At 45.3% G+C, this 71840-nt stretch overlaps 2 protein-coding genes and 1 pseudogene across 3 annotated transcripts; 2 read left to right on the top strand and 1 right to left on the bottom strand.

Annotated features, from left to right (window-relative positions):
- Positions 1-20404: 20404 nt before the first annotated feature.
- On the bottom strand, positions 20405-36990 carry LOC121537392 (annotated as a pseudogene).
- A 1153-nt stretch (positions 36991-38143) lies between these two features.
- Positions 38144-58820, top strand: LOC121537873 (isocitrate dehydrogenase [NAD] subunit gamma, mitochondrial-like). 2 transcript variants are annotated; one of them, XM_041845498.2, is made up of 13 exons: positions 38144-38234; positions 38532-38576; positions 39983-39994; positions 40170-40267; positions 43990-44099; positions 44644-44704; positions 45848-45980; positions 51160-51293; positions 55228-55330; positions 55589-55735; positions 56523-56617; positions 56757-56817; positions 57535-58820. In XM_041845498.2, the coding sequence occupies exons 1-13, from the start codon at positions 38154-38156 to the stop codon at positions 57634-57636; spliced, it is 1182 nt and encodes a 393-aa protein (XP_041701432.1). In that variant the 5' UTR covers positions 38144-38153; the 3' UTR covers positions 57637-58820. The 2 variants fall into 2 exon arrangements, with proteins under 2 accessions (XP_041701432.1, XP_041701434.1); XM_041845500.2 differs by lacking the exon at positions 39983-39994.
- Positions 58821-60499: 1679 nt separating this feature from the next.
- LOC121537872 (translocon-associated protein subunit delta) lies at positions 60500-65965 on the top strand. Its single transcript, XM_041845497.2, has 6 exons — positions 60500-60698; positions 61094-61212; positions 61901-61975; positions 62220-62309; positions 64763-64828; positions 64984-65965. The coding sequence occupies exons 1-6, from the start codon at positions 60650-60652 to the stop codon at positions 65086-65088; spliced, it is 504 nt and encodes a 167-aa protein (XP_041701431.1). The 5' UTR covers positions 60500-60649; the 3' UTR covers positions 65089-65965.
- The last annotated feature ends 5875 nt before the right edge of the window (positions 65966-71840 follow it).

Here is a 71840-nt window from a genome sequence, read left to right as displayed (position 1 = left end):
CACGCTGCGCCTTGGTCTGACCTGTCTATGAACGAACGTGACAGAAGATCCCACCAAACGAGGACCAAGCAGCGTGTCCAGGAGCAGACAGCCTGGACATGGGAATAGATCCTGGAAGGAAAGGGATCCTGGACATGGGAGGAGATTCAGGCCGGGATGGATCGCCGTCCTTGGGAGGAGACAGTGGAGGCCCGGTATAGAGAGGAGCAGCGGCAACGCAGAAGGCGCCGTCCGAGGAAGAAGCCCGAGAGACAGCCCCAATAATTTTTTTTGGGGGGGCTAAAAGGGTGGTTGGCGGAGCCTAGTGTTAGAGCAGAGCCAACTCCCCGTACTCACGCGAGGAGGCGTGTGACTGGGCAGGCTCCGTGTTATGCGGAGCTACGTACTGTGTCGCCAGTGTGCCGGCACAGTCCTGTACGTCCTGTGCTAGCACCACGCACGTGCCGTGCGAAGATGGGCATCCAGCCAGGACGGGGTGTGCCGGCTCAACGCTCCTGGTCTCCAGTACACCTCCTCGGTCCCGCATATCCTGCGCCGGTTCTACGTACTGTATCGCCAGTGCGCGTGTACAGCCCTGTGCGTCCTGTGCTAATGCCTCACACATGCTGTGCGGAAGTAGGCATCCAGCCAGGACGGGTTGTGCCAGCTCTCCGCTTCAGACCTCCAGTCCGCCTCCACAGTCCGGTACGGCCCGTGCCTGCTCCCCGCACCAAACCAGTGGTGCGTGTTCCCAGCCCGGCCCGGCCTGTTCCTGCACCCCGCACCAAACCAGTGGTGCGTGTTCCCAGCCCGGCCGGCCTGTTCCTGCTCCTCGCACCAAGCCAGTGGTGCGCGTCGCCAGCCCGGCCCGGCCTGTTCGTGCTCCTCGCACCAAGCCAGTGGTGCGCGTCGCCAGTCCGGCCTGGCCTGTTCCTGCTCCTCGCATCAACCTAGTGGTGCGCGTCGCCAGCCCGGCCCGGCCTGTTCCTGCTCCTCGCACCAAGCCAGTGGTGTGCGTCGCCAGCCCGGTCCGGCCTGTTCCTGCCCCTCGCACCAAGCCAGTGGTGCGCGTCGCCAGCCCGGCCCGGCCTGTTCCTGACCCTCGCACCAAGCCAGTGGTGCGCGTCGCCAGCCCGGTCCGGCCTGTTAAATAAATAAAATAAATATGCCATTTAGCAGACGCTTTTATCCAAAGTGACTTACAGTCATGCGTAAATACATTTTTACGTATGGGTGGTCCCGGGGATCGAACCCACTACCCTGGCGTTACAAGCGCCGTGCTCTACCAGCTGAGCTACAGAGGACTGTTCCTGTCCCTCGCACCAAGCCAGTGGTGCGCGTCGCCAGCCCGGCCCGGCCTGTTCCTGTCCCTCGCACCAAGCCAGTGGTGCGTGTGTCCAGTCCGGCACGGCCCGTGCCTGTTCCACCGGTGCCTGGTTCGGCACCGGTCAGCTGCTCTACTCCGGAGCCAGAGCAGTCCACTCCACTGGTGCCCAGTTCAGCTCCGGTCAGCTGCTCCACTCCGGAGCCAGAGCAATCCGCTTCACCGGGGTCCAGTCCAGCTCCGGTCAGCGGCTCCACTCCGGAGCCAGAGCAGTCCGCTCCACCGGTGCCTGATCCAGCTCCGGTCAGCTGCTCCACTCCGGAGCCAGAGCAGTCCGCTCCACCGGGGTGCAGTCCAGATCCGGTCAGCGGCTCCACTCCGGAGCCAGAGCAGTCCGCTCCACCGGTGCTCAGTCCAGCTCCAGTCAGCGGCTCCAGTCTGGAGCCTGAGCAGTCCGCTCCACTGGTGCCCGGTCCAGCTCTGGTCAGCGGCTCCAGTCCAGACCCAGACGTCAGCCCCTCTCCAGGTTCGGGGTCGCCCACACCAGGGTCCAGACAGGGCTTGGAGTATAGTGGGAGGAAGGAGAGGGGAAGCAACGCGCCGAGGTCTAGACCAGACCAGGGGCGCAACAGGGAGGCGAAGAGTGAGAGGTCGTCACGCCCTGAGCCGGGGGGACTGTCACGCCCTGACTCAGAGGACGCTTATATGTTGAGTCAGGGTGTGTATATTCCTTGTTGTGATTTTCTATGTTGTATTTTCTATGTTTAGATCTAGTATGTCTAGATCTATGTTGGCTGGTGTGGTTCCCAATCAGAGGCAGCTGTCGCTCGTTGTCTCTGATTGGAGACCATACTTAGGCAGCCTATTGGCACTAGTGGCCAGAGGTCCAGACAACAGGCCCTCCGATTTGAAACAGTTGGTGAACCAGGCGAGGCAGCCATTTGAGAAACCAAGGCTATTTAGTCTGCCAATAAGAATGCGGTGATTGACAAAGTCAAAAGCCTTGGCCAGGTTGATGAAGACGGCTGCACAGTACTGTCTTTTATCGATCGCGGTTATTATATCGTTTAGGACCTTGAGCGTGGCTGAGGTGCACCCATGACCAGCTCGGAAACCAGATTGCATAGCGGAGAAGGTACTGTAACGATCCCGGCAGTCTGAGTCGGGTCCTGTCTGTGGACTAGTTTTTCTGCTCGGGATCTCCAGTTTCCCGAGGGTTCTGGAACGCTCCGGGGAGCTCTCTTGATTTCCGCACCTGCATCCCATCAGCAATCTGCACACCTGGTCCTGATCATCACCCTTCTTAGGCTCTGGCCTAACATCCATTCCCTGCCGGATCGTTAGCCATGAACAGTAGGTTTATCAGAGTATCAGTCTTAGAGCTTCTAGCGTTAGTTTTGTTGTTTTGCACCTTGTTGGTTTGTTGTGTACTTACCTCCGTTTTGTTCCATCTGCAGTCACTCGTCCGGAACCTTCACCCTACCTCTGCCTGATGGTCGGCGGCTGCCGAGCCATCATTGGACCAACAACTGCACCCTCAACAACTCATCCACGCCGCCCGCTCTGTTCCCTGGATTATTCAGCATCACTCGTGAATTTGTAAATAAACACTCACCTTCGTTTCAACTTACCTTGTCCTGGTCTGCTTCTGGGTTCTGGCTTTTTAACTCGTGACAGGTACAGTGCGATTCGAAATGGTCGGTGATCTGTTTGTTAACTTGGCTTTCAAATACTTTCGAAAGGCAGGGCAGGATGGATATAGGTCTGTAACAGTTTGGATCTAGAGTGTCACCCCCTTTGAAGAGGGGGATGACCGCGGCAGCTTTCCAATCTCTGGGGATCTCAGACGATAAGAAAGAGAGGTTGAACAGGCTAGTAATAGGGGTTGGGACAATTTCGGTGGCTAATTTTAGAAAGAAAGGGTCCAGATTGTCTAGCCCAGCTGATTTGTAGGGGTCCAGATTTTGCAGGTCTTTCAGGACATCAGCTATCTGAATTTGGGTGAAGGTGAAGTGGGGGGGCATGGGCAAGTTGCAGCGGAGGGTGCAGAGCTGGTGGCCGGGGTAGGGGTAGCCAGGTGGAAAGCATGGCCAGCCGTAGCAAAATACTTATTGAAATTCTGTATTATCGTAGATTTATCGGTGGTGACAGTGTTTCCTAGCCTCAGTGCAGTGGGTAGCTGGGAGGAGGTGCTCTTATTCTCCATGGACTTTACAGTGTCCCAAAACTTTTTGGAGTTAGTGCTACAGGATGCAAATTTCTGTTTGAAAAAGCTAGCCTTTGCTTTCCTAACTGATTGTGTATATTGGTTCCTGACTTCCCTGAAAAGTTGCATATCGCGGGGGCTGTTCGATGCTAATGCAGTACGCCAAAGGATGTTTTTGTGCTGCTCAAGGGCAGTCAAGTCTGGGGTGAACCAGGGGCTATATCTGTTCTTAGTTCTGAATTTTTTGAATGGGGCATGCTTATTTAAGATTGAGAGGAAAGCACTTTTGAAGAACATCCAGGCATCCTCTACTGACGGAATGAGGTCAATATCCATTCAGGATACCCGGGCCAGGTCAATTAGAAAGGCCTGCTCCCTGAAGTGTTTTAGGGAGCGTTTGACAGTGATGAGGGGTGGTCGTTTGACCGCGGACCCATTACGGACGCAGGCAATGAGGCAGTGATCGCTGAGATCCTGGTTGAAGACAGCGGAGGTGTATTTAGAGGGTAAATTAGTCAGGATGATATCTATGAGGGTGCCCATGTTTACGGATTTAGGGTTGTACCTGGTAGGTTCCTTGATAATTTGTGTGAGATTGAGGGCATCTAGTTTAGATTGTAGGACGGCCTGGTTGTTAAGCATATCCCAGTTTAGGTCACCAAGCAGTACGAACTCTGAGGATAGATGGGGGGCAAGCAATTCACATATGGTGTCCAGGGCACAACTGGGGGCTGAGGGGGGTCTGTAGCAAGCGGCAACAGTGAGAGACTTATTTCTGGAAAGGTGGATTTTTAGAAGTAGAAGCTCAAACTGTTTGGGCACAGACCTGGATAGTATAATAGAGCTCTGCAGGCTATCTCTACAGTAGATTGCAACTCTGCCCCCTTTGGCAGTTCTATCTAGATGGAAAATGTTGTAGTTCAGGATGGACATTTCTGAATTTTTGGTGGCCTTCCTAAGCCAAGATTCAGACACTGCTAGAACATCAGGGTTGGCAGAGTGTGCTAACGCAGTGAATAACTCAAACCTGGGGAGGAGGCTTCTGATGTTAACATGCAAGAAACCAAGGCTTTTACAGTTACAGAAGTCAACAAACTATAGCACCTGGGGGGTAGGAGTAAAATGGGGGGCTACAGGGCCTGGGTTAACCTCTACATCACCAGAGGAACAGAGGAGGAATAGAATAAGGATACGGCTAAAGGCTTTAAGAACTGGTCTTCTAGTGCGTTGGGTACAGAGAATAAAAGGGGCAGATTTCCGGGCATGTAGAATAGATTCAGGCAGGGGCGGTGTGTTCATTAGGGCGATATGGGCGACGCACTGCCAAACGGGAAAAGGAAGGGATTTTTTTTCTAATCAATTATATCACGGCAACAGTAGTTATTAGTGTTCTAATCTAGACGTCTGATCTGCCACTAAATGTCCAATCAGGCTAAAGTCGTGCTTCAAATGGCCCCGCCCGTTTTGGGGCGATTTCAGTCAGGTTGAAAATCGCCCAGAAGTGTCTCATAGCCTCTCATGTAAAATCTTTTTTTTTTCAAATATCAGAGCTTTCAATACAATCTCTATGGGTTCCGGGAGGGCTTGCACTTACGCGCTTTCGTCATACGTAACATAACTAAGAAAAAGAGCGGGTAGCAGCGTCAATCAAGATGGCTAGCGTTCAGTGCAACTCGATTGTCTCTTTGAAAGAAGTTCGTTTTTGTCGGCGAACAAATCAAGATAAATTGGCAACGAAACAATTAGGACCTCCCAGACCAAATTTAATAATTCAACAGGTTTCTACTAAAGGGAGAAAGTCCTACACCCGAGGATTTTCCAAAAATTGGGCTGTCAAAGACCCACATGGATAGCTGTTTGAGATTGTCTGCTTTGGGGAGAGTGAACATTGCCACTCAACTGGATGAGGGATACAGGCTAGCTGTCCGCCGCCACAACGATGAGGTTAGCAAGAACCGCCACATCCTCAGCCGGCTAATCCAGTGTGTGAAGTTTTGCGGAGTGTTTGAGTTAGCTTTGCGAGGCAAAGATGAAACGGAGGGCTCCACCAACCCTGGTATTTTTCTTGGACTTGTCAACTTTGTGGCACAATTAGATGAGGTGTTTGATGACCATCTTAAAAATGCTAAAGTTTTCAAGGGCACATCAAAGACCATTCAAAACGAGCTACTGGAGTGTATGCTAGCGGTCATGAGGGAACTTATTGTGGAGGAGGTGAAGTCGGCGAACTTCGTAGCTATCCAAGCTGACGAGACCACGGACGTTTCTACACAGACACAGCTGGTGCTTGTGCTGAGGTACATAGATAGCAAGAAGATTTTATTTTTTTCCTGGGGCTTTTTCACAAAATCATGCCCCACGTCGACATTCTGTACCAGAAGCTACAGAAGAAGGACATCGATGCTGTCTTCATCAAACGTGCCCTCGACAGCTTCACAAGCAGTGTGCAGGCCATAAGGTAAGATTAAACAATATCATTCGATCTTTCTCAAAGCAGAGCTTTATTTGAAAATGTATGCATGAAAGGAGACATCATCATATTTACAAATCTATACAATTGGCCAGAATATGGTTGTTCATTTTTACAAAGCCATACAGATAGCTGTGTTTACCTTTTCTATAAATTATTTTCAAATTCTGTTTTCAGGCAAAATGTCTATCACTGTTCATTTTCACAAATCTATACAAGAGGGCAGAATATGGAAGTCTATAAAAATGTACTGTCTGTTTTTCCCTTTGTGTTTGTGGGTTTTTGTTCCAGTTGGTCATTGTTACCTAGGACGTTACGAGTCGTTTTGTTGTTTTGTATCGTGTGTGCACTTTAACTAATTAAAGTATGTTCGCTCAACACGCTGCGCCTTGGTCCTCCTCTATTAACGACGATCGCGACAGAAAAACCCACCATACAAGGACCAAGCAGCGTGTCCAGGAGCAGGCAGACTGGACTTGGGAACAGTGGAGGAAGAGTTTCGATTGGGTCAAGCCAAATGAGGAGCTGAATGGCGGGAGTTGGAAGCAGAAGAGCGAGAGTTGGGCGAGAACTATAGAGGCCTGGCCCACGGGGAAGAGAGACCCCCAGAAAATTTTTAGGGGGGGGCTCACGACGTCGGGGCAGCAGGAGGCCGCGATAGAGCGGTCCAGCGGGTTGGCAGAGGAGGCCGCCAGGTTACGGGGGCCACTGGTCAAAGAAGGGAAGGAAGGTGTAGAGGCACGGCGAGAGGTACTGGGGTGTGTTACCAGTCCGGTCCGGCCCGTTCCAGATCCCGGTGTAGGGCCAGTGGTGTGTGTCCCCAGTACGGTCCGGTCTGTTCCTGCCACTCGCACCAAGTCTACGGTGCGCGTCGCCAGCCCGGTCCGGCCTGTTCCTGCTCCACGCACCAAGCCTACGGTGTGCGTCGCCAGCCCAGTCCGGCCTGTTCCTGCTCCACGCACCAAGCCTACGGTGTGCGTCGCCAGCCCGGTCCGGCCTGTCCCTGCTCCACGCACCAAGCCTACGGTGTGCGTCGCCAGCCCGGTCCGGCCTGTCCCTGCTCCACGCACCAAGCCTACGGTGTGCGTCGCCAGCCCAGTCCGGCCTGTCCCTGCTCCACGCACCAAGCCTACGGTGTGCGTCGCCAGCCCGGTCCGGCCTGTCCCTGCTCCACGCACCAAGCCTACGGTGTGCGTCGCCAGCCCGGTCCGGCCTGTCCCTGCTCCACGCACCAAGCCTACGGTGTGCGTCGCCAGCCCGGTCCGGCCTGTCCCTACTCCACGCACCAAGCCAGGGGTGTGCATCGTCAGCCCGGTCCGGCCCGTTCCTACTCCACGCACCAAGCCAGGGGTGCGCATCGTCAGCCCGGTCCGGCCCGTTTCTACCCACGCACCAAGCCAGGGGTGCGCATCGTCAGCCCGGTCCGGCCCGTTCCTACTCCACGCACCAAGCCAGGGGGTGCGAGTCGTCAGCCCGGTCCGGCCGTTCGGCTCCACGCACCAAGCCAGGGGTGCGCGTCGTCAGTCCAGCACAACCCGTGCCTGGGGCACCGGTGCCTGGTAAGGTACCGGTCAACTGCTCCACAACGGAGCTGAAGCTAACCGCTCCTGCTACGTCCAGTTCAGCTCCAGCCAGCGGGGCCAGACTGGACCAGGGGCGCTATGGGGGGATTATTGGAGGGTGGTGGGCAAGGCCGGAGCCAGAACCGCCGCTGAGGAGGAATGCCCACCCAGCCCTCCCCTGTTTTGCTCTAGTTGAGGCGCGGTCGCAGTCCGCGCCTTTGGGGGGGGGTACTGTAACACCCTGGTTCTGGGACTCTATATGTTGAGCCAGGGTGTGTTCTTTCTATGTGGTTTATTTCTATGTTGGCCTGAGTGACTCCCAATCAGAGGCAATGAGTGTCAGCTGTGGCTGGTTGTCTCTGATTGGGAGCCATATTTATACTGTCTGTTTTTCCCTTTGTGTTTGTGGGTTTTTGTTCCAGTTGGTCATTGTTACCTAGGACGTTACGAGTCGTTTTGTTGTTTTGTATCGTGTGTGCACTTTAACTAATTAAAGTATGTTCGCTCAACACGCTGCGCCTTGGTCCTCCTCTATTAACGACGATCGCGACATAAGCATTGGGTAACTATGAAAGAGATAGCATCACTGGAGGTACCGATTGAGCCGGTCTCCGCGTGTATGGGGGGTGGGACAAAGGAGCTCTCTGAGGCTGGTTGAGCGGGACTGGGGGCTCTACAGTGAAATTATATAAAAAGAACTAACCCAAACAGCAATAGGCTAGGCATATTGACATGGGAGAGAGGCATAACGCAATCCCAGGTGTTATTCGAGAGGGCTAAGACAACAACTGGTAATGGCGACAAAAGTGTGGGCTGAGGCTAAACAGATAAACAGGATGGGGTACCGTGTAAAGGAACAGTCCAGCAGGCATTAGCTGTGTAGCTGAGTGATCATAAGGTCCAGTGAACAGCAATAAGTAAGTCCGGGAGCAGTTCGTAGGCTGCTACAGCACAGGCGAGCAGGAGGCACAGCTGTTGATTGCGCGTGTTAGCGGGCCGGGACTAGCAGATGGATCTTCTAGTTTCAGCCGTAGGTTCTTGATAAAAATAAAGAAATAATAGAATCCGTTCCACATTGAGTGAGGCGGGTTGCAGGAAAGTATATTTAGTTAAAGGATGGAAAGTGAGATAGAGAAATATATACGAATAAAATAAAATAAAAAAACAGGCTATTTACACGAGGACACAACAGAATACACAACCGCACTACTACGCCATCTTGGATTAAACTCTAATTAATTTATCCTCTGCAGCAGAGGGAACTCTGGGTCTTCCATTCCTGTGGCGGTCCTCATGAGAGCCAGTTTCATCATGGCGCTTGATGGTTTTTGCGACTGCACTTGAAGAAACATTCAAAGTTCTTGAAATGTTCCAGATTGACTGACCTTCATGTCTTAAAGTAATGATGGACTGTCGTTTCTCTTTGCTTATTTGAGCTGTTCTTGCCATAATATGGACTTGGTCTTTTACCAAATAGGGCTATCTTCTGTATACCCCCCATACCTTGTCACAACACAACTGATTGGCTCAAACGCATTAAGAAGGAATGAAATTCCACAAATTAACTTTTAAGAAGGCACACCTGTTAATTGAAATGCATTCCAGGTGACTACCTCATGAAGCTGGTTGACACAATGCCAATAGTGTGCAAAGCTGTCATCAAGGCAAAGGGTGGTGTAAGGTTCTGTATTTGTTTTCTTAGTTCACCTTGTGTTCTTGAACGTAGCCCTGTTTCTTTGTGTTCTTGAACGTAGCCCTGTCTTTCATTTTTGTTCATTGATTTCACCTGTGTTAGTTACTCACCTGGTCTCATCAGCTCCTTATTTAGTTCAGTTCTTTCTGTTTGTGCCTTGTCTACCTGTGTATGACGATTCCTGCCTTCTGCGAAGGCGAAATAAACACCTGCCGCGCTCTGCGCGTGAATCTACACCTTTTTCTCCCTGAGTATTCATTACAGGTGGCTATTTGAAGAATCTCAAATATAAAATATATTTTTATGTGTTTAACACTTTTTTGGTTACTACATGATTCCATATGTGTTATTTCATAGTTTTGATGTCTTCACTATTATTCTACAATGTAGAAAATAGTAAAAATAAAGAAAAACCCTTGAATGAGTAGGTGTTTTAAAACTTTTGACCGGTAGTGTATAGTATGTGAAATCTCAGAATGTGTCATCCAATGCGCGATTACGTTGACTCCCGCCATCCATTCATTTTGGTACGGCGCATCAATTTATCTCATTATCAGCTGTTGTCTAACACGTCGAAAAAGACGAGTGAATTCTACTAGATCTAACGCCGAAATGAGTATACAGTTTAAGTATGTAGTGTGCTAGTATGGGTATTCGGACAAGGCCACTGTGTTACGGATACAGGTATCCTGTGTCTTTTTGTGTTTTTCCTCTCCTTCTGCCCTAATCACAGGTGTCCTGTATGTTCCTGATTGGTGGTCGTTGGGGGTGTCTGCTGATTGCTGAGATGGACCAATCAGTGGACATTCCTCTGCATTGCACCACCTGTTTCTGGTTTTTCAATCACACATCCCATTGTTTAAAAGCCGGTCAGTTGTGTTTGTAGAGAGGAGGCTATTTTCCGTATGCGAGTATGGATACTGTGGTGTCCTGTGTTCTGTGTACTCACTCATTTGCTGGTTACTCTGTTTGGTAACTTTGTTGTGTGTTTCTGGGAAAAGGGGAATTTAAGCAAGTTGCCCTTGGGCATACATTACCCGTAGGAAGAAAACTGTCTAAAAACACTAGTTAGACCTGAGCGGACCACCCACTGTATTTTTGTATGATTAGCAGTAGCATAGCGGTTCTTGAGGCAGGCAAGGTCAGTTTAGGGTTTTTTTACACTATTGTTTCATTTCTTGGGTCCTGTTCAGCCCTTTTTCCCAAACCTTTACTGTGTGTTCAAAAATAAACATTTTATGTTTGACGGTAGTTTATGGTTGTCGTGTAGTTTTTGTTCTCACTGTTCCATGTCACGATTCTAATTTGCATGAATTATGTTACGGGTCTCTTGTCCATCCACCCTAGACGTTTAAAGCCACGGGGTTCGTAACACACTGACTGTGACTAGGAGCATAGCTCAGTGGGTTTTGCCATGTGGTGATTTGCTCTGTCCAGGCCACAGCAGTTTGGTCATAGAAATAGAATCACTGCACAAATAGACGCCAATACACTCATTATGACATAATTGACTTGAATAGGGATGCCTGTTCTAGTGATCTATTTCCATGTGTTGGCGTGTCCATGACCCTGGACAACACCCTGTTGTTCTCTGCTAACATCAAAGCAGTGACCCACTCCTGCAGGTTCATGCTCTACAATTTCCGTAGAGTATGACCTTTCCTCACACAGGAATGGTGCTGGTCCTAATCCAGGCACTTGTCATCTCCTGTCTGGACTTCTGCAACTCTCTGTTGGCTGGGCTGCCCGTTGCTGCTATCAAACCCCTGCAACTTATCCAGAACACTGCAGTCCGTCTGGTGTTCAACCTCCCCAAGTTCTCCCATGTCACCCCGCTCCTCCGCACAGTCCACTGGCTTCCAGTCGAAGCTCGCATCATCTTCAAGGTGCTTGCCAATGGAGCTGCAAGGGGAAATGCTTCAGGCTATGCTCAAACCCTACATCCCAACCCGAGCACTCCATTCTGCCACCTCTGGTCTCTTGGCCCTCCCACCCCTACGGGAGGGCAGCTCCCACTCAGCCCAGTCAAAGCTCTTCTCTGTCCTGGCACCCCAATGGTGGAACAAGCTTCCCCTAATGTCAGGACAGTGGAGTCCCTGCCCATCTTCCAAAAACTTCTGAAACCCTACCTCTTCAAATAGTATCTTAAATAAACCCCACAAGGACTGGTGGGGACATGGATGAAGGGAGGGGGGGGGGGGGGGTATGGAGGAACGCGGGTGAGGGCGAGGACCTGCCACGGGTGAGGACAGGGGAAGAGGACAGGGGTGAGGGGGGACACCGGTGAGGACAGGATGGGACACGGATTGGAGGAGCTCTCATAAGCCCGGTAAAGGCCTGCTCGTTAGCTTCTGCTGATTAATCCTGTGAATACAGGACCGAAACCGACCGCCAGGGAGGTGTGTGTGTGTGTGTGTGTTGGAAAGAAAAGTTAGAATAAAAGAGTCATTGCTACACTGCACTGCCCTCTGCCTGGCAATAGGCCTAAATAAGGCCATTCAAAGGATTGTAGACATCTGAGCCTGCACAATAAAACTGTTGGAGCATTTGTACAGTGGCGGGTATCTATCATTCAGACATCTGAGTTTAAATTTCACTCTCAGAAGGACGAATAGTGATACAGTACTTTGATGATGAGATGAAAGCATGTGTCCAATTGGTCAAAGTATGAAGTACCAGTAATTTGGTATTCAATCAAAGGCTACTGGCCAAATTCTAACATGAAAGGCATGCACATAACTGGAACTGTCCTGGTATCAATGCATGATTAACGTAAAAGCTTCATTAATTTCTCTGGTTGAACTTATGTGATGAGGGATGGATACTGAGATGAACAGAGATGCTGGGTAAATAGCCTATATAAAGCAAAACCTGAGACAGTCCGGCTAACTTATATCAACGCCCAAAACACTCAGCTTCAGCTAACAGGTCTAGACTTGAGCAACATACCAGGAAGAGGAATATTTTGTATTTGGATAGAAGCTGAATGAAAATGTGCACTTGTACACAGACATCAGACCGTCCAACAACAACACAATAAGAATCTCTCTTGAGAAGAGATGATCAAAGACATAAAATGCCTTATCTAACTTTGACAAGAGAGAAGTTAAACTTCCTTCCTCTCCTCTAATCATAATCACCATCACAGTAGCCGACTCTTTGACATGTTGCTCCTGTCCTGCATCTAGACTGGGAGTTTGAACAATTAAAAGAACTTCGATATTAGACTCCAACACACAATAATTGTTCTCTTCCCATTGGGGAAACCCAAGGCTGAAGAACACAATAACTACTATTGTCCAATCCAGGTCAAGCATGTGAGACTGAGGGCAGTGTAGGTAGCAAGCACACAGAGAACCGTTCACTAGATCCCTCAGAGAGAGAGAGAGAGTGGGGGGAGAGAGAAAGGGAGAGTGAGAGAGAGAGAGGAGAGGAGAGAGAGAGAGAGAGAGAGATCACTCCGAGAGACGAGAAAGAGAGTGAGAAGGAGTATTATCTAACCTTCTATTATTCTGCTGTTCCTGTTCCACTTCTCCTCTCTTCTCCTCTCCTGTCCCCCTCTCTTCTCCTCTCCTGTCCCCCTCTATTCTCCTCTCCTCTCTTCTCCCCCCCTCTCTTCTCCTCTCCTGTCCCCCTCTCTTCTCCTCCCCTCTCTTCTCCTCCCTCTCCTCTCCTGTCCCCCCTCTCTTCTCCTCCCCTCTCTTCTCCTCTCCTGTCCCCCTCTCTTCTCCTCCCCTCTCCCCCTCTTCTCCTCCCCTCTCTTCTCCTCTCCTGTCCCCCTCTCTTCTCCTCTCCTGTCCCCTTCTCTTCTCCTCCCCTCTCCTCTCCTGTCCCCCTCTCTTCTCCTCCCCTGTCCCCCTCTCTTCCCCTCCCCTCTTCTCCTCTCCTGTCCCCTTCTCTTCTCCTCCCCTCTCCTCTCCTGTCCCCTTCTCTTCTCCTCTCCTGTCCCCTTCTCTTCTCTTCTCTTCCCCTCTCTTCTCCTATCCTGTCCCCCTCTCTTCTCCTCCCCTCTCTTCTCCTCTCCTGTCCACCTCTCTTCTCTTCTCCTCCCCTCTCTTCTCTTCTCCCCCCTCTCTTCTCCTCCCCTCTCTTCTCCTCTCCTGTCCCCTCTCTTCTCCTCCCCTCTCTTCTCCTCTCCTGTCCCCCTCTCTTCTCCTCCCCTCTCTTCTTCTCTTCTCCTCTCCTCTCTTCTCCTCTCCTGTCCCCCTCGCTTCTCCTCCCCTCTCTTCCCCTCTCCTGTCCCCCTCTCCTGTCCCCCTCTCTTCTCCTCTCTTCTCCTCTCCTGTCCCCTTCTCTTCTCCTCCCCTCTCTTCTCTTCCCCTCTCTTCTCCTCTCCTGTCCCCCTCTCTTCTCCTCTCCTGTCCCCCTCTCTTCTCTTCCCCTCTCTTCTCTTCTCCTCTCCTGTCCCCCTCTCTTCTCCTCCCCTCTCTTGTCTTCTTCTCATCTCCTCCCCTCTTCTCCTCTCCGCTCCTCCCCTCTCTTCTACTCTCTCCTGTCCCCTCCCCCCTCCTCTCCTTCTCTCTCCTCTCATTTCCTGTACTCCCCTCTCTACTCCCTTCTCCTGTCCCCTCCTCTCTCATCCCCTCCCCTCTCCTCTCCCACTTAACAGTCTATCTAATCCAGGTGAGAGGGCCTTAATCAGAGGATGGCTATGTGATGAGTCAGGATTACAACATGTTACTAAAGTGTCTTAGGTCTACTACTGGAGTGGAGCTCCAATCCCAATGGATGGATCAAGCTGTTTTACTATATCATACTACTGAGCTGATCACCTCTGACCTTAAATCATTTAGTAATAGGAGTTACACATGTTACGAAAGGGGCTTAGGCCTACTGCTGGAGTGGAGCTATCATCTACTCAAGCTCCCATCTCTATGGATGAATGAGCCCTTTTATTACTATAACTAGGCCATCTCTCCATGCTACTAAAGTGGCCTACTATTCCTGGAGCTCCCTCCTACCCATGAATGAAATGAGCCCTTTTTATTACTACTGACTGAGGCTGAGCTGATCACAATTGAACAATTGTTTCAGACAAATGAATGTTCCCAACGTGGGTTCTACTACTGCAGCCCTCTCCCATGGTGGATGGACATGCCTGCTGTTTTAGGTCTAGGCCACTACATACAGTGGGGAAAAAAAGTATTTAGTCAGCCACCAATTGTGCAAGTTCTCCCACTTAAAAAGATGAGAGGCCTGTAATTTTCATCATATGTACACATCAACTATGACAGACAAAATTAGAAAAAAAATCCAGAAAATCACATTGTAGGATTTTTTATGAATTTATTTGCAAATTATGGTGGAAAATAAGTATTTGGTCAATAACAACATTTTCTCAATACTTTGTTATATACCCTTTGTTGGCAATGACACAGGTCAAACGTTTTCTGTAAGTCTTCACAAGGTTTTCACACACTGTTGCTGATATTTTGGCCCATTCCTCCATGCAGATCTCCTCTAGAGTGGTGATGTTTTGGGGCTGTCGCTGGGCAACACAGACTTTCAACTCCCTCCAAAGATTTTCTATGGGGTTGAGATCTGGAGACTGGCTAGGCCACTCCAGGACCTTGAAATGCTTCTTACGAAGCCACTCCTTCGTTGCCCGGGCGGTGTGTTTGGGATCATTGTCATGCTGAAAGACCCAGCCACGTTTCATCTTCAATGCCCTTGCTGATGGAAGGAGGTTTTCACTCAAAATCTCACGATACATGGCCCCATTCATTCTTTCCTTTACACGGATCAGTCGTCCTGGTCCCTTTGCAGAAAAACAGCCCCAAAGCATGATGTTTCCACCCCCATGCTTCACAGTAGGAGTTTGGAGTGTGACTGTTTGAGGTTGTGGACAGGTGTCTTTTATACTGATAACAAGTTCAAACCGGTGCCATTAATACAGGTAACGAGTGGAGGACAGAGGAGCCTCTTAAAGAAGAAGTTACAGGTCTGTGAGAGCCAGAAATCTTGCTTGTTTGTAGGTGACCAAATACTTATTTTCCACCATAATTTGCAAATAAATTTATTAAAAGTCCTACAATGTGATTTTCTAGAAAAAATTCTCAATTTGTCTGTCATAGTTGACGTGTACCTATGATGAAAATTACAGGCCTCTCTCATCTTTTTAAGTGGGAGAACTTGCACAATTGGTGGCTGACTAAATACTTTTTTTCCCCACTGTATCATACTACTGATCAAATTGGATTAACAGAATGGCCAAAGCCTCTCAGACCACGGTACTTACTCTATTTCTATGTTACTGAGAGCATCACCTCTGAACCAAACTGTTTCATAGTTTATATTACAATAGTGAATTACTATAAGCATATGGATGCTCTACTCTTTATGGCTTTCAGTGACTGGGTTCAGGGTGTTAACGTATGAAGTCATCAGCATTTCTATCAAGGAGGAGTGGTCTGATAATGACTAGAGTACATCACTGTTATAGACCATGGCTGAATCCAAAATGGCACCATATGCCCTATACAGTGCATTACTTTTGACCAGAGCCCTATTGGCTCAGGTCAAAGTAGTGCACTATATAGGGAATAGGGTGCCATTTCAGACGCAGCCTATCTGCTATTATTCCCAGTAGGGTGATCCAATAAAACATTATAACCAGTATTTTGAGGCTCTCTCTTAACAAAATAAATATATATATATATATTTTTTAATAATTACTATGTGTATATATATATAACAAATAATAAAATAATAAGAATTACTATATATGTACATATATATGAATTATTATATTTCCATTAATTTCATTATATGAAGGTCCACCATCCCAAGTGATTATTCACTTTCATCATTTTCAATCTTTAAAAAGTGATGTTTGCTCATCAAATAGTCTACCTACAACTAATAACCAAATAGGCTACCTGTCAGAAAGAACATTGCTTGCTGTTAGTTTAAAAGGCAAAAGAGGACAATAATTTTACATAGGCAATTCTGATTTACAAATTGACATTTTTACAGGCTGTAGTATAGGGGCATGTGTGGTTGTCGTCAGAAGACACATCATGTTGATTGATTCTAGATTGACCATAACCTAAAAGTAAAACGCAATTAATTATGGCGTTTGTAGCCTATAGCCTGATATTGTTTACAAAAAACACTACACGGCCAAGCGCAGGTCCTTCCTCAAAAGGCTCCTCTTGCTTGCTTTTCGCTGGCTGCTGGAGCAGACTAGAAGCCGTGGCAGGATAAATGTTGTAACCTAGGCGCCAGCGCGCGAGGGTTTGCTATAATTTATGATTGACACGTCAGATTGAAATCCCTCCCCAAAAATGTTTTATGGATACACTACGTTATAATAAGACAATATATGTATTGTTTCAGCAGGGGAAGCTAAACTAACGTAACAAGCAACTGGCAAATAATACATTTGATGGCATTTTCCATGGAGCAGCCGCACGGGCGCGAATACTAGGCTATCCCCACACTACTGACATCTGACATAACGTAAACAATGTAGACTATGAAATAATGTATGAATATTGTAGCCTACCCTGTCCTGGCGATTAAATAAGAAAATGTGTGGCACGATATCACCGGGTAGAAGAAGTTAAATCCCCAATCAGACATCACGGTAGTTAGCGTACAATAACAGATTGCAACACCTAAGCTACTCTGGTGAACAGAAATAGAGATTCCATTCCAAGCTGTCGAGTACGGTTGGAAATTCGTTAACAATTTAAACAATGTAGCACGCAAACTGCACTTACCTAAATGTATCATCTCGTTGACGTCCGTTCTGATTTATTAGGCAAACTGGTGACCCAGACAGCTAGCAAGCTAGCTAACCGAGCCCAATAATATATATTCCGTTATGTAGCTACACAAATTATTTCAAATGTTGGTCAAGCGACCTTTAAATTGCACTTCATTGCCTATAATTGTTTTAACAGCAATATACCATCAAATTATGCAAAATACGACTAATTTTCAAATTATATCCTTTTTTTATTTTGAGCTTCACCATGGGTGCTGCGTGTCGGTAAATCCAAGTTTGAAAATCCCAACTAGAGTCGAGTCTCTCTATACTAGAGCAGGCAGGATGTCTAACCATTCATGCCACACAGATGATGCTTGCCTTTCGTTGGTTTGATCTTTGATGTACAGATATCCCCGTCAGCCGTCGATGTGGCGACATAAATGTATACACTTATACATGCAGATACCTTCAGACGTTAATTTATGTACATAATTTACAAGATACGAGTCACACCGCCATCTGTGTACAAGGTGTAACTGCATGCGCTTGCTTGCTTCTCCATTCCTCCCGACAATCGGCGAAGAGGCACTTGTCACAGGCTCCAATGTGCGCACGCGTGCGCTGCTGAACAGGGCCACAAGAGGGCGGCATGCAGCTCGCGTGCATTCTGTTTGGGCCTCCAGTTGAATGAAGTATTGCAATACACGGTAGTAGGCCCCATTATGTTGTTGTCATGCAAATACGATTATGTAAATGACCTGCTCTACATTGCATTGGAGTTTCTTCTTCTTTTTACAGTTAGATTTGGGCATGCTAGACATCATGTCTGGAATTGCACAAAACTCAAAGTCAGTGACTTTTCATTTGTGAAATTGATGTTTAGCTGTCATTTCCCCATTACTTATGCATCTGCTCAAAGTCAAGGACAGAGTTTAGCATATAATTTTCGTAATGCCCAAAAAGCATATACATTTAATAATGATCAAAGCTCTATGCCACAAAACCTGACAGACAGAGAAAGAGGGAAAAGAGATCTTCAGTGAAAGGGGGTGGGCCATTTTCCTCCCATTTCGCCGACCCCTGTTAAGGCACTCAGGCATGTACAGAATGAACTGAATAACCCCATCTTTTGGCGCCCCCTAATGGGTATGACTGCTGTCTGTCCACGGCGCTTGACACTTCTCCCTATTCTTCATGAATGAACGGAGCATGCAGATGGGAAATTATGCATGACTTCACACTGATCTGGGGCTGCATGTATCAAGTCTCAGAGTAGGCGTGCTGATCTAGGATAAGTTTTGCTATTAAGATGATAATACGATTATATGGACAGGAGGGACCCAAGGGCTGTACTGTATGTCTCAAGAGCATCAGTGCTGACCTAGGGTCAGTTTTGCCTTTTAGATCACAATGTCTTCTGTATGTTCAGTTGACATCAGCTTCTTCAATCTTTCACATTGTCATTACGTCAACCCATAAAGGACATTGGTAATCTGATTACTGTAAATACATACTTTACATGCACTCATACTCCACAAAGGATAGCCTATAAAATTAACTCATGGTAGTATTTTCATTGACTGACCTAAACCTAACCTGGTCCCAGATCTTTGTGCTCTTGCGAACTCCATTGCTCATTGTCAAGCCATGACAATCATTGACAAGGAGTTGGCATGATAGCACAGACAGACTGGCACTCAGGCAAAACCACACCGCATACACAGAGAATATTTAGATCTTTTAATATTTTACAAAATAGTATAAATCACAAAAATGAATAGTAGAACTCTATAGTACACTTGGTCTTAAAGCACTTATATTTCTGGACCAAAACCCAAAACGTTCTGCTAAGCTTGTTTTCAGTGTATTGAAAATGCAACAAATGATGTATATTTTATTATCAAATTCACAGAGAAGGAAACACGTGACATAAATATCAAACCTTTTCGACACGGAAAGAAAAATATTTGAAAATACAAATAAAGTGATACAATATCCAAATAAACAACATAGTAAGGACAAGGCCTGAGACACACAGGTAAAGGCATGAAGTGTTGTTATCCAACAGTAGAAATTCAAATGATAATGTTTATTTTAGGCACTAAAGTCCACTCTAGTGTGAAATCAAACCATGAATATAGCCTACGAGGTGTAAAAATAAGTATCTTTAGGATTCTAGACTAGGCTAGTTCTATTCCAAGTCAAATACACAAGATTACTCATAAATACACTCTGTCAACATTCGCCAAACTTGCTGTGCAGCATTCAATGTTCTCTCTAAGAAAAGGTTATTAGCACTTTAACCTGGTCCCAGATCTGTTTGATGGCACAAACAGACTGGTACTCAGGCTAGCACAACTAGATTTAAATCTACAATTTAATATATTAAACTAATCGATACAAAATATTCATGCATTTTAATCTTCATTTATCACAAAATACAAGATCCTTCCTAGAACAGCCAGCAATTGCTCGTGAAGTACTAGTGTATCTATTAACCCTAATTGTATTCTGTTCGCAATTTCCATTCATCTAGGCAGTATTCTCTGGCCTCTTCCTGTTCATTTGCAGGGTTTTACAGATATGACTTCTTTCATGTATTCATTGTTTTCTATTCAGCATCTGATTATTGGATTCTTTTTCCTTTTCCAAGTCTGTGCATTTTGGTCATCAAACATTTGGTCTCTGAAATATCCCTGTCCTCTTATGTGTTCATTCTTCAATAACATTATTAAGCCTCAAATGATTTAATACATTCCTTAGTTAAAATGTCAAGTCCAAAAGGTTGCTTCAAAAAGTGTGCATATTATCAACCATCAGGCCAGCTAGCCTATTGAGCTCCAGCATTGTTACAGTGAGTCAGTCCACTCGAGAGAAGATGTCCTTTGCAGCACGTGTTACTTGACCAAAACCAAAAAGTGAAGAAAAAAATGGAGTATTGTAGGAGCCTTCACCTCCCTGTTGGTCCATGATATTGTAACAGAGCATCATTCATCCAACTGTAGTCTTGCATTACCAATGCCATACTCTCAAGTCTCATCAAGGCCAAACTGGCCATAGGGCAGTTCTGGCAAATGCCAGATGGGCTGGTCCATCTTAAGCCCATTAAGTGGGCCTGTCTAAATGGTTTGCTTTTATGCACAAAATGATCATTATTTGCCTAATAATGGGTGCCTCGATAGACAAAAGAGGGTGTGATAGAAATGCCGGGGCAGGTTTATGGTCCCAGTCCGTCCCAAGTTTCATTCATGAGAAGGAATGTGAGGAAGCCTGTAAATCGAGGCTAGTCAAAATGTCATAGTCAATGCTTCTGCTGCTACAGTTTCTCCAGATAGATATGTGCTGCTAATCCTTAGAACCAGAGAGGCATTAGCTCTCAAAAGGTGCTAATCCTTAGAACCAGGCCAACTCTCTACCCTTCTCCCAAAGTGTGCACTTGTCTTGCACACTCCCTGTTATTAAAAGTATTGGATGGATGTAGGGAATAGGCATCGTCTGAGAAGAGTGGAGGAAGGGAGGGATATATGCAGAGTGTTTAACTCTCTGAAGGGGAGTGGAGGGGGATACAGCCGTCCATTTCCAGAGACCCAGGCCAGCCTTCGTACTTGTTACTGTTCTTACTGTTTTTCATACGGGGGGGGGGTGAGAGCGAGAGACAGACACAGACAGAGAGGGCAAGAACATTAGGCTTTACAGAACAAACACACTGACAGAGCCATAGATACACTGCTCAAAAAAATAAAAGGGAACACTAAAATAACACATCCTAGATCTGAATGAATGAAATAATCTTATTAAATACTTTTTTCTTTACATAGTTGAATGTGCTGACAACAAAATCACACAAATTATCAATGGAAATCAAATTTATCAACCCATGGAGGTCTGGATTTGGAGTCACCCTCAAAATTAAAGTGGAAAACCACACTACAGGCTGATCCAACTTTGATGTAATGTCCTTAAAACAAGTCAAAATGAGGCTCAGTAGTGTGTGTGCCTCCACGTGCCTGTATGACCTCCCTACAACGCCTGGGCATGCTCCTGATGAGGTGGCGGATGGTCTCCTGAGGGATCTCCTCCCAGACCTGGACTAAAGCATCCGCCAACTCCTGGACAGTCTGTGGTGCAACGTGGCGTTGGTGGATGGAGCGAGACATGATGTCCCAGATGTGCTCAATTGGATTCAGGTCTGGGGAACGGGCGGGCCAGTCCATAGCATCAATGCCTTCCTCTTGCAGGAACTGCTGACACACTCCAGCCACATGAGGTCTAGCATTGTCTTGCATTAGGAGGAACCCAGGGCCAACCGCACCAGCATATGGTCTCACAAGGGGTCTGAGGATCTCATCTCGGTACCTAATGGCAGTCAGGCTACCTCTGGCGAGCACATGGAGGGCTGTGCGCCCCCAAATAAATGCCACCCCACACCATGACTGACCCACCGCCAAACCGGTCATGCTGGAGGATGTTGCAGGCAGCAGAACGTTCTCCACGGCGTCTCCAGACTCTGTCACGTCTGTCACATGTGCTCAGTGTGAACCTGCTTTCATCTGTGAAGAGCACAGGGCGCCAGTGGCGAATTTGCCAATCTTGGTGTTCTCTGGCAAATGCCAAACGTCCTGCACGGTGTTGGGCTGTAAGCACAACCCCCACCTGTGGACTTCCGGGCCCTCATACCACCCTCATGGAGTCTGTTTCTGACCGTTTGAGCAGACACATGCACATTTGTGGCCTGCTGGAGGTCATTTTGCAGGGCTCTGGCAGTGCTCCTCCTGCTCCTCCTTGCACAAAGGCGGAGGTAGCAGTCCTGCTGCTGGGTTGTTGCCCTCCTACGGCCTCCTCCACGTCTCCTGATGTACTGGCCTGTCTCCTGGTAGCGCCTCCATGCTCTGGACACTACGCTGACAGACACAGCAAACCTTCTTGCCACAGCTCGCATTGAAGTACCATCCTGGATGAGCTGCAATACCTGAGCCACTTGTGAGGGTTGTAGACTCCGTCTCATGCTACCACTAGAGTGAAAGCACCGCCAGCATTCAAATGTGACCAAAACATCAGCCAGGAAGCATAGGAACTGAGAAGTGGTCTGTGGTCACCACCTGCAAAACCAGTCCTTTATTGGGGGTGTCTTGCTAATTGCCTATAATTTCCACCTGTTGTCTATTCCATTTGCACAACAGCATGTGCAATTTATCAATCAGTGTTGCTTCCTAAGTGGACGGTTTGATTTCACAGAAGTGTGATTGACTTGGAGTTACATTGTGTTGTTTAAGTGTTCCCTTTATTTTTTTGAGCAGTGTATATAACACATAGTGTAGCTATAATATGGACAGAGCTACGAGCAGAGCTATGAGGAGAACAGATGCTTCACAGAGGTCACATATCCTTCTTATCTCATGCACATATGTACAGTGAGGGAAAAAAGTATTTGATCCCCTGCTGATTTTGTACGTTTGCCCACTGACAAATAAATGATCAGTCTATAATTTTAATGGTAGGTTTATTTGAACAGTGAGAGACAGAATACCAACAAAATAATCCAGAAAAACGCATGTCAAAAATGTTATAAATTGATTTGCATTTTAATGAGGGAAATAAGTATTTGACCCCTCTGCAAAACATGACTTAGTACTTGGTGGCAAAACCCTTGTTGGCAATCACAGAGGTCAGACGTTTCTTGTAGTTGGCCACCAGGTTTGCACACATCTCAGGAGGGATTTTGTCCCACTCCTCTTGCAGATCTTCTCCAAGTCATTAAGGTTTCGAGGCTGACGCTTGGCAACTCGAACCTTCAGCTCCCCTCCACAGATTTTCAATGGGATTAAGGTCTGGAGACTGGCTAGGCCACTCCAGGACCTTAATGTGCTTCTTCTTGAGCCACTCCTTTGTTGCCTTGGCCGTGTGTTTTGGGTCATTGTCATGCTGGAATACCGATCACGACCCATTTTCAATGCCCTGGCTGAGGGAAGGAGGTTCTCACCCAATATTTGACGGTACATGGCCCCGTCCATCGTCCCTTTGATGCGGTGAAGTTGTCCTGTCCCCTTAGCAGAAAAACACCCCCAAAGCATAATGTTTCCACCTCCATGTTTGACGGTGGGGATGGTGTTCTTGGGGTCATAGGCAGCATTCCTCCTCCTCCAAACACGGCTAGTTGAGTTGATGCCAAAGAGCTCCATTTTGGTCTCATCTGACCACAACACTTTCACCCAGTTCTCCTCTGAATCATTCAGATGTTCATTGGCAAACGTCAGACGGGCCTGTATATGTGCTTTCTTGAGCAGGGGGACCTTGCGGGCGCTGCAGGATTTCAGTCCTTCACGGCGTAGTGTGTTACCAATTGTTTTCTTGGTGACTATGGTCCCAGCTGCCTTGAGATCATTGACAAGATCCTCCCGTGTAGTTCTGGGCTGATTCCTCACCGTTCTCATGATCATTGCAACTCCACGAGGTGAGATCTTGCATGGAGCCCCAGGCCGAGGGAGATTGACAGTTCTTTTGTGTTTCTTCCATTTGCGAATAATCGCACCAACTGTTGTCACCTTCTCACCAAGCTGCTTGGCGATGGTCTTGTAGCCCATTCCAGCCTTGTGTAGATCTACAATCTTGTCCCTGACATCCTTGGAGAGCTCTTTGGTCTTGGCCATGGTGGAGAGTTTGGAATCTGATTGATTGATTGCTTCTGTGGACAGGTGTGCTTTTATACGGTAACAAGCTGAGATTAGGAGCACTCCTTTAAGAGTGTGCTCCTAATCTCAGCTCGTTACCTGTATAAAATACACCTGGGAGCCAGAAATCTTTCTGATTGAGAGGGGGTCAAATACTTATTTCCCTCATTAAAATGCAAATCAATTTATAACATTTTTGACATGCGTTTTTCTGGATTTTGTTGTTGTTATTCTGTCTCACTGTTCAAATAAACCTACCATTAAAATGATAGACTGATCATTTCTTTGTCAGTGGGCAAACGTACAAAATCAGCAGGGGATCAAATACTTTTTTCCCTCACTGTATATGTATAAGCACATCCAATTATAAACTTGACGCAACTAAGCAGGATCGCCATTTTGCTTTGCGCTCTTGCGTTGTGTTCGAACGGTATAATTTAGGCTTAAAGTAAAGGTAGTCTACCTGTTCGAATGGGCTCTTGTTCTCGATGCCCTTGGCTCCTACAAACACCCAGCTGTCTCTGAAGGTGAGCTCCTTCACTGCTGTGCTACCCAGCTCCTCAAACAGATGACGAGCCTCGTCATTTAACCTGACACAGGTGTTAGGAGAGGGAGACAGACCGTTACAGTAAAGTAGGATAGCTAGATGAATGTCCATTTAACCTTACAGTACTATATACCATTTTTGTATAGTTTGACACCACACATAACATTGTCTTAGAAATGTTTACAGTGGTAAGAAATAGACTGGTAGATTTACAAGTTATGTCAATGGTAATTTGGTTCTGTTAAGCATTTTACAAGATTGTGGTGACTGTAAAACAACCCCTATAGTATTGTGTGTGTGAGTCATGCACCACAAAGCATAATATTATAACCACACAGCGCTGAAAGCATTGCACGGGACTGAGGCTCACTTAGTACTGTCCAGGGGGCTGAAACTACACAATAACAACTCTATAATCAGGGGGAGGGGAGATAACTATCAACAGTACAACATTAACCGTTCTCAGAGTGAAGAGGCTTCCATGTGTGTCTTCGGGGTAAGGGAGGGAGGGAGGGAGGGAGGGGGGAGAGAGAGAGAAACATGCTAGACTCTTACTTTGTGCAGGATCATCAAAGGAAGCTACAAACACAAGTGTTCCCTCTTGTAAAGGCAGGAGATACTTCAACAGGTCAGTAACATCTGAGAATTGAAGACAGACGGGGAGGATGTAGCCTATTAAAGCACCTGTATTTAACTGAACAATATGTAGAGGGGCGTCAAGCTACTTTTAACCTCTTGTATAATTAAAATATAGAAGATATTGTTTATTTTATACATAATTCATTCAAATAGAACGAATTTGGCCATCAACGCACCTTTAAAAAAGAAGTGCATTAGGCATGCATCAAATGACAACAGCACATCAGTATAAACTTGTTTAATCCTCTCACCTCCTGCCCACGTATCAAATGATTGTGTCCAAGAGCTCTCCACATACCCCTGATGAGCAGAAACATCAATTCATTTAAAGTTAGCAATCTGTGCAACAGTCAAGTCAAAATCACAACTGCACAAATGTACTTATGAAACATAACTATCAAGAATTGTCAGAGATTGTTCTAATTACCATTTACTAAAGCAACGTTTAGTCCTCTACCAACATTGTTGTTGACACGGCTGACAAGGCTGAGGGAGAAGAAAAGGAGAGGTTGGGGGAACCATAAGTACCAACACTTTACCTGGGCTGTTTAACGTACTAACTTACTGGTCAAATTTCCCAAAAGCCCATCATAAACCCATTGTAGGCAGTAGACGAAAGATGAGCTTAGAGCTACTAAGCTTTCAGGAAACTAACCCCTGAAGAGTTCATCTATACATTGTTACACACCGACACTGAAGGAGCCACCATAGACAGACAGAATGACAGGCAGACAGAAGGGGTGATGCTACCGACAAAACCACCCCTTTGGTCATTTTTCATAGGAGTTGGCAAGATGGCCCAAACAGATCTGGTTTGGGCCATCTTGAAGGAAAGCAAGAAAGACCGAGAGAAATACTTGCATTCAGCTCTTCAGACAAATTTTAGGGTTAAAATGAGATTATGGCAGAAAGAGAGTGATATGAGAATTAAAAGGAAACAGAGAGGCAGGGGGAGAGAGTGAGATGGTTGGCGGTGACGTTCCATACATTGGTGTAAGAATTGGGACGGCCCCAATGATTTACAATAATTCTCACATCTTATCCTCCAGGCAGATCTTAGGCCCAATGACGTTGGCAGCTCCAGAGACGACGCGGAAGGCCAGATGTTTCTGAGGACAGGGAGCCGACAGACCACACTTGTACCTGCGTGGTTTGGGCTCTGCAAGAGGAGAGGACAAACACAAATTAGCACATTTACATTTTAGTCATTTAGCAGACGCTCTTATCCAGAGCGACTTACAGTTAGTGAGTGCATACATTTTTCATATCCCATTTAAAGCCACGGGAATTAAGCTAAAACCTTATTGTATCCATTCCAAAGATCCCCACATCATCCATGCATTCATTAGTTATCATCTCCCAGAAATGACAGCTCAAACACAGCTGCTATAGCTAGCTAACAATTACATGTAACGTTAACAGAGATCTTTGAAAGTAGCATAGCCATGTAGCTAGCACAATAGAATGAAAGCGTACCCAAGCGGGGAATATGTTGCTCAACTGAGGGACATCAATTAGCACTGTCCCACTGACGTTGAAATGGTTAGGTTCCAAAGGACAATGCTTTTGTGACTGCCACTGTAAATAATGGTCTTAACTTGCCACATACCAGCCATTGGCCTCATGGTGAAATCCCTGAGCAGTTTCCTTCCTCTCCGGCAACTGAGTTAGGAAGGATGCCTGTATCTTTGTAGTGACAGGGTGTATTGATACACCATCCAAATGGGTAATTCATAACCTCACCATGCTCAAAGGGAGGAATTGGAAAACCTCCCTGGTCTTTGTGGTTGAAATTCACTGCTCGACTGAGGGACTTTACAGAATTGTGTGTGTGGGGTACAGAGATTAGGTCAAAAGTTTGGACACACCTACTCATTCAAGGGTTCTTCTTTATTTTTTATTATTTTTTACATTGTAGAATAATAGTGAAGACATAAACTATGAAATAACACATATGCAATCATGTAGTAACCAAAGAAGTGTTTTACAAATCAAAATATATTTTAGATTTGATATTCTTCAAAGTAGCCACCCATTGCCTTGATGACAGCTTTGCACATCCTTGGCATTCTCTCAACCAGCTTCATGAGGAATGCTTTTCCAACAGTCTTGAAGGAGTTCCCACATATGCTGAGCACTTGTTGGCTACTTTTCCTTCACTCTGCGGTCCAACTCATCCCAAACCATCTGATGCAGCGCTACATCAATCTCCTTCTTGGTCAAATAGCCCTTACACAGCCTGGAGTTGTGTTTTGGGTCACTGTCCTGTTGAAAAACAAATGATAGTCCCACTAAGCGCAAACCAGATAGGATGGTGTATCGCTGCAGAATGCTGTGGTAGCCATGCTGGTTAATTGTGCCTTGAATTCTAAATTAATCACAGACAGTGTCACCAGTAAAGCATCCCCACACCATCACACCTCCTCCTCCATGCTTCACGGTGGGAACCACACACGTGGAGATCATCCGTTCACCTACTCCACGACTCACAAAGACACGGCGGTTTGAACCAAAAATCTAATGTCCATTGCTCGTGTTTCTTGGCCCAAGCAAGTCTCTTCTACTTATTGGTGTCCTTTAGTAGTGGTTTCTTTGCAGCAATTCGACCATGAAGGCCTGATTCACGCAGTCTCCTCTGAACAGTTAATGTTGAGATATGTCTGTTACTTGAACTCTGTGAAGCTTTTACTTGGGCTGCAATTTCTGAGGCTGGTAACTCTAATGAACTTGAGAGCCAGTTTCATCATAGCGATTGATGGTTTTTACGACTGCACTTGAAGAAACTTTCAAAGTTCTTCAAATTTTCCGGATTGACTGACCTTCATGTCTTAAAAGCAATGATGGAATGTCGTTACTCTTTGCTTATTTGAGCTGTTCTTGCCATAATATGGACTTGGTCTTTTACCAAATAGGGCTATCTTCTGTATACCACCTCTACCTTGTCAAAACACAACTGATTGGCTCAAACACATTAAGGAAAGAAATTCCACAAATTACATTTTAACAAGGCACACCTGTAAATTAAAATGCATTCCAGGTGACTACCTCATGAAGCTGGTTGAGAGAATGCCAAGAGTGTGCAAAGCTGTCATCAAGGAAAAAGGTGGCTACTTTGAAGAATCTCAAATATAAAATATATTTTGATTTTTTAAACTTTTTTGGTTACTACATGATTCCATATGTGTTATTTCATAGTTTTGATGTCTTCAATATTATTCTACAATGTAGAAAATAGTAAACATTACGAAAAACCCTGGAATGAGTAGGTGTGTCCAACCTTTTGACTGGTACTGTATATAAATTATTTTAATAGCGGGACACTGTAAAGTCCATTATTCCACTGAAGGGTATGAATTCGGCTGTTTGAAAAGGTTTGAATCCCAAGCAACTTGCAAGAAAGGAAATTCACATTAGCACTACAATTCTACTCCATCCAAGCTCTACTGTTTTTCAGCACACAGCTTTGAGCTACTACATTAGCAATTTTTGGTCTATTGTACTTCAAACAATGTGTATGCAGGTTGCTTAGAATTCAAACCGTCTCAAACAGCCTAATTCATACTCTTCAGTGGAATAATGGACTTTACAGTGTCCTGCTATTAAAATAATTAATATATATGAGCATACAAAACATTAGGAACACCTTCCTATTATTGAGTTGCACCCCCTTTTGCCCACAGAACATTTTACATTTTAGTAATTTAGCAGACACTCTTATCCAGAGCGACTTACAGTTAGTGAGTGCATACATTTTCATACTGGCCCCCCGTGGGAAACGAACCCACAACCCTGGCGTTGCAAGCGCCATGCTCTACCAACTGAGCTACACGGGGCCAGTCTCAATTCGTCAGGGCATGGACTTTACAATGTGTCGAAAGCGTTCCACAGAGATGCTGGCACATGTTGACTCCAACGCTTCCCACAGTTGTGTCAAGTTGGCTGGTAGTGGATCTCTACTCTGAATAGCTCATTCCATCTCATCCCACAGATGCTCAATTGGATTGATGTTCGAGGAACCATTCCTGGACAATACTAGCCTCGTGGCAAGGGGCATTATCCTGCTGAAAAATTCATTAGCAGATGGATACACTGCTGCCACGAAGGGATGCACCTGATTGGCAATGATGTTAAGATATTCTGTGGAATTCAAACGTTGCTCCACTTCTATCTGTCACGAGTTGCAAAGCCAGAACCCAGAAGCAGACCAGGACAAGGTAAGTTGAAACGAAGGTGAGTGTTTATTTACAATTCAAGAGTGATGCTGAATAATCCAGGGAACAGAGCGGGCGGCGTTGATTAGTTGTTGGGGGGTGCAGTGGTTGATCCCAGTCATGGGTCGGCAGCCGCCGACCACCAGGCAGAGGTTGGATGAAGGTTCCGGACGGGTGACTGCAGATGGAACAAAAACGGAGGTAAGTAAACAACAAGGTACAAAAACAACAAAACTAACGCTAGGCTCTAAGACTGATACTCTGGTAAACCTACTGTTCATGGCTAACGATCCGGCAGGGAATGGATGTTAGGCCAGAGCCTAAGAAGGGTGATGATCAGGACCAGGTGTGCAGATTGCTGATGGGATGCAGGTGCGGAAATCAAGAGCGCTCCCCGGAGCGTTCCCAGAACCCTCGGGGAAACTGGAGATCACGAGCAGAAAAAACTAGTCCACAGACAGGACCCGACTCAGACTGCCGGGATCGTTACAGTACCCCCTCCGACGAACGCCACCGGGCGGACTCCCCGGAGCGCCAGGATGGAGGCGGTAGAAGTCACGGATGAGGTCAGCATCTAGGATCTGTCGCCGCGGAATCCAACTCCTCTCTTCAGGACCATACCCCTCCCAGTCCACGAGATACTGGAAACCCCGGCCCCGCCGTCTGGAATCCATGATTCGTCGCACCGTGTAGGCAGGACCACCTCCGATCATCCGAGGAGGAGGAGGAGGAGGCGGAGGAGGCAACAGAGGACTGAGGAAGACCGGCTTGAGGCAGGAGACATGAAAGGTGGGATGGACTCTGAGCGTCCTCGGTAGTTTGAGTCGAACTGCCACTGGATTGATCACCTTCTCCACCACAAACGGACCAATGAACTCGGTAACAACTTCCTAGACTCAGTCCGTAACGGAAGATCCCGTGTGGCCAACCAGACCCTATCTCCGATGGTATAGGTGGGAGCGGGGATCCGGCGACGATTCGCCTGGAGCTGATACCGGTCCGAAACTCTAAGGAGTGCCTTTCTGGCCCGATGCCAGGTCCGGTGGCAACGACGAATATGGGCCTGAACAGAGGGCACTGAGAGCTCCTTCTCCTGAGAAGGGAACAAGGGAGGTTGGTAGCCATACAGGCACTGGAAGGGAGACATCCCAGTGGCAGATGTAGGGAGAGTATTGTGGGCATACTCAACCCAAGGCAACTGAGAGACCCAGGAGGTGGGGTTGGAAGAGACCAGACAGCGTAGCGTGGTTTCCATCTTCTGGTTGGCTCTCTCCGCCTGACCATTGGATTGGGGGTGAAAACCAGATGTGAGACTGACTGTAGCTCCAATGGCCAAACAGAAGGACTTCCAGACAGCAGAGGTAAACTGAGGGCCACGGTCGGAAACGATATCACTGGGCAACCCGTGGACCCTGAAAACCTCCTAACCAGGATCTCGGACGTCTCCGAGGCAGAGGGAAGCTTGGCAATTGGCACAAAGTGGGCGAACTTGCTGAATCTGTCCACGATAGTCAGAACGACCGTGTTCCCCTCAGAAGCCGGGCAACCCAGTGACGAAGTCCAGGGCCAGATGCGACCATGGTCGCCGGGGAATAGGAAGGGGGTGAAGTAGTCCAGAGCTGGGCCGATTGGTACTCTTATTCTGCGCACACACTGGACAGGCAGCCACAAAACCCCCGAGTATCCTCGGCCATGGCAGGCCACCAAAAACGTCTGCGAAGAAACGCCATTGTCCGAGCCACGCCAGGGTGACAAGCCATCTTGCTGGCGTGGGACCATTTGAGGACAGCAGGACGAACCGACTCAGGCACAAACAACCGACCGGGTGGACCGTTACCGGGACCGGGCTGAGTCCGAAGGGCCGCCAGCACCTCCTCCTCAATCTTCCACATAACTGCTCCCACGACGCAGTTCCGGGGGGAGAATTGTCTCGGTCTTGGACCCACTCTCCTCCGTCTTGGAGAACATCCGGGACAAGGCGTCCGCCTTGCCGTTCTTAGATCCAGGTCGGAACGTCAGGGAAAACTTGAATCGTCCGAAAAACAACGCCCACCTGGCCTGACGGGAGTTGAGACGTTTAGCCGATTGCACGTAAGCAAGATTCTTGTGGTCAGTCCAGACAATAAACGGTTGCTCCGCCCCCTCCAACCAGTGGCGCCACTCCTCCAAGGCAAGTTTCACCGCGAGAAGCTCCCGGTTACCCACATCGTAATTCCTCTCCGCAGGCGAAAGGCGACGAGAGTAGTAGGCGCAGGGATGGAGTTTACTGTCCGTGGAGCATCGCTGCGACAGGATGGCGCCAACTCCCACATCAGACGCGTCCACTTCAACGACGAACTGACGGGCCGTGTCCGGTTGAGAGAGAATCGGTGCGTTGGTGAATCGCCTCTTCAAATCCAGAAACGCTCGATCCGCCTCCGGATTCCACTTGAAGGTCCTGATACTGGAAGTCAAGGCAGTTAATGGAGCGGCCACACGGCTGTAATCCCGGATGAATCTGCGGTAGAAATTCGCAAACCCCAAAAATCTCTGGAGCTGCAATCTCGTACCGGGCTGGGCCCATTCCAGAACCGCTCTAACCTTCTCCTGGTCCATCCTAATCTCTCCCCTGGAGATGATGTACCCGAGAAAGGATGTCGTGTGGGCGTGAAACTCGCACTTCTCGGCCTTCACGAACAGGCGATTCTCCAACAATCGCTGCAGAACCTGCCGGACATGCTGGACGTGGTCGGAAGGTTCCTTCGAGAAGATCAGAATGTCATCCAGGTAAACAAACACAAAGAGACCGATCATATCTCTCAGGACGTCGTTCACCATACTCTGGAATACCGCTGGAGCATTGGTCAGTCCAAACGGCATCACCTGATACTCGAAGTGACCCATCGGTGTATTGAAACCCGTCAACCACTCGTCCCCCTCTCTGATCCGGACCATGTGATACGCATTGCGTAGGTCTAGCTTGGTGAACACCGTAGCACCCTGTAAGGAGTCGAAGGCAGAACTCATCAAGGGCAGGGGATACTTGTTCTTGACCGTGATGTCATTCAACCCCCGATAATCAATGCACGGTCGAAGAGAGCCATCCTTCTTACCCACAAAGAAGAATCCTGCCCCCAGGGGTGATGACGAGGGACGAACGAGACCAGCAGCTAGGGACTCCTTGATGTAGGTCTCCAAAGCCTCACGTTCAGGTCGGGAGATACTGTATAACCTTCCCTTGGGGTAGACAGCTCCAGGGAACAGGTTGATGGCACAATCATATGGTCGGTGGGGAGGGAGTGACAGAGCCTTCTGCTTACTGAAAACTTCCCCCAAATCGTGATATGTCTCGGGAACCAGGGACAAATCTGGGGGTTTAGCCTCAATCACCTGACTGGGAACCGAATGGGGACAGGCAGTCTTGAGACAGTTAGCATGACAATCAAGGCTCCAACTCGTTACCTTGCCCGTCACCCAATCGAACGTGGGATTGTGTTCCTTCAGCCAGGGGTATCCAAGGACCAGAGGAACATGGGAAGACGGCAGAATGAAAAATGAAATCATCTCAGAATGATTCCCCGACAACCGCATCTTAACCGGTTCAGTCCTCATCGTGATACGTGCCAGACTACTGCCGTCCAGAGTGGTAGCTTCAATGGCTTCCGGCAATTGCTCCTTGGAAAGCCCCAGCTGTTCCACCAACTCGGCATCTAGAAAGCTTCCATCGGCACCTGAATCGATAAAAGCGTTAATCGCTAAGCTCTGATTCCTGTTCACAAGGGTAGCCGGGAAACGGGGTCTGACAGAGGTACTGAGAGGTCGAAACTGGCTCGCTAAAAGTCCTCCCAACTTTAGCGAGCCGCGCAGTTTGACGACCCGACTGGAACCTGAGAAGCTGATCGGTTGGACGGAACCCATTGCTTCTCCCTCCTTCGCTCTCGGACTCGATTATCCACCCGAATAGACAAGGCTACCAAGCTGTCCAGGTCACTAGGCTCCGGATAGGAGATCAACTCATCCTTGAGCTGCTCCGACAGGCCCTGGTAAAAGGCCGCTTGCAGAGACTCCTCGTTCCACCCACTCTCCACAGCCAACGTCTTGAACTCGATCACGAAGTCGGCCACGCTGCGAGTTCCTTGGCGAAGAGAAAACAGACGCCTAGCTGCGTCCCTCCCTCGGACGGAATGGTCGAAGAGCTTCCTCATCTCGGCCGTGAACCCCTGGTATGAAGCCATGCAGGGATCCTGTCGTTCCCAAACGGCTGAAGCCCACTCCAGCGCCGACCACGCAGCAACTCAATCACAAAGGCTATCCTAGCCTTGTCTGTGGCATAAGAGTAGGGCTGTAGATCGAACACTAATCCACACTGCATAAGGAAGGAACGGCATCTTCCCAGCTCCCCTCATATTTCTCCGGCGTCGGAACCTTGGGCTCACGGAAGGACACAGCTCCAGAAGCGGCAGGCGAGATGGGTGAAACCGGTAGTGGGTCCTCCACCGGAAACTGGCGTTGGTTCTGGACCTCCGTCAGACCGGTAGAAAGGTTCCGAACTGACAACGCGATCTCCTGTAGTACCGTGCTATGATGGCCCAACATCTTCTCCTGCTGGGTAATGGCATGGCGAACAGAGTCCAGGTCCGCTGGGTTCATTATTGGCCGGATCGTTCTGTCACAGTTGCACAGCCAGAACCCAAAGCAGACCAGGACAAGGTAGAGTTGAAACGAAGGTGAGTGTTTATTTACAATCAAGAGTGATGCTGAATAATCCAGGGAACAGAGCGGGCGGCGTTGATTAGTTGTTGGGGGTGCAGTGGTTGATCCCAGTCATGGCTCGGCAGCCGCCGACCACCAGGCAGAGGTTGGTGAAGGTTCCGGACGGGTGACTGCAGATGAACAAAAACGGAGGTAAGTAAACAACAAGGTACAAAAACAACAAAACTCACGCTAGATACTCTAAGACTGATACTCTGGTACACCTACTGTTCATGGCTAACGATCCGGCAGGGGAATGGATGTTAGGCCAGAGCCTAAGAAGGGTGATGATCAGGACCAGGTGTGCAGATTGCTGATGGGATGCAGGTGCGGAAATCAAGAGAGCTCCCCGGAGCGTTCCAGAACCCTCGGGAAACTGGAGATCACGAGCAGAAAAAACTAGTCCACAGACAGGACCCGACTCAGACTGCCGGGATCGTTACACTATCAAAGGACCCAATGTGTGCCATGAAAACACACCACACACCATCATCACCAGCCTGCAATGTTGACACGTGGCATGATGAATGCATGTACTAATGTGGTTTTCTCCATACCCTAGTGCTCTCATCAACGTGAAACAGCAGGAACTGGGATTCATCAGTTAAGTCAAAGGTCGCGCAAGCAAGCAATGATGTTGGCGTTGTTTAACCTTGGTGTGTTTAATCTGGGTGCACCAACACCCCCTGGCTACTTTTTACTTGGATGGCGACTTCAGGTTTTCAGGAATACACTGAAAAGTATCTTGACACTATTAATCAGTCTGCACAAATTTTGATAATAATGACATTAAGAAAATTGCATTGACAGAGGGAGTGTACTTAATCAATGCATAAGGTAAGGGCTGTATCGTTAGCTAGCTACATTGCTAAGCATGCCAGATTGACTAGTGTATGGAGTAACATTAGCCAACATTAACATTAGATGAGTATTGACCATTGCATGTCTTATACATTAGCAGCGTGGCAGTTTCCCAAAGTTTGGTGTTGACTATGAACTTTACTTAGCTAGCTGTGCTTTGTTTGTGGAAGAACGTGGGATAGCTATATTGTCAACTAGGGCTGACCTCGTTTAGTCGACTGGTTGATTGTTTGGTCGACCAATACTTTTTTATTAAAGCACTCGCAAACAGATTTTAAAAAATTCATGGCACACAAGACACCTGTCTGATTCGCGCCTGTCTCAGTGGACTAATCCATTAAGGAGGCCGCAGGGAGGCCACGGTCCAAGAAAAAGGAGTGTGGCTCAGATGCACAAGGCAAGTCTCTCTCCAGAATGCGCTCTCTCCTGCCATTTGGTGTGTATTCATTGTTTCATAACTTAATTGTGTGCGTTGTTTGCTGTGTATCAATTCCCCATTACATACAGTGCATTCGGAAAGTATTCAGACCCCTTGACTTTTTCCACATTTTGTTATGTCACAGCCTTATTCTAAAATGGATTAAATAGTTTTTTCCCTTATCAATCTACACGCAATACCCATGATGACAACGCAAAGACAGATTTTTATACATTTTTGAAAATGTATAAAAAATAAAAATGGATTTATGACATTTACATAAGTATTCAGACCCGTTACTCAGTACTTTGTTGAAGCACCTTTGGCAACGACTACAGCCTAGAGTCTTCTTGGCTATGACTCTACAAGCTTGGCATACCTGTATTTGGGAAGTTTCTCCCATACCTCTCTGCCGATCCTTTAAAGTTCTGTCAAGGTTGGATGGGGAGCGTCGCTGCACAGCTATTTTCAGGTCTCTCCAGAGATGTTAGATCGGGTTCAAGTCTGGGCTCTGGCTGGGCCACACAAGGACATTCGGAGACTTGTCCCGAAACCACTCCTGCATTGTCTTGGCTGTGTGCTTAGGGTCATTGTCCTTCGCCCCAGTCTGAGGTCCTGAGCGCACTGGAGCAGGTTTTCATCAAGGATCTCTCTGTACTTTGCTCCGTTCATCTTTCCCTCGATCCTGACTAGTCTCCCAGTCCCTGCCGCTGAAAAACATCCTCACAACATGATGCTGCCACCACCATTCTTCACTGTAGGGATGGTGCCAGGTTTCCTCCAGACGTGACATTTGGCATTCAGGCCAATGAGCTCAATCTTGGTTTCATCAGACCAGAGAATCTTGTTTCTCATGGTCTGAGAGTCCTTTAGGTGCCTTTTGGCAAACTCCAAGCGGGCTGTCATGTGCCTTTTACTGAGGAGTGGTTTCCGTCTGGCCACTACCATAAAGGCCTGATTGGTGAAGTGCTGCAGAGATGGTTGTCCTTCTGGAAGGTTCTCCCATCTCCATAGAGGAACTCTGGAGCTCTGTCAGAGTGACCATCGGATTCTTGGTCACCTCCCTGACCAAGGCCCTTCTCCCCCGATTGCTCAGTTTGGCCGGGTGGCCAGCTCTAGGAAGAGTCTTGGTGGTTGCAAACTTCTGCCATTTAAGAATGATGGAGGCCACTGTGTTCTTGGGGACCTTCAATGCTGCAGAATTATTGTGGTACCCTTCCACAGATCTGTGCCTCGACCCAATCCTGTTTCGGAGCTCTACGGACAATTCCTTCGACCTCATGGCTTGGTTTTTGCTCTGACGTGCACAGTCAACTGTGGGACCTTATATAGACAGGTGTGTGCCTTTCCAAATCATGTCCAATTAATTGAATTTACCAAAGGTGGACTCCAATCAAGTTGTAGAAACACCTCAACAATGATCAATGGAAACAGGATGCACCTGAGCTCAATTTCGAGTCTCATAGCAAAGGGTGTGAATATGTATGTAAATAAGTCTTTATTTATTTGTAATAAATGTGCACACAAAAAAACAGTTTTCACTTTCTCATTATGTGGTATTGTGTGTAGATTTATGAGATGTTTTATGTATTTAATCCATTTTAGAATAAGGCGGTAACGTAAACAAAATCTGGTAAAAGTCAAGGGGTCTGAATACTTTCCGAATGCACTGTACCATTGTGGCAGCTAGATATCAGACAGTAGAATTGTCTTAATCTTACCACTAAATAAGTGTTTGACCACTGAGTTGCTGTCCCCTCCGAGGATGGAGCTGGCTAACACCCAGATGAAGCCCACCAATAGCAGCACAGCTACAGCTCGCAGAGGTCCTGGCACACACACAGACACATTCCATTAGAATGGGCTCTCTCGCAGTAACAATACATGACATTCATTAGATACAACTAAAAGACAGATGGACACTTTCACAGACATGACGCACACAAATTCCTACCTGCCAATCTCATTATTGATTTTCTTAAGAAGCAAAGGCAGACAGGCGAGTAGTCCTATAGAAATCTCTTGAAAAATAGATTTAAAATCTCAATGAGCACTTCCTGGTTAAATAAAGGTTAAATAAAATAATAGAAATAAATAGAAAACAAACAATGAGACATAAGATAGTCACGTTAGAATGCACATGGGCTTTCCTGGTAATGTCCTGGCAGTTTCACTGAAGCAACCATGTTTGGAATCTTACATTTACATTTATGTCATTTAGCAGACGCTCTTATCCAGAGCGACTTACAGTTAGTGAATACTTTATTTTTATACTGGCCCCCCGTGGGAATCGAACCACGCCATTCTCTATCAACTGAGCTACATCCCTGCCGGCCATTCCAGTCTGGAGTATGCGCATGCATTTTTCAACGGTTATTCCATGTTCAAGACAACTCGGAAAAATACGACGTAAAATCATGAAGTCAGTGATTTTCACATCGGAAAGTCTGAAGCTCTAGAAAGAGGCCCGAGTAACCGAGTTGGAATTCAAAGTTGGATGACCGTTCAAATCGATCTTTCCCAGGATAAGCTCGTTTTTTTCCAAGTTCCCAGTTGTTTTGAACGCAGTGAAGTCGGAAGTCAATGATTTCCGAGTTCCCAGTTGTTTTGAACGCGGCATTACTCCCATGAGTATACATACTGTAAATAATTGCTACGCTTTGAACACACCGACTGTGTTTTGCGCAAAAAAGTATGTAGCATCATGTAGATATGTGTGCAACAAAAATTCAACATTCACCTTCTACGACCATTTCTGTCAACCCGTTACACATACAGTTTGACGATACGTCCGATAAATCCAACGTAAGGACCACACAGAACGTACAGCAACTGCCTCTGCAACGCAATGCTGCAAAGCAAACGCAGCGTTCCATTGGAAATGAATGTACCAAAACGCAAAACACAGTCGGTGTGTTCGAAACAACCCTATGGTGTCTCCATGCGTCATACATAATGTGGCAATTATCTTCCATAGAATTGGGAATTAGAATACTATTAATTATTAATAATTTAATAATATGAATAATGTTATATTATTAGTAATTTAATAGGAGCTCTATCGATTATTCTCTCTGCTGTGTTGGCACGAGCAGATGCGCGTTCACACCATCAGTCAGATTGCATCAAGATGGCCGCCTCCATTGCAGTGATATCAATGTCTAAAATCATTAAACCCATTTGGGGTGGACGGTTGGCAACGACAGCAAAAGTAAGACAGATTTGATGATTCACAGTTATGATGATAAATAAACTACATAAAACTAGAAAAAAAAATAGTGTTTCTAGACTAGAATACAAGGTAATTTCTAGTTAGCTAGCTTGCTGGTTAGCATCAGCAAGAAGCGCATGTCACTGATCACCAATATCTCTCCCTTTGCTATTTTCTCATTTGACATTCATACGGTATACTATACTGTTGCTTATCTCTAGAAAGCACCAAAGGGACTTAACGACCACATAAACCACAAGTTGAGTTAGTTAACGTCCTGTTCTGCTGTTTCCTCAGGTGTTTGGACCCACAGTGAGCAGTCGCAGAGAGAAGTCAACAGTAGTGAGTGCCCATCTTGGAAACTGCATCAGATAGACTATCTGTGGTGGTTTGAGTAGGCCTAGCTCTTGTGAATTCTGTCTGGCAGAGTGTGCAGAGATCACAATTACCTGGAAACCAACCTGATGTTGAATTGCATTGAATTCTACTTAAGGCAGAAATTAGCGTTTGAATCAACAAAGTTTCCTCTCATGACCACTACAAGCCAGAATGTTGAAGAAAATGATATTTTAGCTTACTTTAGGGTGGTCCTTTTGCAGGTAGGAATGTGAGACAATAAAGTCACAGGAAAGTATAATTAAATCAACTTTTTAAAGCGCTGGTAGTGCGTTCAGATTTCTATCACCTGAAGCATGTGCACAAGATGAAAATGCATGCATACTTGTTGAGCTCGTGCACGTGTTTACATGGTTCTGCCCATGCCTCAGGTGATAGAAATCTGAATTCACTACCAGCACTTTGATAAGGTGATTTAATGATACTTTCCTGTGGATAGGTTGTCTCACATTCCTACTGCCAAAAGGACCAACCGCACGGACAACCGGTAAAATATAATTGTATTCAATATTCTGGCTTGTAGAACTTGTGAGAGGAAATTTTTCAAACGAATGTATGGCATTAATCTAACTGAACCAGACGTATCACAGTCTGATTGTCAGGCAAAGATCACAGTAGCTAGCGGTCTGGCAGAGTGTGCAGAGATCACAGTAGCTAGCGGTCTGGCAGAGTGTGCAGAGATCACAGTAGCTAGCGGTCTGGCAGAGTGTGCAGAGATCACAGTAGCTAGCGGTCTGGCAGAGTGTGCAGAGATCACAGTAGATAGCGGTCTGGCAGTGTGCAGAGATCACAGTAGCTAGCGGTCTCGCAGAGTGTGCAGAGATCACAGTAGCTAGCGGTCTGGCAGAGTGTGCAGAGATCACAGTAGCTAGGCCTCTTAACTGTGCATTGTAGCTACATGATGAGCTGCCTAGTACACTTGACTGTCAGAAATCACAAGGCTTGCTTGCTGTCAAGTATGTCTATTTGAAGCATGGTACTGGTGATGTAGCTAGCCTACCCAGGTATCTTACTATGAACAGCTCAGGATTCACACTGCCACTCTGTTAGATTTAAACATTTCAGAGGGAGCTCTAGATACTTCTGCTTGGTATTGGTTATTGCTGGGTTGATTTGGTGTGACAAAGTTGGCTAGCTAACTCCGTGAACTAACTCAGTTGTCAGCATTAGGCTGAGCATTTGTAACCTGATCAAGACCATTTTTCCCCCCCCAAAAAGTGGACCACTTTGGGGAGAGGGGATCAGGGATGAGCTAGCAATCTGAGGTGTAGGGGAACTGTTTGTTTTCTGGTGCTTTGCTAATTTCTCACTGTATTGTTCTTCTTTTCCGGCCGCGTTTCTACAACTAATAGGGACAAATCATTGTAAGTACCGCATTACATTGCATCACCGCACATCACATTCCCACGTTACACATCACACACAATACACCTTATTCACACCACTGGCACGCAACCACATTTTTATTTGCTTTCAGTACAGCCTGGTAACTCTGACAGAAAAATGTACAAGGATGACAAAACAAATTATGCATTTCAGCCCCCTCCTGCGAAGTATGGTGGCAGACACACTGTAACTCTGATACCTGGAGATGGTATTGGACCAGAACTGCTCAATCACGTAAAGGAGCTCTTCCGGTCAGTCAAATATGTATTATAACAGTCTATAACATGTTAATAAGCTAATAAGTTATTCCCACCTCATAAATGTCTTATAAACACATAGCCACTAGTATGTCCCTGGGAGCTCTTAAGGTCGGCTAAGTGTATTATAACTGGTCATAACATTCATGGCTTATAAACACTTATAACAGTTAATTAATTCAACAGTTTATTAAAGGGATACTTCAGGATTGTATCTAATTCCCCAAGATGAACTCATGGATACCATTTTTTTGTCTCTTCATCCAGTATGAAGGAAGTTAGAGGTAGTTTCGCTAGCCAATGCGAACTAGCTTTAGTGCAATGACTCGAAGTCTATGGTGTCTACTAGCATGCTAGCAGTTACCATAGACTTCCAATCATTGCGCTAACCCTAGTTAGCAACTTCTTTTAAACTGCACACAGAAAAAAAATGATTCATCTGACTCTGGGGAAGTACACTGAACAAAAATATAAATGAACATGCAACAATTTAAAAGATTTTACTGAGTTACAGTTCATATAAAGAAATCAGTCAATTAAAATAAATAAATTAGGCCCTAATCTAAGGATTTCACATGACTGGGATTACAGATATGCATCTGTTGGTCACAGATACCTTAAAAAACATGTATGTATGGGCGTGGATCACAAAACCATTCAGTATCTGGTGCGAAGTTGCTGGATATTGGCGGGAACTGGAACACGCTGTCGTACACGTCGATCCAGAGCATCCCAAACATGGTCAATGGGTGACAAGTCTGGTGAGTATGCAGGCCATGGAAGAATTGGGACATTTTCAGCTTCCAGGAATTGGGTACAGATTCTTGCAACATTATCATGCTCAAACATGATGTGATAACGGCGGATGAATGGCACGACAATGGGCCTCGATAAAATGCAATTTTGTTCGTTGTCCGTAGCTTATACCTGCCCATACCATAACCCCACCTCCACCATGGGGTAGTCTGTTTACAACATTGACATCAGCAAACCGCCTAACCCACACGATGCCATACACACTGTCTGCCATCTGCCTGGTACAGTTGAAACCAGGATTCATCCGTGAAGAGCACACTTCTCCAGCATGCCAGTGGCCATCGAAGTTGAGCGTTTTCCCACTGAAGTCGGCTACGACACAGAACTACAGTCAGGTCAACACCCTGATGAGGAGGACGAGCACGCAGATTACCTTCCCTGAGACGGTTTCTCACAGTTTGTGCAGAAATTATTTGGTTGTGCAAACCTACAGTTTCATCAGCTGTCCGGGTGGCTGGTCTCAGACCATCCCACAGGTGAAGAAGCTGGATTTGCTTACCGCCCCAATAGATCCACAGACGATGCAATCGCCATCACACTGCACACTGCCCTATCCCATCTGGACAAGAGGATTACCTATGTAAGAATGCTGTTCATCGACTATAGCTCAGCTTTCAACACCATAGTACCCTCCAAGCTCATCATTAATCTCGAGGCCCTGGGTCTGAACCCCGCCCTGTGCAACTGGGTCCTGGACTTCCTGACGGGCCGCCCCCAGGTGGTGAAGGTAGGAAACAACATCTCCACTTCGCTGATTTGATTTGATTTGATCCTCAACACTGGGGCCCCACAAGGGTGTGTGCTCAGCCCCCTCCTGTACTCCCTGTTCACCCATGACTGCGTGGCCAAGCACGCCTCCAACTCAATCATCAAGTTTGCAGACGACACAACAGTAGTAGGCTTGATTACCAACAATGACGAGACCGCCTACAGGGAGGAGGTGAGGGCTCTGAGAGTGTGGTGCCAGGAAAATAACCTCTCACTCAACGTCAACAAAACAAAGGAGATGATCGTGGACTTCAGGAAACAGCAAAGGGTGCACCCCCCCTATCCACATCGACGGGACCGCAGTGGAGAAAGTGAAAAGCTTCAAGTTCCTTGGCGTACACATGACTGACAACCTGAAATTGGCCACCCACGCAGACAGTGTGGTGAAGCAGGCGCAACAGAGCCTCTTCAACCTCAGGAGGCTGAAGAAGTTTGGCTTGGCACCTAAAACCCAACCACCCGAGCCACTGTCTGTTCATCCCGGTATCATCCAGAAGGCGAGGTCAGTACAGGTGCATCAAAGCTGGGACCGAGAGAATGAAAAACAGCTTCTATCTCAAGGCCATCAGACTGTTAAATAGCCATCACTAGCACATTAAAGGCTGCTGCTGCCTATTGAAATCACCGGCCACTTTAAGAAATGGAACACTAGTCACTTTAATTATGTTTACATATCTTGCACTACTCATCTCATATGTATATACTGCATTCTATTCTATAATATTCTACTGTATCTTAGTCCATGCCACTCTGTCATTGCTTCTCCATATATGTATATATTCTTAAATTCCATTCCTTACTAGATTTGTGTGTATTGGGTATATGTTGTGAAATTGTTAGATATTACTGCACTGTCGGAGCTAGAAGCACAAGCATTTCGCTACACCTGCAATAACATCTGCTAAACACGTGTATGTGACAAATACAATTTGATTTGATTTGGATATGGAGGTCCTGAGCTGGCGTGGTTACACGTGGTCTGCAGTTGTGAGGCAGGTTGGATGTACTGCCAAATTCCCTAAAATGACGTTGGTGGTGGCATATGGAAGAGAAATGAACATTCAATTCTCTGGCAACAGCTCTGGTGGACATTCCTGCAGTCAGCATGTCAATTGCACGCTCTCTCAACTTGAGACATCTGTGACATTGTGTTCTGTGACAAAACTGCACATTTTAGAGTGGCCTTTTATTGTCCCCAGCACAAGGTGCACCTGTGTAATGATCATGCTGTTTAATCAGTTTCTTGATATGCCAGACCTGTAAATTGGATGGCTTATCTTGGCAAATGAGAAATGCTCACTAACAGGGATGTAAACAAAATTTGAGAGAAATAAGCTTGTTGTGCGTATGGAAAATGTCTGGGATCTTTTATTTCAGCTCATGAAACATGGGACCAACACTTTTGTAGAGGGTTCTTTGCACAGTGCTGATATTCTCTTATTCTTAAACTTTCAATTTTAGAAAATGACACAGAAAACGGCTTCTGAGTATATGTAAAATATCTTTAGTTTTGCAATTGCAGGCAGAAGTTAATACAGAGTCAACAGGATTTGTATAGCTCTTCATAAGTTCTGCAAAGTGTCTAAAACAATCTCTGCTTTTTATACTAACACTCCCTTCCCATAGTGTGATGTTTACCTCTGACCCTGAACTTGCCCTAGTAACCACAAAGTATTCTTCCTAATCCTGTCTTCCCACAAACTCAGTATCAGGGGGTGAGGTGTCAGACAATAAAATGAGACATGTCTAAAAACAATGTGGCAATTGTGGTTGCAGGTTTCTGAGAACTTTCTGCTGTCAAGGCCTCCATAGTTTTTAATAATGTAAGCAAATGTGCATAATAGATCATATATTCCCCATCACTTTACATGTTGCGTTTTATATTTTTGTTCAGTGTAGATAAAGGGCTTCATTGCCAAAATCCTGAAGTATCCCTTTAAATGCATTGGATTGGAATGGTAGTGAGTGGCTACCTTGTTCCAAGTTCATAACAGGATATTCACAGCTTATAAACACATAGACATCAATATGTCTCATGCATGCCCATAGTTGTAGAGTACAACCAATGAGTTGAGGTACAATGACTGAGTCGTTGGGTTGTCCCTCCCATATTGTGTTAATGTGCTCTATAGGTTCAGCTGTGTGCCTGTGGACTTTGAGGTTGTGAACGTCAGCTCAGCTACCGAGGATGACATCAACAACGCCATCACAGCCATCCGCCGTAATGGAGTGGCCCTCAAAGGTAGGAGAAACCATAAAAAACATGGAAAGGGCTTGGAAGCTCTAACCCTGGTCATTTGACTGGTAAACTCATGGGTACATTTGCAATGGCTGCCAGTCCACCCTTTATGCCATCATTGACTTGAATGGGGAGGCCCTTTTCTATGGGTTTTATTTCTATGGGAGAAATACTGAAGCGCTTATAGCACCATGCTTTTGTACTAAAATTGTAGGCAGCTTCCAGTTATTTAATGTAGTTGTCCATAACTGCAACTGCGTCAGTCACTGCATCATATGATAGGTTGTGTGTATGTATTCTATAGCGGGGTTTCCCAAACTCGGTCCTGGCCCCCTCCCGTTTTGGTTTTTGCTCTAGCACTACACAGCTGATTTGAAATAATCACAGCCTGATGATGAGTTGGTAATTTGAATCAGCTGTTTAGTGCTAGGGCAAAAACCAAAATGTGCACCCAAGGGGGGTCCCAGGACCGAGTTTGGGAAACCCTGTTCTATAGAATGCCTATAACACTGGCAACATGCTTATGTTTTTGTTTGTGTGTTTGTAGGTAACATTGAGACCCTCCACACCCTGCCTGCTTCCCACAAGTCCAGAAACAACCTCCTTCGGTAAGTAAAGGTTTCTATCCAATCGTTTATTTGAAAAAGACAGAGGTCCTCTTCCTTGAGTGCTCTGTTGTTGCTCACGGGGTACCTATCTCTGTCCCAAACGGTCCTCTGTGGCTCTCTCTGTCCAGTCCTGTCAGCTTACACTGTCTCCCACATCTCTCTATCCAGACCTTTCAGCTTACACTGTCTCTCCCATCTGTCTATCCAGACCTGTCAGCTTACTGTCTCCCCCATGTCTCTGTCTAGTCCTGTCAGCTTACTGTCTCCCCCATCTCTCTATTCAGACCTGTCAGCTTACTGTCTCCCCCATCTCTCTGTCCTGTCAGCTTACTATCTCCCCCATCTCTATCCAGTCCTGTCAGCTTACTGTCTCCCCCATCTCTCTGTCCAGTCCTGTCAGCTTACTGTCTCCCCCATCTCTCTAGCCAGACCTGTCAGCTTACACTGTCTCCCCTATCTCTCTATCCAGGCCTGTCAGCTTACTGTCTCCCCCATCTCTCTAGCCAGACCTGTCAGCTTACACTGTCTCCCCTATCTCTCTAGCCAGACCTGTCAGCTTACTGTCTCCGCCATCTCTCTGTCCCCTAGTACCAGTTTGGACCTGTATGCCAACGTAATGCACTGTCTGTCCCTCTCCATGTCTCTCTGTATGCCAACAGCTCACAGTCTCTCCCCTGTCTCTGTCTTTCTGTCCCACAGTACCAGTCTGGACCTGTATGCCAACGTCATGCACTGTCTGTCCCTCTCCATGTCTCTCTGTATGCCAACAGCTCACAGTCTCTCCCCTGTCTCTGTCTTTCTGTCCCACAGTACCAGTCTGGACCTGTATGCCAACGTCATGCACTGTCTGTCCCTCTCCATGTCTCTCTGTATGCCAACAGCTCACAGTCTCTCCCCTGTCTCTGTCTTTCTGTCCCACAGTACCAGTCTGGACCTGTATGCCAACGTAATGCACTGTCTGTCCCTCTCCATGTCTCTCTGTATGCCAACAGCTCACAGTCTCTCCCCTGTCTCTGTCTTTCTGTCCCACAGTACCAGTCTGGACCTGTATGCCAACGTCATGCACTGTCTGTCCCTCTCCATGTCTCTCTGTATGCCAACAGCTCACAGTCTCTCCCCTGTCTCTGTCTTTCTGTCCCACAGTACCAGTCTGGACCTGTATGCCAACGTCATGCACTGTAAATCCCTCCCTGGAGTTCAGACTCGCCACAACAACATTGACATCATGATCATCAGGGAGAACACTGAGGGAGAGTACAGCAGTCTGGAGCATGAGGTTAGACAAACAGACAGAAACATGCGCAGACACACACATGCGCAGACACACTTTTACTCCACTCAATTCATCCCTTTCTTTTCCATTCACACTCTTTGCTGTATATAATATATACAGTTGAAGTCGGAAGTTTACATACACTTAGGTTGGAGTCATTAAAACTTGTTTTTCAACCACTCCACAAATTTCTTGTTAACGAACTATAGTTAGTCGGTTAGGACATCTACTTTGTGCATGACACAAGTAATTTTTCCAACAATTGTTTACAGACAGATTATTTCACTTATAATTCACTGTATCACAATTCCAGCGGGTCAGAAGTTTACATACACTAAGTTGACTGTGCCTTTAAACAGCTTGGAAAATTCCAGAAAATGATGTCATGGCTTTAGAAGCTTCTGATAGGCTATTTGACATCATTTGAGTCAATTGGAGGTGTACCTGTGGATGTATTTCAAGGCCTACCTTCAAACTCAGTGCCTCTTTGCTTGACATCATGGGAAAATCAAAAGAGATCAGCCAAGACCTCAGAATTTTTTTTTTAAACCTCCACAAGTCTGGTTCATCCTTGGGAGCAATTTCCAAATGCCTGAAGGTACCACGTTCATCTGTACAAACAATAGTACGCAAGTATAAACACCATGGGACCACGCAGCTATCATAGCGCTCAGGAAGGAGACACGTTCTGTCTACTAGAGATGAACGTACTTTGGTGCGAAAAGTGCAAATCAATCCCAGAACAACAGCAAAGGACCTTGTGAAGATGCTGGAGGAAACCGGTACAAAAGTATCTACAGTAAAACAAGTCCTATATCGACATAACCTGAAAGGCCGCTCAGCAAGGAAGAAGCCACTGCTCCAAAACCGCCATAAAAAAGCCAGACTACTGTTTGCAACTGCACATGGGGACAAAGATCTTACTTTTTGGAGAAATGTCCTCTGGTATGATGAAACAAAAATAGAACTGTTTGGCCATAATGACCATCGTTATGTTTGGAGGAAAAAGGGGGGTCTTGCAAGCTGAAGAACACCTTCCCACGGGGGGCCAGTATGAAAAATGTATGCACTCACTAATTGTAAGTCGCTCTGGATAAGAGCGTCTGCTAAATGACTAAAATGTAAATTGGATCACACAAAAAACAACAACAACCGTGAAGCACGGGGGTGGCAGCATCATGCTGTGGGGGTGCTTTGCTGCAGGAGGGACTGGTGCACTTCACAAAATAGATGGCATCATGAGGAAGGAAAATTATGTGGATATATTGAAGCAAGATCTCAAGACATCAGTCAGGAAGTTAAAGCTTGGTCGCAAATGGGTCTTCCAAATGGACTATGACCCCAAGCATACTTCCAAAGTTGGACAACAAAGTCAAGGTACTGGAGTGGCCATCACAAAGCCCTGACCTCAATCCTATAGAAAATGTGTGGGCAGAACAGAAAAGGTGTGTGCGAGCAAGGAGGCAAACAAACCTGACTCAGTTACACCAGCTCTGTCAGGAGGAAAGGGCTAAAATTCACCCAACTTATTGTGGGAAGCTTGTGGAAGGCTACCAGAAACGTTTGACCCAAGTGAAACAATTTAAAGGCAATGCTACCAAATACTAATTGAGTGTATGTAAACATCTGACCCACTGGGAATGTGATGAAAGAAATAAAAGCTGAAAGAAATCATTCTCTCTACTATTATTCTGACATTTCACATTCTTAAAATAAAGTGGTGATCCTAACTGACCTAAGACAGGGAATTTTTACTTGGATTAGATGTCAGGAATTGTGAAAAACTGAGTTTAAATGTATTTGGCTAAGGTGTATGTAAACTTCCGACTTCAACTGTGTATATATATATATATATATATATATATATATATATACAGTGCCTTGCAAAAGTATTCATCCCCCTTGTCGTTTTTCCTATTTTGTTGCATTACAACCTGTAATTGAAATTGATTTTTATTTGGATTTCATGTAATCGACATACACAAAATAGTGAAATGAAATAACTTTTTTCAAAAAATTCAAAAAAATAAATAATGGAAAAGTGGTGCGTGCATATGTATTCACCCCCTTTGCTATGAAGCCCCTAAATAAGATCTGGTGCAACCAATTACCTTCAGAAGTCACATAATTTGTTAAATAAAGTGTGCAATCTAAGTGTCACATGAAAGTTGTGGAGAAGTACAGATCAGGGTTAGGTTATAAAAACAAATCAGAAACTTTGAACATCCCTTGGAGCACCATTTAAATCCATTATTAAAAAATGGATAGAATATGGCACCACAACAAACCTGCCAAGAGAGGGCCGCCCACCAAAACTCACGGACCAGGCAAGGAGGGCATTAATCAGAGAGGCAACAAAGACACCAAAGATAACCCTGAAGGAGCTGCAAAGCTCCACAGCGGAGATTGGAGTATCTGTCCATAGGACCACTTTTTAAGCCGTACACTCCACAGAGCTGGGCTTTACGGAAGAGTGGCCAGATAAAAGCCATTGCTTAAAGAAAAAAATAAGCAAACACGTTTGGTGTTCGCCAAAAGCAATGTGGGAGACTCCCCAAACATATGGAAGAATGTATTCTGTTCAGATGAGACTAAAATTGAGCTTTTTGGCCATCAAGGAAAACGCTATGTCTGGCACAAACCCAACACCTCTCATCACCCCGAGAACACCATCCCCACAGTGAAGCATGGTGGTGGCAGCATCATGCTGTGGGGATGTTTTTCATCGGCAGGGACTAGGAAACTGGTCAGAATTGAAGGAATGATGGCTGGCACTAAATACAGGGATATTCTTGAGGGAAACCTGTTTGTCTTCCAGAGATTTGAGACTGGGACGGAGGTTCACCTTCCAGCAGGACAATGACCCTAAGCATACTGCTAAAGCAACACTCGAGTGGTTTAAGGGGCAACATTTAAATGTCTTGGAATAGCCTAGTCAAAGCCCAGACCTCAATCCAATTGAGAATCTGTGGTATGACTTAAAGATTGCTGTACACCAGCAGAACCCATTCAAGCTGGAGCAGTTTTGCCTTGAAGAATGAGCAAAAATCCCAGTGGCTAGATGTGCCAAGCTTATATAGACATACCCCAAGAGACTTGCACCTGTAATTGCTGCAAAAGGTGGCTCTACAAAGTATTGACTTTGGGGGGGGTGAATAGTTATGCCTGCTCAAGTTTTCTGTTTTTTTTTTCTTATTTCTTGTTTGTTTCACAATAAAATATATTTTGCATCTTCAAAGTGGTAGGCATGTTGTGTAAATCAAATGATACAATTCCATTTTAATTCCAGGTTGTAAGGCAACAAAATAGGAAAATGCCAAGGGGGGTGAAGACTTTCGTAAGCCACTGTATGAAGGTTTGGGTCTGTGTGCAATGAGTTGGCACGGGAGTCCCCTGCAGCATTGCCCTACACACAGTGAGTGAGTGAGTGAGTGAGTGAGTGAGTGAGACTGCCAAGGGGGGTGAATACTTTCGCAAGCCACTGTATGTATATAGACAACATCATCAGGGGGAACACTGAGGGAGAGTACGCCATTCACACTCTTTGCTGTATATAATATACAGTGGGGGGAAAAAGTATTTAGTCAGCCACCAATTGTGCAAGTTCTCCCACTTAAAAAGATGAGAGAGGCCTGTAATTTTCATCATAGGTACACGTAAACTATGACAGACAAAATGAGAATTTTTTTTCTCCAGAAAATCACATTGTAGGATTTTTTATGAATTTATTTGCAAATTATGGTGGAAAATAAGTATTTGGTCAATAACAAAAGTTTCTCAATACTTTGTTATATACCCTTTGTTGGCAATGACACAGGTCAAACGTTTTCTGTAAGTCTTCACAAGGTTTTCACACACTGTTGCTGGTATTTTGGCCCATTCCTCCATGCAGATCTCCTCTAGAGCAGTGATGTTTTGGGGCTGTCGCTGGGCAACACGGACTTTCAACTCCCTCCAAAGATTTTCAATGGGGTTGAGATCTGGAGACTGGCTAGGCCACTCCAGGACCTTGAAATGCTTCTTACGAAGCCACTCCTTCGTTGCCCGGGCGGTGTGTTTGGGATCATTGTCATGCTGAAAGACCCAGCCACGTTTCATCTTCAATGCCCTTGCTGATGGAAGGAGGTTTTCACTCAAAATCTCACGATACATGGCCCCATTCATTCTTTCCTTTACACGGATCAGTCGTCCTGGTCTCTTTGCAGAAAAACAGCCCCAAAGCATGATGTTTCCACCCCCATGCTTCACAGTAGGTATGGTGTTCTTTGGATGCAACTCAGCATTCTTTGTCCTCCAAACACGACGAGTTTAGTTTTTACCAAAAAGTTATATTTTGGGTTCATCTGACCATATGACATTCTCCCAATCCTCTTCTGGATCATCCAAATGCACTCTAGCAAACTTCAGACGGGCCTGGACATGTACTGGCTTAAACAGTGTGTTACTGATGGTAGGCTTTGTTACTTTGGTCCCAGCTCTCTGCAGGTCATTCACTAGGTCCCCCCGTGTGGTTCTGGGATTTTTGCTCACCGTTCTTGTGATCATTTTGACCCCACGAGGTGAGATCTTGCGTGGAGCCCCAGATCGAGGGAGATTATCAGTGGTCTTGTATGTCTTTCCATTTCCTAATAATTGCTCCCACAGCTGATTTCTTCAAACCAAGCTGCTTACCTATTGCAGATTCAGTCTTCCCAGCCTGGTGCAGGTCTACAATTTTGTTTCTGGTGTCCTTTGACAGCTCTTTGGTCTTGGCCATAGTGGAATTTGAAGTGTGACTGTTTGAGGTTGTGGACAGGTGTCTTTTATACTGATAACAAGTTCAAACAGGTGCCATTAATACAGGTAACGAGTGGAGGACAGAGGAGCCTCTTAAAGAAGAAGTTACAGGTCTGTGAGAGCCAGAAATCTTGCTTGTTTGTAGGTGACCAAATACTTATTTTCCACCATAATTTGCAAATAAATTCATTAAAAATTCCTCAATGGGATTTTTCTGGATTTTTTTCTCTCAATTTGTCTGTCATAGTTGACGTGTACCTATGATGAAAATTACAGGCCTCTCTCATCTTTTTAAGTGGGAGAACTTGCACAATTGGTGGCTGACTAAATACACTTTTTCCCCACTGTATATGTATGTCTATATAACCAGCATTAACATCCCTCTTTCCTTCCCTTCCTCCTGTAGAGTGTATCAGGGGTGGTGGAGTGTCTAAAGATCATCACCCGGACTAACTCCCTGAGAATCGCTGAGTATGCCTTTAAATTGGCCCGGGAGAAAGGTCGCAAGAGGGTCACTGCAGTTCACAAGGCCAACATCATGTAAGTCAGTCAATGAGGGCAGGTCAGTCAGTCAGTGAGGGCAGGTCAGGTCAGGTCAGGTCAGGTCAGGTCAGTGAGGCCAGGTCAGTCAGTCAGTCAGTGAGGGCAGGTCAGGTCAGGTCAGGTCAGTGAGGCCAGGTCAGTCAGTCAGTCAGTGAGGGCAGGTCAGTCAGTCAGTCAGTGAGGTCAGGTCAGGTCAGTCAGTCTGTGAGGTGTATGTATTCTACCAGTTGTGTGTTATAATGACTCCCACTCTGAGTGCTTTGGGGCTGCGGTCCAATTCTCTACCCTTTTCCCCAAAGTGTGCACTCGTTCACTCCCCCTCATAGATTTGAAAAGGAAGCACTTGTGTAAGAAATATGGTGGAAACTGATCCCGCCCCCTAGCCCATGCATACACTATTCCATGCTTTGAAAAGCATGAGGTGGCGTGAACAAGTCAAGTGCACACTTCCGGAAGAAGGGTAGATTCTGAATGCAACCAATGTACACTACCAGTCAAAAGTTTGGTCACACCTACTCATTCAAGGGTTTTTCTTTATTTTTTCAATTTTTTACATTGTAGAATAAGAGTGAAGACATCAAAACTATGAAATAACACATATGGAATCATGTAGTAACCAAAAAAGTGTGAAACACATACAAATATATTTTATATTTGAGATTCTTTAAATTGCCACCCTTTGCCTTGATGACAGCTTTGCACACTCTTGGCATTCTCTCAACCAGCTTCATGAGGTAGTCACCTGGAATGCATTTCAATTTACAGGTGTGCCTTCTTAAAAGTTAATTTGTGGAATTTCTTTCCTTAATGCATTTGAGCCAATCAGTTGTGTTGTGACAAGGTATACAGAAGATAGGCCTATTTGGTAAAAGACCAAGTCCATATTATGGCAAGAACAGCTCAAATAAGCAAAGAGAAATGACAGTCCATCATTACTTTAAGACATGAAGGTCAGTGAATACGGAACATTTCAAGAACTTTGAAAGTTTCTTCACGTGCAGTCGCAAAAACCATCAAGCGGTATGATGAAACTGGCTCTCATGAGGACTGCCACAGTAATGGAAGACCCAGAGTTACCTCTGCTGCAGAGGATAAGTTCATTAGAGTTACCAGCCTCAGAAATTGCAGCCCAAATAAATGCTTCGCAGAGTTCAAGTAACAGACATCTCAACATCAACTGTTCAGAGGGGACTGTGTGACTCAGGCCTTCATGGTCGAATTGCTGTAAAGAAACCACTACTAAAGGACACCAATAAGAAGAAGAGACCTGCTTGGGCCAAGAAACACGAGCAATGGACATTAGACCGGTGGATATCTGTCCTTTGGTCTGATGAGTCCAAATTTGAGATTTTTGTTTCCAACCGCCGTGTCTTTGTGAGACGTGGTGTGGGTGAACTGATAATCTCCGCATGTGTATTTCCCACCGTAAAGCATGGAGGAGGAGGTGTTATGGTGTGGGGGTGTTTTGCTGGTGACACGGTCTGTGATTTATTTAGAATTCAAGGCACACTTAACCAGCATGGCTACCACAGCATTCTGCAGCGATACACCATCCCATCTGGTTTGGGCTTAGTGGGACTATCATTTGTTTTTCAACAGGGCAATGACCCAACACACCTCCAGGCTGTGTAAGGGGTATTTGACCAAGAAGGAGAGTGATGGAGTGCTGCATCAGATGACCTGGCCTCCACATTCCCCCGACCTCAACCCAATTGAGATGGTTTGGGATGAGTCGGACGGCAGAGTGAAGGAAAAGCAGCCAACAAGTGCTCAGCATATGTGGGAACTCCTTCAAGACTGTTGGAAAAGCATTCCAGGTGAAGCTGGTTAAGAGAATGCCAACAAGTGCTCAGCATATGTGGGAACTCCTTCAAGACTGTTGGAAAAGCATTCCAGGTGAATCTGGTTGAGAGAATTTCAAGAGTGGGCATAGCTGTCATCAAGGCAAAGGGTGGCTATTTGAAGAATCTCAAATATGAAATATATTTTGATTTGTTTAACACTTTGTTGGTTACTACATGATTCCATATGTGTTATTTCATAGTTTTGATGTCTTCACTGTTATTCTACAATGTAGAAAATAGTAAAAATAAAGAAAACCCTTGAATGAGTAGGTGTGTCCAAACTTTTGACTGGTACTGTATATATACACTCCTCAAAGAAATTAAGGGAACACTTAAACAACACATCCTAGATCTGAATGAATGAAATAATCTTATTAAATACTTTTTTCTTTACATAGTTGAATGTGCTGACAACAAAATCACACAAAAATTATCAATGGAAATCAAATGTATCAACCCATGGAGGTCTGGATTTGGAGTCACCCTCAAATTAAAGTGGAAAACCACACTACAGGCTGATCCAACTTTGATGGAATGTCCTTAAAACAAGTCAAAATGAGGCTCAGTAGTGTGTGTGGCCTCCACGTGCCTGTATGACCTCCCTACAATGCCTGGGCATGCTCCTGAGGGATCTCCTCTCAGACCTGGACTAAAGCATCCGCCAACTCCTGGACAGTCTGTGGTGCAACGTGGCGTTGGTGGATGGAGCGAGACATGATGTCCCAGATGTGCTCAATTGAATTCAGGTCTGGGGAACGGGCGGGCCAGTCCATAGCATCAATGCCTTCCTCTTGCAGGAACTGCTGACACACTCCAGCCACATGAGGTCTAGCATTGTCTTGCATTAGGAGGAACCCAGGGCCAACCGCACCAGCATTTGGTCTCACAAGGGGTCTGAGGATCTCATCTCGGTACCTAATGGCAGTCAGGCTACCTCCGGCGAGCACATGGAGGGCTGTGCGGCCCCCCAAAGAAATGCCACCCCACACCATGACTGACCCACCGCCAAACCGGTCATGCTGGAGGATGTTGCAGGCAGCAGAACGTTCTCCACGGCGTCTCCAGACTCTGTCACGTCTGTCACATGTGCTCAGTGTGAACCTGCTTTCATCTGTGAACAGCACAGGGTGCCAGTGGCGAATTTGCCAATCTTGGTGTTCTCTGGCAAATGCCAAACGTCCTGCACGGTGTTGGGCTGTAAGCACAACCCCCACCTGTGGACGTCAGGCCCTCATACCACCCTCATGGAGTCTGTTTCTGACCGTTTGAGCAGACACATGCACATTTGTGGCCTGCTGGAGGTCATTTTGCAGGGCTCTGGCAGTGCTCCTCCTGTTCCTCCTTGCACAAAGGCGGAGGTAGCGGTCCTGCTGCTGGGTTGTTGCCCTCCTACGGCCTCCTCCACGTCTCCTGATGTACTGGCCTGTCTCCTGGTAGCGCCTCCATGCTCTGGACACTACGCTGACAGACACAGCAAACCTTCTTGCCACAGCTCGCATTGATGTGCCATCCTGGATGAGCTGCACTACCTGAGCCACTTGTGTGGGTTGTAGACTCCGTCTCATGCTACCACTAGAGTGAAAGCACCGCCAGCATTCAAATGTGACCAAAACATCAGCCAGGAAGCATAGGAACTGAGAAGTGGTCTGTGGTCACCACCTGCAAAACCAGTCCTTTATTGGGGGTGTCTTGCTAATTGCCTATAATTTCCACCTGTTGTCTATTCCATTTGCACAACAGCATGTGAAATGTATTGTCAATCAGTGTTGCTTCCTAAGTGGACAGTTTGATTTCACAGAAGTGTGATTGACTTGGAGTTACATTGTGTTGTTTAAGTGTTCCCTTTATTTTTTTGAGCAGTGTATTTTTTATTGGCCCATACACCTCTTCGGATGAGAAATTAAACTTTGTTTTACACTTTTTTGTTACATATATATTTTACTTTTTTTTTTTTTTTTTACACAGTAGTTACATAGCGAAGATATATTTTTTTGATATACATTACATTTGGATAGATAGTACTATCTGGTATACATTATATATAGTACAACCAAGGTGTTGAACGTCCCCCCTTCTCCCCTTCACAGGAAGCTGGGCGATGGTCTGTTCCTGCAGTGCTGTAGAGAGGTGGCTGCTGGGTACCCTGACATTACCTTCGACGCCATGATCGTCGACAACACCACCATGCAGGTATGAAACTCAATGCTCTCTTAATGATAGGGGCACACCAGTAAGTTTTAGCCTGGTCCCAGATCTGTTTGTGCTGACTCGCCAACTCCTACGGTCTTTTACATTGCCATGAGTTGGCACTTGGGGAGACAGCACAAACAGATCTGGGACCAGGCTAAGAATGTTCATATCCCTGCTTTTAAATATATTTGAAGTGTGTTTTGTCTGTGTTCCTCATGCTTATTGGTGGTATTAACCTATCCCTCTCTCATTCCCTAGCTGGTGTCTAAGCCCCAGCAGTTTGACGTGATGGTGATGCCCAACCTGTATGGTAACGTGGTCAGCAACGTGTGTGCCGGCCTGGTGGGAGGACCAGGGCTGGTGCCAGGGGCTAACTACGGCCGTGACTATGCTGTCTTCGAAACGGTCAGTCCAGTGGGCACCTGTAGTGTCCGCAACTCTGATAATATGATATTATGCTTCCACAGTGGTTTATTGAGACGCCCTAACAACAATGTTTCGATCCCATTGAGATCTTCGTTAAATTTCAATAGGGCTCAGCATTTTCATTAAATATAATAGATGCCTTTTAGTAGACGCTTTTATCCGAAGCGACTTAGTCATTTGTGCATAGATTTTTTATACTTGGGTGGTCCCGGGTATCGAACCCACTATCCTGGCATTACAAGCGCCATGCTCTACCAACTGAGCTACAGAGGACCGTATGCTTATGTAAATTGAGGAGTGAATGCTGGACTCTCAACAGTAGTCCGTTGACTTGGCAGTTGACAGTGAGCTCCAAAAGTATTGTGACAGAGACATTCTTTATGTTTTGGCTCTGTACTCCAGCACTTTAGAAATTACAGCACTTTTTGTACATAGTCCCCCCAAAAGGATTGGGAAAAATTCACTTATGTGAATTAAAGTAGTAAGAAGTGAAGTATTTGGTCCCATATTCATAGCACTACAAGCTTGTGACTCTACAAATTTGTTGGATGCAGTTGCTGTTTAATTTCTAAACGGTTCACCCGATATGAATGAAAATACCCTCAAATTAAAGCTGACAGTCTGCACTTTAACCTAGTCATTGTATCATTTCAAATCCAAAGTGATGGAGCCAAAACAACAACAAATGTGTCACTGTCCCAATACTTTTGGAGCTCAGTTCATATCGATGATCTCTCAATGTGCTCTTTCTCTATGTGACTCTCAGGCCACCAGGAACACAGGAAAGAGTATTGCTGACAGGAACATTGCTAACCCCACTGCCATGCTACTGGCCAGCTGCATGATGCTGGACCACCTCAAGTGAGTTCACCTTGCATAGTCTAATGAAGGTGCTGTTTCTAAACCATGACAATGTGTATGTACTGGATGATCTGAGCTGCAGTTGACTTGTTGAACAGAACAGAGGGTGTGAAAGTCATTGTCCTTCCGTGTTTCTCAGGCTCCATGATTATGCCACTATGATAAGGAATGCGGTCCTTACGACCATGAACGAGACTCAGGTAAGTCAAGTCCTCTCACCTCACTGCACACTTGTCACAATGCGCAATACACTGGCCTGCGCAATACTCTCACCTGGCCTGCTCAATACTCTCACCTCACTTGCTCAATACTCTCACCTCACCTGCTCAACACTCTCACCTCACCTGCTCAACACTCTCACCTCACCTGCTCAACACTCTCCCCTCACCTGCTCAATACTCTCACCTGATGTAACACCTGACTACCCACTCACCACCTGAGAGACAGGTCTGGCCAGTTATCAACAGAGCACAGGCCAATAAAGAGCTATTCACATAGTTTCTAGTTTTTAATTGTCTGTTACTATAGCTTGGCATTTCTCAAATTAGTCCAACCTGTAATCAAATGTATGCTGCTCTATAGAGTCTCTTCTAGTGTACAACATTTTGCAATTGTACCTACTGATTTATTATCGGCGTAGAATGCCTCTGAGTTGATGCAGAGGAGGTTGGTGGGAGGAGCTATAGGAGGACGGCCATTCCAATGAGCCCGTCCTCCTATAGCATCCAATGGTTGGGTGTGATGGATAGTCATTCTGAGGCCTGTACAGGGGAGAGCAATGTTGCAGAATATTCTGAAAGAAATGTATTGTGTAGAACAACAATTGTGTTAGCTCTGTCGGCAACATTGTGAAATGTTTCACCTCTGAATGTTGACCGACGCAGGCAATGTGATTGGTATTTGTTCTTCTCTTGCAGTTGCACACAGCTGACATCGGGGGGCAGGGCACCACCTCTGAGGTGGTTCAGGCTATCATGAGGAACATCCAGAGCAAGGGGCCTCTCACCAGCGAGCTCTGAACACGCACACACACACACACACACTCCGACCACACACATAGCAAGTCAATGCTGCTGGATAACATACAAATCCTTGGTGTGTCTCGTATGTTTGAACAACTGTGTGCCGTATGAGTGAGTGGGGGTGTGTTTGTGCATGTTTGTTTCCATAGTAATGCTCCTCCTTTGAGCGGTTCAGTCCTGTCTGTACACACACACCTTTCAGACGAGCAGAGTTATTCATCACTTTACATTTGAACCATTTAGCAGATACTCTTATCCAGAGCAACTTACAGTAGTGAGTGCATACAGTTTCATACTGGTCCCCCGTGGGAATCGAACCCACAACCCTAGCTTTGCAAGTGCATGCTCTACCAACTGAGCCACACGGGGCCATGTTATCTTCTCCTCTGCATGCCTTTCATTAATTAATTAATTAATGTCTGTCTTTCAATGTTATTTTAATTTAACACCATTCTGTCTTTCCATAACCATTCCCTGGCTGTTTCACGCATATTAATGTTTGAGCATAAACAAAGGAAGTAGGAGGCCCAAACTACATCTGTAATAACATGCTGTAGTGAAGAAGTAAAAGCAAGGATCTATCTTGGGTTTAACCCCGGCACTTTATAGCTACTCTCTGCTAGGTTCATCCTACATCCCAGGACATGATAGCTAGACAGCAACACTTCCAGCTCCACTTTAAACATATTGTATGTAGATATTGTGTTTGTTTGATTATAGTTGAGCGACTGTTTCTTAGGTACATGGGTTCACTGCAGTCTTTTGTGAGACTTGAAACGGTTATACTGTCGACCTATTTTCCTAATTGCAATTTTTCATACAGTAGAAAAGAGAGAGTGTAAACGTTTATGTTTCTTACGGTACTGCAATGTTGCTGAAAGATTATAAACGGTTTTATGTTCTTCTCACAGTCCAGCGCTTAGCCTTACGTCTGCAGTTAGCCTGGTGGGTAGGAGCGCTGATTCAGAGGGGTTGGGTTACATTTTCAGTTGAATGCATTCAGTTGTACAACTGACTAGGTATTCCCCTTTCTCTGTCTGTGACTTCATCAGATGCATCTTTCCCACAGATACCAAAGTCTTATGATTTACCAATGCCCTTTCTGTGATCTTGGAATCAATTTAAGTACTCTTTATTTGACTTAGAATTTTTTTTTTTTTTTTTTTTTTTTTTTTTTTTTATGCAATATGTAACTTTTCGGGTGACCTGACCAAATTCACATAGAAATGTATGTTTATAGATCTGTAATTCTCATTGAAAGCAAGTCTAAGAAGCGGTAGATCTGTTCTATGTGCGCTATTTCTACGCTTCCTGTTCTTAAGTTTAGTTTTTTCATATTTTACTGTACACCAGCTTCAAACACAATATTTTAGTTAATGGAAAATATATTTACATTTACATCATTTAGCAGATGCTCTTATCCAGAGCGACTTACAAACCACTATTTCACAGTGGTTTAGATGGTACAATGATTCTCTACACTATACTTGCTTGTTTTGTCACAAACTGAAATAAGGTGAACTATTAGAATTTTGGCAACAAGGAAATGGCGGAGCGATTTAAGGTTGTTATACTGGTCTATAACTTGTCATCTTTTTATCTGTTACATTTATTTTTATTTTATTTATACTGTGTCTTTAAATGAACTACTCAGAACTGTACCCTAAAATGGAATATGTTGTTATACTCTGTCATATATACTCTGTATTTCACTTGATCCATTGAAAAAACCCAACTGGAAACCAGAAGTGCATATTTATCTCTGTGTTGTATTAAAAAACAAACAATGTGTTTGTGCCACAAATACCTACACAGTATACAAAACATTAACGCCTTCCTAATATTGAGTTGAACCCCCTTTTGCCCTCAGAACGTCTTCAATTTGTCGGGGCATGGACTCTACAGGGTTAAATGTTCCACAGGGCTGCTGGCCCATGTTGATTCCACAGTTATGTCAAGTTGGCTGGATATCCTTTGGGTAGTGGACCATTCTTGATACACACAGGAAACTGTTCAGCATGAAAAACCCAGCAGCGTTGCAGTTCTTGACACATTCAAACTGGTGTGCCTGGCACCTACTACCATACCCTGTTCAAAGGCATTTAAATATTTTGTCTTGCCCATTCACCCTCAATGGCCCACACACACAATCTATGTCTCATGGCTTAAAAATCCTTCTTTAACCTGTTTTATTTAACAGGTGATATCAATAAGGGATCATAGCTTTCACCTGATCGGTCTATGTCATGGAAACAGCTGGTGTTCTTAATGTTTTGTACACTCAGGGTATTTACTGCCTCTTATTAACTTAGTGATTTAAATTTAGAGTGAACAAAGCACATTAACCTGCTAAATGAAATGGGTTTGTTTCGGTTTCATCTACTATAGCGGTGGCTGTATTAAATACATTCATATTGTTATTGATCAAATAAAAAGGTCTAAGCCTACTTTTGTTACTTTGTTTTCAGGGGAAAGTCAGGACTCAAAACATTGCACAGCAGTTGGTAGGTAATAAATCAAGTTCAGAACAATAAAAGTTGTAACAAAGGAAAGTATCGACTTCAGAGCAGGCAAATTCAAAGTTTGCAACCCTATCCCTTTTATAGTGCATTACCCTCTCAGAGTATCTGTTACCTGGAATGAAATAACCCTCAAATGCTTATTTAAAGTGCCGATCTAGGATTGGTACATCCATTTTAAAATTGTTATTTTGAATTAAATGTAAATGTACCAACATGCAGTATGTTTTTGTCTTAGGAGTTTATTCTAAGGGCCTTTAATAAAGGAATTTAATAAATTCTCAGTGAGAGGTGACGTGTCAACACAGCCACGTTCCCATAATGCATCATGCGGATACGGTACACGTCATTACAGCGCACCGGTCTGAAAGCTGAAGTAGACTTTTGTGGGGGGTTTTTTTTAAGGAAGACGTGGCTGTAATAATTGGTACAATCTCGAAATAACGCTCCACAATTCTTAGTCGTGTTAAACACATTTTGAGAAATCAACCATGATGACCAGAATAGCAGCGTTTCTTGCTCTTGTATGCCTGTGCACGGGTAAGTAATTTCAGAGAAAGACTTAACGTCAAGGAAATGTAGCTATTAGCTAGCTAGCATCAGTAGGTAATTAACGTTAACTGATGAGAATTTTCTAGCGAGTTGTGTCTTCATATTTTGCCGTGTTTGATACCATAAGTCTCTAGTTAAGAAGTTCTAACTAGCTATGTTTTTGATAGCTAGATAAGGCGAAGGTTAGCTAGTGAACTAGTAGATCGCTGGCTAGCTACAGTAGTAGCAATTATACATTTAACTGAATATTCAGATTTAGTATCTGCACCATGATTTTGTTATGCACTAGCTCTCAGCTGATATAATAGAGTATAAATGAACACGACCATCAGCTTGAGGTAGTAATGACTTTGCTTGACATGCCATTGCTGTATGTTGTTTAGGGGAGAGCTGTTCAGACCCTGTGATTACCCCGTCTGCCTACACCACTTCTGATGCCGTCATCTCCTCTGAGTCTGTCTTCATCGTAGAGCTCAGCCTGGCCTGTGCCAATGGAGCCCAGGTACTGTAGTTATCAGACACACACGTCTCTCTCTCCATTCCATTTTCAATTTAAGGGCTTTATTGGCATGGGAAACGTATGTTAACATTGCCAAAGCAAGTGAAGTAGATAGTAAACAAAAGTGAAATAAACAATAAATATTAACAGTAAACATTACACTCAGAAGTTCTAAAAGAATAAAGACATTTCAAATGTCATATTATGTCTATATACAGTGGTGTAACAATGCGCAAATAGTTAAAGTACAAATGGGAAAATATGGGTTGTATTTACAATGTTTGTTCTTCACTGGTTGCCCTTTTCTTGTGGCAACATGTCACAAATCTTGCTGCTGTAATGGCACACTGTGATATTTCACCCAGTAGATATGGGAGTTTATCAAAATTGGGTTTGTTTTCAAATTCTTTGTGGGTCTCAGTAATCTGAGGGAAATATGTGTCTCTAATATGGTCATACATTTGGCAGGAGGTTAGGAAGTGCAGCTCAGTTTCCACCTCATTTTGTGGGCTGTGTGCACATAGCCTGTCTTCTCTTGAGAGCCAGATCTGCCTACGGCGGCCTTTCTCAATAGCAAGGCTATGCTCACTGAGTCTGTATATAGTCAAAGCTTTCCTTAAGTTTGGGTGTGTCTCTCTCTCGTGCTCACTCTTGCTCGCTCTCTCTCTCTGTGTGTGTCTTCCTTCAACAGAGTGTGGCTCTGTATGCTGATGTCAATGGAAGGCAGTTCCCTGTGACTAGAGGCCAGGATGTTGGCAAGTACCAGGTAATACATGGCTCTGGTCACACACACACACTCTATGGGCCGTCTCCCAGACACAGATGAAGTTAATCCTGGCCTAAAAAAGTATGCTCAATGGAGAATCTCAGTTGAAAGTGCTTTATAGTCCATGACTAGGCTTAATCTGTGTCCAGGAAATCTATGTCTAGGAAACCGTCCCTTATATGCACTTATGAAGAGTAACTTGTGTGTTTAGCTATATGACAGCTCTTCACTCTGTGTTTCTCAGGTGTCCTGGAGCATGCCCCATAAACAGGCCAGCTCTGGTACGTACCAGGTCAAGTTCTTTGATGAAGAGTCCTACAGCTCTCTACGCAAGGTAGGCCCTATAGTGTCTCACACACACACCTGTCCTATCTGTGTAATGTAGGTGCATTCCAGGAATTTGGCGCCGGACAATGTGACCGGCAAGACTTTAATTTACCGGACGTTTGAGAAATGTCCATACACACTGGCTGCTTAAAGCATCAGGGCGTCCACCTACGGTGCTCAAAATCACATTTTGATTATTGTAATTCATCTTAACAGAATAGAAATTAGCCTGTGAAGTTGTAATAAAGTAAAATGATGTTCTTATACTAACATGACAGGTTTTATTGAAAAGCAAAACATTGCCCGTTGTCTTCATCCCTGCTATAAATCATAAATGAATATAATAAAAAAACAAAAAAACATTTAGCCTAGAAGAACATGTCACCTACACAGTAATAAAACACACATTTGTATAATATATAATTAGTAAACGACCTGTCCTATAGGCTATTTGTATGAACATTTTCATAAATAACAAAACAAGGCTTGTTTAATTTAGCCTAGGCATGATCATTTTAATTAGGCCTAATAAATAACAAAACGTGTCTGTCTACGAACACCAGGGCCGGCCGGTCATGGCTAGAAGGGATCCTGCTTTTGTCAAATTAACGTCCGATTTGACTTTTCGTAGCAGGTTAGGGGAATTAATGCAGCATAGTAGGATAATGAATGTAGCCGGTTAGGAGAATTAGGAAAAGGGTTAGGGGTTAGAAGAAGACAAAATAATCTACTTTTGAAGATAGTTTGACAAAAGCTGGATCCCGTCTACCCATGACCGACCCCGCCCCACTCATTTTACATTGACATTTTAGTCATTCAGCAGACGCTCTTATCCAGAGCGACTTACAGTTAGTGAATACATATTTTTTATACTGGCCCCCCGTGGGAATCGAACCCACAACCCTGGCGTTGCAAACGCCATGCTCTATCAACTGAGCTACATCCCTGCCGGCCATTCCCTCCCCTACCCTGGACGACGCTGGGCCAATTGTGCGCCGCCCATGAGTCTCCCGGTCGCGGCCGGCTGCGACAGAGCCTGGATTCGAACCAGGATCTCTAGTGGCACAGTTAGCACTGCGATGCAGTGCCTTAGACCACTGCGCCACTCAGGAGTACTCCCCATTCCTGCTGCGATTCAGCACCATAGCGGTGGATAGAGAACACTCGAGGTGGCCACAAAATTTAAGAAATTATAAAACTAATGTTGGACAATCCTAATTTGATATGTAAATAAACTACATTCGTTAAGGCTGGTTCATTGAGAACTTATTTTACAATGCTCCTGTGAAACGAGGCCCGCGCCATGCATTAATGAAAGCACTTATTTCCTAAGTTAAAATGATCTATTTTTACAGTTCTACTGGATGTTAATAAATGTTATGTTTATTGTAATTTAATCTATCGTGGGGTCGTGAATCGTGTAATATATGTGGCTTATTGAAAATAACTCTGTTTCCTACTATAGGCAGTTGGCTGCATTGTAACTCTCTGATGTGCATAGTTGGCAATTATGTTTTGTTTCAAAGTGCTACTGAATACGCTAAACTGAAATGCACCAATTGTGCATGATACACATCATTACTCTATCAATCCATTCCAAATCTTTATACTATACATAACACGGGTGCAACATATGTTGATCTTACCTAGGGTGGCAGCAAAACTGCTAGGACTGGGCCTGAAGAACACAATAATTTGCCTCTAATTTACTTGCGTTTGCGGCAGACCTTGGCCTTCTCAAAGTGAGCCACTGCTATTGGGAAGTCAAAACTGTACAACTCCTTGGAGCAGCTTGATGCACATCAGCCTCGTTACTTTGTCCTCAAGAAGGCGCGATCTTGATGCCGTCTTTACTGTTTTGGAGAAAGAATCCCTTCTCGGCGGGAACACAGGAAACAGGGATAATCAACACAATCTTCACCAGATTTGCCCAGTCCCTTATGAGGACCTGGCGGCAGTTTTGCCCAGTCCCTTATGAGGACCTGGCGCAAGTTTTGCCCAGTCCCTTATGAGGACCTGGCGCCAGTTTTGCCCAGTCCCTTATGAGGACCTGGCGCAAGTTTTGCCCAGTCCCTTATGAGGACCTGGCGCCAGTTTTGCCCAGTCCCTTATGAGGACCTGGCGCCAGTTTTGCCCAGTCCCTTATGAGGACCTGGCGCCTTTTGTGTGAGTGAACAATAGAAACAAAACCGACAGCTTGAAGATTTATCAGCCTATGAATTATATTTGTCTTTGAAGTTGGAGCACAGCCACTGGTATTTCCATCAATGAATAAAAATCATTTATTGGCTTTTCATTTTTTTTATAGGCAAAAAGCCGTCATTTACCGGCTAAGGGAAACCCTGGTGCATTCATGCTTGTCTGTTTGTGCCCCTGTCATTTGATTTAAATAAATACTGTCGCTTTTAGCCATATGCAAATGTTTGTCTGTTGATATTGATGTTTGTTTGTTTAATCCAGGCCCAGAGGAACAACGAGGATGTAGAATCCATCCAGCCTCTCTTCTCTGTCAATGTAGATCACAGGGTGAGTCTGTGAACAGTATAACAAATGAATACCGATCTCCACTTATGGATGTGTTGATTCTATGCACAATACAATTTGGAAATTGTAAAGACCTAGTGTGCCTCATTCTCATCTGAGATTCCTTCCTAACTGCAGCTTTATCTTGTTGATTCTAGGGAGCGTGGAACGGCCCGTGGGTGCCTACTGAGGTTATGGCTGCTCTCATCGGCATCCTGGTGTACTACCTGGCCTTCAGCGCTAAGAGCACCATCCAGGCATAAAGGACTACAAGTCCCACCGTTCTCTAAGCGCACCATCCAGTCATAAAGGACTACACGTCCCAAGGTTCTCTACAACTGTATCTCTAAAAGATTGTTGAATGCTGGTGACTTTTCTAACCATCCAACCTGAGCATACCTGTGGCAGAACAACGGTATGCCACCATCCATTTTGAGATACGAAACTAGAACAAATTGTTTTGTAGTTATTTTTTATTTTGAACGCAGACTGTCTGATTCTTTTCGGTCAATTCCTAGAAGAAGATGCAATTTCTGTTTTGTCAATTTGTGCAAAATAAAATACAATGTACACACCTCAATCGAACCCAATGTACCCCACTAACTGAGCACAGTAATTTTGTGTTTAAAAGCAAATCAAGGTTTTGATAGCGAAATGACTGTTTCTATAGACCAATGCTGACTTCCTTCCACAGCCTCATGCTTATTGCTTATCTACCGGTGGACTTGACCTCTGAAAGACAAGAACATCTGTCCATCAGTTCATGGTCTTTCTTGTAAAGGACTTTGGTATTGTGTGATATCTGTGCTGATACTAAACACTCTAAAATGACTCGTTCTGTACGTACAAGGGTCTGAGTAGGACTGCTGATCTAGGATCAGGTCCCCTCGGTTTTATTAATTATGATCTGAAAGGCAAAACTGATCCCAGATCAGCAATTATACGCTGAGACACTTTGTGACAATGAACCATGGCGTTGCAGGAGTCTAAAGCCCCTGTGAACGTTTGTAGTGGCTGACTGGCTGTGTCTTACCTACGCGTAACTGTTGTTGCACTGGCTGGCTGATGAGGCCAAATGTTTCAGGATTGGTGATTATTTGTTGCTCGTGGTCAAATTAATAAATAAATGGTTTGATTTTGTCCTACTGTGTCTTTAATTTCTCCCTGTATGTGTGTGGCATGATGTTCTACAGCACCCTTAATGCAATACTGTCTATTGCATTATGGATACTGTAGTACATCATGCTACGGTCTGATGGAGTGCGTGAGGTGACAAACCAGCTGCTTCATACATTCATTACCATGGCTGGATTACTGACTGGGTATGCAGGATGTGCCCCAGGGGCCCCCCTTCATTTCATTGAAATGTCTTAGTCACTCAGACAACACATGAGGCATTACAAAATATTGTAGGAAGTGAGCTTTAAAATGTCAACATTTTCTGTCTTAACAGTCAAGAGGTGGGGGGTGGATGTGTGAAATGGGATGCCTGTTATACTGTAGTAGGTTTTACATCTTGACTCGCAGGTTGAAATTTATTGGGATGAATATTGTCCTGGAGGCAGCTCTACAGAGTGGTCACTAGCTGGCCTAGCAACAAAGTTATAAAATATGATTTTAACATTAACCACACTGCTAACCTTATGCCTAACCTTAAATTATGACCAAAAAGCAAATTTTAGTTTTTATGCATTTTTTATGATATAGCCAATTTTGACTTTGAGCTGGCCCATCTAATGGAAACCACTCAGCTCTGCCTCCAGGACAAGATGAATCCCAATAAATGTCAACCTGCGATTGACTCACCACAATCTTTACAATGTACTCGCAACATCCTTTCTACTTTACCTATGGAGATACATTCTGAAAAAAAACTGCTTCAAACCAGTTTTTCCCTAACGTAGATATCTTCTTTAGCAACCGTATTAAGTATTTTATTTTCTCTCTCCTCTCACAGTTGTTTGTGTGGTAAACATTTCCACAAATCCCTGCATCACATGATGCCTACTGCTGTAAACAGGGTCACATGCATGACTTTAAAGAGGCTGAGGCCTCCTCGAAACCCTGATTGTGTCCCAAGTGGACATATACAGTTGAAGTCGGAAGTTTACAGACACCTTAGCCAAATTCCTGACATTTAATCCTAGTAAAAATTCCCTGTCTTAGGTCAGTTAGGATCACCACTTCATTTTAAGAATGTGAAATGTCAGAATAATAGAGAGAATGATTTATTTCAGCTTTTATTTATTTCATCACATTCCAAGTGGGTCAGAAGTTTACATACACTCAATTAGTATTTGGTAGCATTGCCTTTAAATTGTTTAACTTGGGTCAAGCGTTTCGGGTAGCCTTCCACAAGCTTCCCTCAATAAGTTGGGTGAATTTTGGCCCATTCCTCCTGACATAGCTGGTGTAACTGAGTCAGGTTTGTAGGCCTCCTTGCTCGCACACGCTTTTTCAGTTCTTCCCACAAATGTTCTATATGATTGAGGTCAGGGCTTTGTGATGGCCACTCCAATACCTTGACTTTGTTGTCCTTAAGCCATTTTGCCACAACTTTAGAAGTATGCTTGGGGTCAGTGTCCATTTGGAAGACCCATGTCTTGAGATGTTGCTTCAATATATCCACATAATTTTCCTTCCTCATGATGCCATCTATTTTGTGAAGTGCACCAGTCCCTCCTGCAGCAAAGCACCCCCACAGCATGATGCTGCCACCCCTGTGCATCACGGTTGGGATGGAAACTACCCCCTTTTTCCTCCAAACATAACGATGGTCATTATGGCCAAACAGTTCTATTTTTGTTTCATCAGACCAGAGGACATTTCTCCAAAAAGTAAGATCTTTGTTCCCATGTGCAGTTGCAAACCGTAGTCTGGCTTTTCTATGGCGGTTTTGGAGCAGTGGCTTCTTCCTTGCTGAGCGGCCTTTCAGGTTATGTCGATATAGGACTCGTTTTACTGTGGATATAGATACTTTTGTACCTGTTTCCTCCAGCATCTTCACAAGGTCCTTTGCTGTTGTTCTGGGATTGATTTGCACTTTTCGCACCAAAGTACGTTAATCTCCAGGAGACAGAACGCGTCTCCTTCCTGAGCGGTATGATAGCTGCGTGGTCCCATGGTGTTTATACTTGCGTACTATTGTTTGTACAGATGAACGTGGTACCTTCAGGCATTTGAAAATTGCTCCCAAGGATGAACCAGACTTGTGGAGGTCTACCATTTTTTTCTGAGGTCTTGGCTGATTTCTTTTGATTTTCCCATGATGTCAAGCAAAGAGGCACTGAGTTTGAAGGTAGGCCTTGAAATACATCCACAGGTACACCTCCAATTGACTCAAATGATGTCAATCAGAAGCTTCTAAAGCCATGACATCATTTTCTGGAATTTTCCAAGCTGTTTAAAGGCACAGTCAACTTAGTGTATGTAAACTTCTGACCCGCTGGAATTGTGATACAGTGAATTATAAGTGAAATAATCTGTCTGTAAACAATTGTTGGAAAAATTACTTGTGTCATGCACAAAGTAGATGTCCTAACCGACTTGCCAAAACTATAGTTTGTTAACAAGACATTTGTGGAGTGGTTGAAAAATGAGTTTTAATGACTCCAACCTAAGTGTATGTAAACTTCCGACTTCAACTGTATATGTTCTATATAGTGCACTACTTTTGACCAGAGCCCTAGGGGTTCTGGTCAAAAGTAGTACACTAAATAAGGAATAGGGTGCCGTTTAGAACGCAAACCCTTAATGGAACCAGTGGTTATTTTCATCTTGTGGAAGAAGGCTCAGGGGGTAGGAATAACTGTCACACCGTGGTATGCCTTGATGGAGAGGAGAGAGCATGCTCTACATTTCAAGACAGGAGGAAGGAGCCTGTTTTTAAGTGGCTGTTGCAATCTCTCTCTCGCTCTCTCTCGCTCTCTCTCGTGTCAAATACACTGAGTATACCAAAAATTATGAACACCTTCCAAATTTTGAGTTGAACCCCAACCCCCCCCCCTCCTTTTGCCCTCAGAGCAGCCTCAATTTGTCGGGGCATGGACTCCACAAGGTCGAAAGCATTCCACAGGGATGCTGGCACATGTTGACTCCAATGCTTCCCACAGTTGTGTCAAGTTGACTGGATATAATTTGGGTGGTGGACCATTCTTGATTCACACGGAAACTGTAGAGCGTAAAAAACTAGCAGCATTGCAGTTCTTGACACAAACAGGTGACAGATTGAGACCTAGATCTCTATTTCAAATGCGCCATGTACATAAATATACACATAATAAAAAATAAAAAAACAAAAATATATATACACTACCAGTCAAAAGTTTGGACACACCTACTCATTCCAGGGTTTTTCTTTATTTTGACTATTTTCTACATTGTAGAATAATAGTGAAGACATCAAAAATATGAAATAACACATATGGAATCATGTAGTAACCAAAAAAGTGTTAAACAAATCAAAATATATTTGAGATTTGAGATTCTTCAAATAGCCACCCTTTGCCTTGATGACAGCTTTGCACACTCTTGGCATTCTCTCAACCAGCTTCACCTGGAATGCATTTCAATTAACAAGTGTGCCTTCTTAAAAGTTAATTTAATGCGTTCGAGCCAATCAGTTGTGTTGTGACAAAGTAGGGGATGTATACAGAAGATAGCCCTATTTGGTAGAAAATGACAGTCCATCATTACTTTAAGACATGAAGGTCAGTCAATCTGGAAAATGTCAAGAACTTTGAATGTTTCTTCAAGTGCAGTCGCAAAAACCATCAAGCGCTATGATGAAACTGACTCATGAGGACCACCACAGGAATGGAAGACCCAGAGTTCCCTCTGCTGCAGAGGATAAGTTCATTAGAGTTCCCAGGCTCAGAAATTGCAGCCCAAATAAATGCTTCACAGAGTTCAAGTAACAGACACATCTCAACATCAACTGTTCAGAGGAGACTGTGTGAATCAGGCCTTCATGGTCAAATTGCTGCAAAGAAACCACTACTAAAGGACACCAATAATAAGAAGTGACTTGCTTGGGCCAAGAAACACGAGCAATGGACATTAGACCGGTGGAAATGTGTCCTTTGGTCTGGAGTCCAAATTGGAGATTGTTGGTTCCAACCGCCGTGTCTTTGTGAGACGCGGTGTGGGTGAACGGATGATCTCCGCATGTGTAGTTCCCACCGTAAAGCATGGAGGAGGAGGTGTTATGTTGTGGGGGTGCTTTGCTGGTGACACTGTCTGTGATTTATTTAGAATTCAATGGGACAATGACCCAACACACCTGCAGGCTGTGTAAGGGCTATGTTACCAAGAAGGAGAGTGATGGAGTGCTACATCAGATGACCTGGCCTCCACAATCCCCCAACCTCAACCCAATTGAGATGGTTTGGGATGAGTCGGACGTGAAGGAAAAGCAGCCAACAAGTGCTTAGCATATGTGGGAACTCCCTCAAGACTGGTCAGTCTGTCATGGAAAGAGCAGGTGTTCTTAATGTTTTTATAGCTCATTCATTTCAACATTTACTGTAGAATTGGTTTCATTCAAAGTTTTTTCCATCAGCAATTAGCAGTACACCCAACTGGACAGTGTGTGGCAGCTGTGTGCTGCATGTCTGTTGTTCACTACCATTATAATTAAACAGTGTTGCTACATACCCTCCCACTCTCTCCAGCTGAAACACCATCACTTGATATATATATAGGTCGCTCTACGGATGATCTAAGATTATCACAGGAACCAATACATTTAAAGCCAGTATGAAAATGTATGCACTCACTAACTTTAAGTCGCTCTGGATAAGAGCGTCTGCTAAATGACTAAAATGTAAATGTAAAATATAATATCAATACAATGCTCAAAAACCTTCCCCCTATGTTTTATCATTAAACTTTTGTCTGTTCTATGTTTTTTCTTTTGTCTGTTCTCAACTTTTCCCTTCATTCATGACACATTGTGAATGATTCATATGCCTCTATGGCAGTGTCTGGCCTCTATGGCAGTGTCTGGCCTCTATGGCAGAGTCTGGCCTCTATGGCAGTGTCTGGCCTCTATACAGTAGCAGTGTCTGGCCTCTATACAGTAGCAGAGTCTGGCTTCTATGGCAGTGTCTGGCCTCTATACAGTAGCAGAGTCTGGCCTCTATGGCAGTGTCTGGCCTCTATACAGTAGAAGTGTCTGGCCTCTATACAGTAGCAGAGTCTGGCCTCTATACAGTAGCAGTGTCTGGCCTCTATACTGTAGCAGTGTCTGGCCTCTATACAGTAGCAGTGTCTGGCCTCTATACAGTAGCAGTGTCTGGCCTCTATACAGTAGCAGAGTCTGGCTTCTATGGCAGTGTCTGGCCTCTATACAGTAGCAGTGTCTGGCCTCTATGGCAGAGTCTGGCCTCTATGGCAGTGTCTGGCCTCTATACAGTAGCAGAGTCTGGACTCTATGAAAGTGTCTGGCCTCTATGGCAGAGTCTGGCCTCTATGGCAGTGTCTGGCCTCTATACAGTAGCAGAGTCTGGCCTCTATGGCAGTGTCTGGCCTCTAAACAGTAGCAGAGTCTGGCCTCTATGGCAGTGTCTGGACTCTATGGCAGTGTCTGGCCTCTATACAGTAGAAGAGTCTGGCCTCTGTGGCAGAGTCTGGCCTCTATACAGTAGCAGTGTCTGTCCTCTATACAGTAAGAGTATCTGGCCTCTATACAGTAGCAGAGTCTGGCCTCTATGGCAGTGTCTGGCCTCTATGGCAGTGTCTGGCCTCTATACAGTAGCAGTGGCTGGCCTCTATACAGTAGCAGTGTCTGGCCTCTATACAGTAGCAGTGTCTGGCCTCTATACAGTAGCAGAGTCTGGCCTCTATACAGTAGCAGTGTCTGGCCTCTATACAGTAGCAGTGTCTGGCCTCTATACAGTAGCAGTGTCTGGCCTCTATACAGTAGCAGTGTCTGGCCTCTATGGCAGTGTCTGGCCTCTATACAGTAGCAGTGTCTGGCCTCTATGGCAGTGTCTGGCCTCTATACAGTAGAAGT

This window comes from Coregonus clupeaformis, chromosome 24, assembly GCF_020615455.1.
Source record: "Coregonus clupeaformis isolate EN_2021a chromosome 24, ASM2061545v1, whole genome shotgun sequence".
In the NCBI taxonomy this organism is placed as follows: Eukaryota; Metazoa; Chordata; class Actinopteri; order Salmoniformes; family Salmonidae; genus Coregonus; species Coregonus clupeaformis.
This window is presented reverse-complemented; position numbering and strand designations above follow the sequence as displayed.

Coding starts and splice junctions, on each gene's coding strand:
- LOC121537872 (XM_041845497.2), top strand. CDS start 60,650: ATGATGACCAGAATAGCAGCGTTTCTTGCTCTTGTATGCCTGTGCACG. Junction 61,976..62,219: donor AGGATGTTGGCAAGTACCAG/GTAATACATGGC, acceptor TGTGTTTCTCAG/GTGTCCTGGAGCATGCCCCA. Junction 64,829..64,983: donor CTGTCAATGTAGATCACAGG/GTGAGTCTGTGA, acceptor TGTTGATTCTAG/GGAGCGTGGAACGGCCCGTG.
- LOC121537873 (XM_041845498.2), top strand. CDS start 38,154: ATGGCCGCCTCCATTGCAGTGATATCAATGTCTAAAATCATTAAACCC. Junction 38,235..38,531: donor GGTTGGCAACGACAGCAAAA/GTAAGACAGATT, acceptor CTGTTTCCTCAG/GTGTTTGGACCCACAGTGAG. Junction 45,981..51,159: donor ACAGCAGTCTGGAGCATGAG/GTTAGACAAACA, acceptor TTCCTCCTGTAG/AGTGTATCAGGGGTGGTGGA.